Below are 53,791 nucleotides of genomic sequence, written 5' to 3' on the forward strand. Positions count from 1 at the left end.
TGAGGGACAGGGGCCCGGGACAGAGGGGACTCACAGGCCGTGGCGGGCCAGGGAGAAAGACCACGGGGATGAACGATGGGAGCGGCAGCTCCCCGGGAGAGCAGCCGGTGGGAGAGGTCCGGATGGGCCCGTGCAGGCCTCCCTGGAGGCCCTGCGCACGGGGCGTGTGGCACGGGTCCAGGCTCTGCAGCACGAGGTGGGTGTTGCGGAGGGCCAGCGAGCTCCTGGAGGGAAAATGCGGGCCAAGGGCCCGCGGCAGGATGAGGGTCCCGGCGGCTCTCCCCCGCACGCCCGCCCGGGCCAGAGACCCTGAAGGAGCCGCGGTGGCCCAGCTCGGCCAGAGCCCGGCTGGAGGAGGCCCACCTGGTCACACGCAGGGCCTCTTGGCCGCAGCACGGCGCCTCCACGGGGGGCGCCCGAAAGCCATGGCTGCTCAGGGTATCGGGTGACCGGTAGTGTGGCCCTTGCCCCTGGGTGCCTCGTGCCACCGTCCAGTTCTGGACGCTGCAGCTTTCTTCCACATGCAGCACCTTCATGCCGCTGGCGCTCTGTTGGGGGAGACCCAGAATGGTTGGCAGAGGAAGGCCCGCTCCGCTGGAGGCTATGGGGCGGGAGCGCCCAAGAAACCCAACTGCCCTCAGGGTGGGGCACCAAGGAGGGTCCCGGGAGACCCGTGAGCCAGTGAATGTGCGCGCGTGCCCACATGGGCAGACAGACCGGGAGCCTGCAGGAGCAAGCATGGCCTGAGATTTTGCAGGAGGCGAGCCTGCACCCTGATGCTGGATGGTGAAAGCCCACAGAAGGTGGGGGAGGCGATAGGTCCCCGGCAGGCAGGAGGGCTCAGGGGCCCGGTGAGAACGTGGTGCCAAGTGCACCGCGGTCACGTGGAGGTGGCTCTTGGGCTCCCTGGGTCTATGGCGTGCGGCCAGCCAGCTGCCTTGCCCTGTGGCGAGTGTCCCGAGGTGTGGGCGGGTCTGCAGAGCGGGCACGGAGGTGGGGCCCGAATGGCGCTGGGCGCTGGACTCTCTTGCGGTGGCCTCCCCCACCCACCCACTCAAGGAAAGTGCAGGGGTGCGGAGGGGGAGCTTGGGCGTTGTGGGGCGGTCAGAGAAGGCCCCCCGCCCTCCGGGCCCTGCCACCGGCCCCTGTGTGTCCCTGTCCACGCCCGGCCCAGGGTGAGTGTGGCCCGGGGGACTGGGCGTCCTTGGAGGAGCCAACGCGCAGCCAGGCTCACCCAGGTGATTGAGGAGCGGCGGCGCCTCACGGTCACCCTGATGCGGACGGAGCTGCAGCCGGCGTGTCCGGTGCGCCGGCCAATGTCCCACGTGCCGCTCTGCCAAGACACGGGCGGCCACGGGGGGCCGGCAAGGAGCATGAGGGCGAGGGCGAGGGTGGGAGGGAAGGACGCGGTGTGTGGGGCCGCCGTCGGGACCATCTGTGGCCCCGTGGAATCTTCAGGGACTCGGCCCTCCCCGTGGTCGTCCCCTGGCAGCGCCGAGCCCCGAGGGCTGGCAGGGCCGATGGCTGGCGTGGGCTGGGCGGGAGCGGGGTGGGCGAGATGGGGCCGAGGCTCGGCGGCCACGGCCTTCAGACTGCCGTGGCCTGGTAACGTGAGGGAGAGAGGGCCGTGGTGGCGGCGCCCCAGCAGCCGGCGCAGTGTCCAGCGTCCCCTGGGGACGTCAGGGGCCCGCTGCTGCCAGTCCGCTTCGGGCCCGGGCAGAGGAGGAAGGGACAGGACGGGCGAGGCTTGGGTGAGGGCACTCACGGGGCTAGCGGTGTGCCAGCCTTGGCGAACCTCCCTGGGGCTGAGCGGCGAGAGCAGCGCGGCGGCGGCAGTGGAGGCGGCAGCGGCGGCTGCAGTGGCGGCGGAGGCGCCCGCAGCGGCATAGGCGGCGGCAGTATTGGCGGCGGCGATCGCAGCGGCGGCGAGGGTGCCACGGGCGCAAGGCGGGCTCTCAGAGCTCTGTGCCCAGCCATGTGGACCGGCCTGTGGTTCGGCCGCGTCGTCTGCACGTGGCGGGGCATCCCCCGGGCTCGGGCCGCTCACGCGGCTGGCGGCGGGCCAGCCACAAGCGCTGGGCCGGCCAAGGCAAACCTCCCCCGGGCTGAGCGGCAGGGTCGGCGGGGGGGTCTCGGGCTGGCTCTCACAGCCCAGTCCCGGGCCAGCGGGACTCCCGGCCAGGGGGTGGGCCCCGTGGTCTTCCGGGCTCGGGGCCCGGGCCTGGCCTTGCGGCCCTCGTGTTCGCCGCCTGCCAAATAGCGCTGCTGGCGTGGAGTGGGTCCTGAGCCAGCGTCGCAAGCGCTGCGGGACGCTCGAGGCGCGCGGGTCCTCGTGGCCACGTTCGGGCCGGCGGCCACGGCCACTGGCCCGGGGGAAACAACAAGAAAACATTGTCTCTCTTGGGGGCAAAGGGAGGAGCCCACGACGCTGTCTGCTCAGACGGGGTCAGCTGGGTAACTGGGGTTCCGAGTTCTGTGGCTGTTGGTCACCAAGGAAGTGAGGTCACGGGCCGGCTCGGCTGGGGCCCTCCCCCGCCCTGCCCCCTACCCCAGCCTTAAAGAGGCCCAGATCTCCTCGTCCTTCCCCACCCACGGCCCCACGCCCTCTGACCTCTTGGCCCTTTAGGGCCCTTTTGCCTACGTCAGCACACGTTCCCCGTGGGGGTCTGGGGTGGGGCCGTGCCCGGGGCCCAGGGCCCACCGAGGGGACACAGCATGCTTTCTACCCGGTGTCCTGCTAGGGATCCCACGGGACCCCACACCAGCGGGTCAGTGTGTCCTCTTCGGGCCTCTCTTCCTCCTCCTCCTCCTCGTCCTCCTCGTCCTCCTCGTCCTCGTCCTCCTCCTCGTCCTGCTCCTTCTTCTTGTTCTTCCTACTTCCCGGTACCTCCTTCCTCCCACATAAGTCCACGCCACCCTCCCACAGCCGAAACCCAACGCCAGTCCCAATCTGTGTCATGTCCTCTTGTACTGAGTCCAGAGGAGATTGAACTCATTCTCTTCAGGAATGCCCTTGAGCCCCAATGATGCTTGAGTCGTAAGAGCACTAGGGGTCTAGCTGTGGCTTTTCCACAGTGGAAAATCCGTTTGTCCGGCAGAGAGGGAGGGAAGAGAGGAAGGAAAAAGGAAGGGAGGAAGGGAGGAAGGGAGGAAGGAAGGGAGGAAGGAAGGAAGGAAGGAAGGAAGAAAGGAAGGAGGGAAGGAAGGAGTCTGTTGTCTGCAATGCTCTAAGACCATGGGTGGCATTGGGTGAGGGCAGAGTCATTTTGTCGCTTGGGGTTTTTGCTAGCAAGCCAGGGAGGAGGGGCTGGTGGAGGGATGGTGGTCTTGTCTGGGGTCAAGGGCGCCATTGGCCGACACCCTTGGCCCTCGGTAGTCTGTGTCCTGCGCCGTTTGGATTCTCTTTCACTCTTGGGGTTTGTCAGATGAGATCACGCGTGTGATCGCCCTGCTTGCAAAGCCTGGAAAGCAATTCTGGGGTGGTGTTGCACGGAGGGGTGTGGAGAAGAGGAGAAAGGAAGACAGGGGCAAGGGGACCGAGCGAGAGACAAACACGACGCCACCAGAAACTCTCTTCAGACCAGTCTTACCCACCAGAGAAAGAGGGAGCCTGGATTGATGGAGAGGGAGGGCTTGGGCCAAAACTCCACTTGGGAGCACACGTGGCTATGGAGCAGACAGCCATCCAACCTTGCGTGGCTTAGTTCTCTTCTCGCCCTGTTCCAGCTCCTTCTTTCCCTGGAAGAACAGTCCCTGCCTCCCTCCCCTTGAGCGCCCTTAGAGCGGAAACACCGCCTGTTTCTTCGTCTCCAGTGTGAGCCCAGGGTGGAGGGGCTAGCAGGCCCTTCCCCGGGGAAAACGGGGACCGCAAGGAAGACATGGCAGCCTGAGCTTTCTGGGTGAAGAAAGGAATGGCCGGCAGCATTTCTGTCCCAGCTCAGCCGGTCGGGACCTTGGGGTCCCGGTCGGCTGGGTCAGCTGTCGGGATGGCCTTTGTCTCCTGGGACAGTGTGTCTGTGTCATGTGTGGCCAGGGATTGTTGGGCCCCTGTGTCTGCTCCCAGGTGAACCCTGTAAGGTCCATGTGGCGCTTTCCACCTCGAGAGCCCCACAACTGCCTTGTCAGGGGACAGGAAGTATTTATGCCAGGCTTCCTTGATTCTTTTCTCTTTCTTGCTTGCAATTTGTTTTCCAAATTAAATTTATTTTATTGTAGGGGAGGCTTCCTGCATTCTCGGAGACAGAGATCTGGCCTGCCCCCCCCTCCTTCTCCTCCTCCTCTTCCTCCTCCTCCTCCTCCTCTCCTCCTCCTCCTCCTCTCCTCCTTCCACTCCACCGCCTCATCTTCCTCCTCCTGTGTCTCCCAGCTATGGGTCTGTGTAGTGAGAGTCCTGCCCAGGTGTAGACTCTCCCCCCATTCTTTATTCCCTTGAGTACTGGCCAGCAGCTCCTTCAGAGCCACCTGCCAGCGTGCTGGCCAGAAAAGAACCCCGAGGCGTGTGGGCGTTGGGCCACCCCCAGGTTGTTTGGGGATGCTGACCGTGCGTGTGCGCGTGGACACGGGGAGCACGATGAGACGTGGGCCGCCGTGTCCTTTGCCTTGACAGGCTCTTCCCTCCCTCTTTCTCCCTCCTGGATCCCCAAGAGAGAACGCTGTTCTTTGGACCTCGGCGTGCGCCTCGGGCCCCAGGAATGATCTGGCACTTGACCCGGACCTTGGACGGGACAAGGGCCGCCATAGGCCCTTCCCTTTGTGTGTGACTTGGACACTGGCGTCCTCTGAAAGTTCATGCTACCCCGGAAGGATGCCCACTAGGATGGCCAGGCTTTCCCTTTGCCCCAGGGAATTCTGTTCTTCTTTCCGGTTCCCCTTGGGACACAGACTTGGGACGAGAATTACAGCCTATTCCCGCGACAAGAGCAAAGAGGAGGACAAATGCTATGTGTGCAGATAAAAAGTCACCAGCACGATGGCGGGATGGTTCTAGAATGAGGAAGGCTGTCTGCTCCCTCGGTGGCCACACGAGGAGGAGAGGAGTGGGGAGGTCCCGTAAAGAGGAATGGTTGGAGGACTCTGCTCCCAAGAAGACAGTGCTGGGGGCTGTACCACCAGGAAAAACTTTAGGCCACCAATTGGAATTGGGTGTGTGTGTGTGTGTGTGTGTGTGTGTGTGTGTGTGTGTGTGTTTCTGCGCCTAGGCACACGCATGCCTATGCATATTTCACCACAGAGTTTACGGTGTGCCTTGGTTTTCGTTTGAAATCAATTTTAATAATACTAATACTCCAAAAAAAAACCCAGTATATAAATAGTGGAGTCCTAAGTAGGGAAGGCAGAGGATGATTGAGGAACAGGGCTGCTAGGTGAGTGGAAGAAGCTGGAGCACGGGGAAGCTTAGGCTTGGCGTTGTCTGAGGAATCCTCAGGCAGGTCTGGGTGTGGACCGCTGCTTGGCTTCAAGGTGACTGTGGTGCCTGCTGTTGCCACTAGCAGTGGCAGTGGCGGTAGGAGGTCAGCGGATGCTCGCACAGCTGGGGCAGGAGCTGTCCCCTCAGCTGCAAAGGGACAGAGAGCGAGCGAGAGAGAGAGAGAGAGAGAGAGAGAGAGAGAGAGAGAGAGAGAGAGAGAGAGAGAGAGACAGAAACAGAGACAGAGAGAGACAGACAGAGACAGAGAAAGAGAGACACAGAGAGAGAGAGAGAGAGAGAGAGAGAGAGAGAGAGAGAGAGAGAGAGAGAGAGAGAGAGTCAGTCCTGAGCTTGTGTGGGTGCTGGGACAAAACATTCCTGTCTGCTTCCTTGCGGCCTGGGCCGAGCTCTGCTAACTATGGCTCTCGGTGATAGACGGAAACTCCGACGTGATGGTGGTGGGTCCTGCCACGATTTTGGAGCTCCTGCCCCCTCCCATTTTGCCCCCAACATTCCTCCCGGTCCTCCCCCACATACATAGAAACCCACAGCCCTCTGCCCTGGCCCAGCCCTGTGTCGCGTGTGCGTGTGGGAGGGCGTGTGGTCGCTGGTGTGTGTGCCCAAGGCTGACTGTCCCTTCCTTGGAGGGAGGTGGCGGCCCTCACCTGCAGCCTGTGCATCAGTGGGCTCCAGATGCTCCAACCGACCAGAGAGGGACCTGAGAGCTGGGAGCTGTGCGGCACAGTCTCCTCTGGCCTGGTGCGGCCGGCCTTGGCCCGCAGGGGTTTTGGGAGTGTGGCGCAGGTCTGCGAAGAGAGGGAGTGGCGTGAGGACGGCGAGAAGAGTGAGGCAGGCAGGGAGGAGCATGGTGAGTGGCCGCTGTGGAGGCCGTGTGTGGCCCCGTGGAAAGGTGTCCTGGTCCGCAGGTGAGTGTGCGGGCCAGCCTGTGCACCTGTAGGGGGCAGCGACGGTGGCGGTGGGGCCCCGATGGCCTGCCAGTGTGGGGTGAGGGCCCTGGGCGCCGGCCCCAGAGGAGGAAGGACGGAGGGACAGGGGCCCGGGACAGAGGGGACTCACAGGCCGTGGCGGGCCAGGGAGAAAGACCACGGGGATGAACGATGGGAGCGGCAGCTCCCCGGGAGAGCAGCCGGTGGGAGAGGTCCGGATGGGCCCGTGCAGGCCTCCCTGGAGGCCCTGCGCACGGGGCGTGTGGCACGGGTCCAGGCTCTGCAGCACGAGGTGGGTGTTGCGGAGGGCCAGCGAGCTCCTGGAGGGAAAATGCGGGCCAAGGGCCCGCGGCAGGATGAGGGTCCCGGCGGCTCTCCCCGCACGCCCGCCCGGGCCAGAGACCCTGAAGGAGCCGCGGTGGCCCAGCTCGGCCAGAGCCCGGCTGGAGGAGGCCCACCTGGTCACACGCAGGGCCTCTTGGCCGCAGCACGGCGCCTCCACGGGGGGCGCCCGAAAGCCATGGCTGCTCAGGGTATCGGGTGACCGGTAGTGTGGCCCTTGCCCCTGGGTGCCTCGTGCCACCGTCCAGTTCTGGACGCTGCAGCTTTCTTCCACATGCAGCACCTTCATGCCGCTGGCGCTCTGTTGGGGGAGACCCAGAATGGTTGGCAGAGGAAGGCCCGCTCCGCTGGAGGCTATGGGGCGGGAGCGCCCAAGAAACCCAACTGCCCTCAGGGTGGGGCACCAAGGAGGGTCCCGGGAGACCCGTGAGCCAGTGAATGTGCGCGCGTGCCCACATGGGCAGACAGACCGGGAGCCTGCAGGAGCAAGCATGGCCTGAGATTTTGCAGGAGGCGAGCCTGCACCCTGATGCTGGATGGTGAAAGCCCACAGAAGGTGGGGGAGGCGATAGGTCCCCGGCAGGCAGGAGGGCTCAGGGGCCCGGTGAGAACGTGGTGCCAAGTGCACCGCGGTCACGTGGAGGTGGCTCTTGGGCTCCCTGGGTCTATGGCGTGCGGCCAGCCAGCTGCCTTGCCCTGTGGCGAGTGTCCCGAGGTGTGGGCGGGTCTGCAGAGCGGGCACGGAGGTGGGGCCCGAATGGCGCTGGGCGCTGGACTCTCTTGCGGTGGCCTCCCCCACCCACCCACTCAAGGAAAGTGCAGGGGTGCGGAGGGGGAGCTTGGGCGTTGTGGGGCGGTCAGAGAAGGCCCCCCGCCCTCCGGGCCCTGCCACCGGCCCCTGTGTGTCCCTGTCCACGCCCGGCCCAGGGTGAGTGTGGCCCGGGGGACTGGGCGTCCTTGGAGGAGCCAACGCGCAGCCAGGCTCACCCAGGTGATTGAGGAGCGGCGGCGCCTCACGGTCACCCTGATGCGGACGGAGCTGCAGCCGGCGTGTCCGGTGCGCCGGCCAATGTCCCACGTGCCGCTCTGCCAAGACACGGGCGGCCACGGGGGGCCGGCAAGGAGCATGAGGGCGAGGGCGAGGGTGGGAGGGAAGGACGCGGTGTGTGGGGCCGCCGTCGGGACCATCTGTGGCCCCGTGGAATCTTCAGGGACTCGGCCCTCCCCGTGGTCGTCCCCTGGCAGCGCCGAGCCCCGAGGGCTGGCAGGGCCGATGGCTGGCGTGGGCTGGGCGGGAGCGGGGTGGGCGAGATGGGGCCGAGGCTCGGCGGCCACGGCCTTCAGACTGCCGTGGCCTGGTAACGTGAGGGAGAGAGGGCCGTGGTGGCGGCGCCCCAGCAGCCGGCGCAGTGTCCAGCGTCCCCTGGGGACGTCAGGGGCCCGCTGCTGCCAGTCCGCTTCGGGCCCGGGCAGAGGAGGAAGGGACAGGACGGGCGAGGCTTGGGTGAGGGCACTCACGGGGCTAGCGGTGTGCCAGCCTTGGCGAACCTCCCTGGGGCTGAGCGGCGAGAGCAGCGCGGCGGCGGCAGTGGAGGCGGCAGCGGCGGCTGCAGTGGCGGCGGAGGCGCCCGCAGCGGCATAGGCGGCGGCAGTATTGGCGGCGGCGATCGCAGCGGCGGCGAGGGTGCCACGGGCGCAAGGCGGGCTCTCAGAGCTCTGTGCCCAGCCATGTGGACCGGCCTGTGGTTCGGCCGCGTCGTCTGCACGTGGCGGGGCATCCCCCGGGCTCGGGCCGCTCACGCGGCTGGCGGCGGGCCAGCCACAAGCGCTGGGCCGGCCAAGGCAAACCTCCCCCGGGCTGAGCGGCAGGGTCGGCGGGGGGGTCTCGGGCTGGCTCTCACAGCCCAGTCCCGGGCCAGCGGGACTCCCGGCCAGGGGGTGGGCCCCGTGGTCTTCCGGGCTCGGGGCCCGGGCCTGGCCTTGCGGCCCTCGTGTTCGCCGCCTGCCAAATAGCGCTGCTGGCGTGGAGTGGGTCCTGAGCCAGCGTCGCAAGCGCTGCGGGACGCTCGAGGCGCGCGGGTCCTCGTGGCCACGTTCGGGCCGGCGGCCACGGCCACTGGCCCGGGGGAAACAACAAGAAAACATTGTCTCTCTTGGGGGCAAAGGGAGGAGCCCACGACGCTGTCTGCTCAGACGGGGTCAGCTGGGTAACTGGGGTTCCGAGTTCTGTGGCTGTTGGTCACCAAGGAAGTGAGGTCACGGGCCGGCTCGGCTGGGGCCCTCCCCCGCCCTGCCCCCTACCCCAGCCTTAAAGAGGCCCAGATCTCCTCGTCCTTCCCCACCCACGGCCCCACGCCCTCTGACCTCTTGGCCCTTTAGGGCCCTTTTGCCTACGTCAGCACACGTTCCCCGTGGGGGTCTGGGGTGGGGCCGTGCCCGGGGCCCAGGGCCCACCGAGGGGACACAGCATGCTTTCTACCCGGTGTCCTGCTAGGGATCCCACGGGACCCCACACCAGCGGGTCAGTGTGTCCTCTTCGGGCCTCTCTTCCTCCTCCTCCTCCTCGTCCTCCTCGTCCTCCTCGTCCTCGTCCTCCTCCTCGTCCTGCTCCTTCTTCTTGTTCTTCCTACTTCCCGGTACCTCCTTCCTCCCACATAAGTCCACGCCACCCTCCCACAGCCGAAACCCAACGCCAGTCCCAATCTGTGTCATGTCCTCTTGTACTGAGTCCAGAGGAGATTGAACTCATTCTCTTCAGGAATGCCCTTGAGCCCCAATGATGCTTGAGTCGTAAGAGCACTAGGGGTCTAGCTGTGGCTTTTCCACAGTGGAAAATCCGTTTGTCCGGCAGAGAGGGAGGGAAGAGAGGAAGGAAAAAGGAAGGGAGGAAGGGAGGAAGGGAGGAAGGAAGGGAGGAAGGAAGGAAGGAAGGAAGGAAGAAAGGAAGGAGGGAAGGAAGGAGTCTGTTGTCTGCAATGCTCTAAGACCATGGGTGGCATTGGGTGAGGGCAGAGTCATTTTGTCGCTTGGGGTTTTTGCTAGCAAGCCAGGGAGGAGGGGCTGGTGGAGGGATGGTGGTCTTGTCTGGGGTCAAGGGCGCCATTGGCCGACACCCTTGGCCCTCGGTAGTCTGTGTCCTGCGCCGTTTGGATTCTCTTTCACTCTTGGGGTTTGTCAGATGAGATCACGCGTGTGATCGCCCTGCTTGCAAAGCCTGGAAAGCAATTCTGGGGTGGTGTTGCACGGAGGGGTGTGGAGAAGAGGAGAAAGGAAGACAGGGGCAAGGGGACCGAGCGAGAGACAAACACGACGCCACCAGAAACTCTCTTCAGACCAGTCTTACCCACCAGAGAAAGAGGGAGCCTGGATTGATGGAGAGGGAGGGCTTGGGCCAAAACTCCACTTGGGAGCACACGTGGCTATGGAGCAGACAGCCATCCAACCTTGCGTGGCTTAGTTCTCTTCTCGCCCTGTTCCAGCTCCTTCTTTCCCTGGAAGAACAGTCCCTGCCTCCCTCCCCTTGAGCGCCCTTAGAGCGGAAACACCGCCTGTTTCTTCGTCTCCAGTGTGAGCCCAGGGTGGAGGGGCTAGCAGGCCCTTCCCCGGGGAAAACGGGGACCGCAAGGAAGACATGGCAGCCTGAGCTTTCTGGGTGAAGAAAGGAATGGCCGGCAGCATTTCTGTCCCAGCTCAGCCGGTCGGGACCTTGGGGTCCCGGTCGGCTGGGTCAGCTGTCGGGATGGCCTTTGTCTCCTGGGACAGTGTGTCTGTGTCATGTGTGGCCAGGGATTGTTGGGCCCCTGTGTCTGCTCCCAGGTGAACCCTGTAAGGTCCATGTGGCGCTTTCCACCTCGAGAGCCCCACAACTGCCTTGTCAGGGGACAGGAAGTATTTATGCCAGGCTTCCTTGATTCTTTTCTCTTTCTTGCTTGCAATTTGTTTTCCAAATTAAATTTATTTTATTGTAGGGGAGGCTTCCTGCATTCTCGGAGACAGAGATCTGGCCTGCCCCCCCCTCCTTCTCCTCCTCCTCTTCCTCCTCCTCCTCCTCCTCTCCTCCTCCTCCTCCTCTCCTCCTTCCACTCCACCGCCTCATCTTCCTCCTCCTGTGTCTCCCAGCTATGGGTCTGTGTAGTGAGAGTCCTGCCCAGGTGTAGACTCTCCCCCCATTCTTTATTCCCTTGAGTACTGGCCAGCAGCTCCTTCAGAGCCACCTGCCAGCGTGCTGGCCAGAAAAGAACCCCGAGGCGTGTGGGCGTTGGGCCACCCCCAGGTTGTTTGGGGATGCTGACCGTGCGTGTGCGCGTGGACACGGGGAGCACGATGAGACGTGGGCCGCCGTGTCCTTTGCCTTGACAGGCTCTTCCCTCCCTCTTTCTCCCTCCTGGATCCCCAAGAGAGAACGCTGTTCTTTGGACCTCGGCGTGCGCCTCGGGCCCCAGGAATGATCTGGCACTTGACCCGGACCTTGGACGGGACAAGGGCCGCCATAGGCCCTTCCCTTTGTGTGTGACTTGGACACTGGCGTCCTCTGAAAGTTCATGCTACCCCGGAAGGATGCCCACTAGGATGGCCAGGCTTTCCCTTTGCCCCAGGGAATTCTGTTCTTCTTTCCGGTTCCCCTTGGGACACAGACTTGGGACGAGAATTACAGCCTATTCCCGCGACAAGAGCAAAGAGGAGGACAAATGCTATGTGTGCAGATAAAAAGTCACCAGCACGATGGCGGGATGGTTCTAGAATGAGGAAGGCTGTCTGCTCCCTCGGTGGCCACACGAGGAGGAGAGGAGTGGGGAGGTCCCGTAAAGAGGAATGGTTGGAGGACTCTGCTCCCAAGAAGACAGTGCTGGGGGCTGTACCACCAGGAAAAACTTTAGGCCACCAATTGGAATTGGGTGTGTGTGTGTGTGTGTGTGTGTGTGTGTGTGTGTGTGTGTGTGTGTGTTTCTGCGCCTAGGCACACGCATGCCTATGCATATTTCACCACAGAGTTTACGGTGTGCCTTGGTTTTCGTTTGAAATCAATTTTAATAATACTAATACTCCAAAAAAAAACCCAGTATATAAATAGTGGAGTCCTAAGTAGGGAAGGCAGAGGATGATTGAGGAACAGGGCTGCTAGGTGAGTGGAAGAAGCTGGAGCACGGGGAAGCTTAGGCTTGGCGTTGTCTGAGGAATCCTCAGGCAGGTCTGGGTGTGGACCGCTGCTTGGCTTCAAGGTGACTGTGGTGCCTGCTGTTGCCACTAGCAGTGGCAGTGGCGGTAGGAGGTCAGCGGATGCTCGCACAGCTGGGGCAGGAGCTGTCCCCTCAGCTGCAAAGGGACAGAGAGCGAGCGAGAGAGAGAGAGAGAGAGAGAGAGAGAGAGAGAGAGAGAGAGAGAGAGAGAGAGAGACAGAAACAGAGACAGAGAGAGACAGACAGAGACAGAGAAAGAGAGACACAGAGAGAGAGAGAGAGAGAGAGAGAGAGAGAGAGAGAGAGAGAGAGAGAGAGAGAGAGAGTCAGTCCTGAGCTTGTGTGGGTGCTGGGACAAAACATTCCTGTCTGCTTCCTTGCGGCCTGGGCCGAGCTCTGCTAACTATGGCTCTCGGTGATAGACGGAAACTCCGACGTGATGGTGGTGGGTCCTGCCACGATTTTGGAGCTCCTGCCCCCTCCCATTTTGCCCCCAACATTCCTCCCGGTCCTCCCCCACATACATAGAAACCCACAGCCCTCTGCCCTGGCCCAGCCCTGTGTCGCGTGTGCGTGTGGGAGGGCGTGTGGTCGCTGGTGTGTGTGCCCAAGGCTGACTGTCCCTTCCTTGGAGGGAGGTGGCGGCCCTCACCTGCAGCCTGTGCATCAGTGGGCTCCAGATGCTCCAACCGACCAGAGAGGGACCTGAGAGCTGGGAGCTGTGCGGCACAGTCTCCTCTGGCCTGGTGCGGCCGGCCTTGGCCCGCAGGGGTTTTGGGAGTGTGGCGCAGGTCTGCGAAGAGAGGGAGTGGCGTGAGGACGGCGAGAAGAGTGAGGCAGGCAGGGAGGAGCATGGTGAGTGGCCGCTGTGGAGGCCGTGTGTGGCCCCGTGGAAAGGTGTCCTGGTCCGCAGGTGAGTGTGCGGGCCAGCCTGTGCACCTGTAGGGGGCAGCGACGGTGGCGGTGGGGCCCCGATGGCCTGCCAGTGTGGGGTGAGGGCCCTGGGCGCCGGCCCCAGAGGAGGAAGGACGGAGGGACAGGGGCCCGGGACAGAGGGGACTCACAGGCCGTGGCGGGCCAGGGAGAAAGACCACGGGGATGAACGATGGGAGCGGCAGCTCCCCGGGAGAGCAGCCGGTGGGAGAGGTCCGGATGGGCCCGTGCAGGCCTCCCTGGAGGCCCTGCGCACGGGGCGTGTGGCACGGGTCCAGGCTCTGCAGCACGAGGTGGGTGTTGCGGAGGGCCAGCGAGCTCCTGGAGGGAAAATGCGGGCCAAGGGCCCGCGGCAGGATGAGGGTCCCGGCGGCTCTCCCCGCACGCCCGCCCGGGCCAGAGACCCTGAAGGAGCCGCGGTGGCCCAGCTCGGCCAGAGCCCGGCTGGAGGAGGCCCACCTGGTCACACGCAGGGCCTCTTGGCCGCAGCACGGCGCCTCCACGGGGGGCGCCCGAAAGCCATGGCTGCTCAGGGTATCGGGTGACCGGTAGTGTGGCCCTTGCCCCTGGGTGCCTCGTGCCACCGTCCAGTTCTGGACGCTGCAGCTTTCTTCCACATGCAGCACCTTCATGCCGCTGGCGCTCTGTTGGGGGAGACCCAGAATGGTTGGCAGAGGAAGGCCCGCTCCGCTGGAGGCTATGGGGCGGGAGCGCCCAAGAAACCCAACTGCCCTCAGGGTGGGGCACCAAGGAGGGTCCCGGGAGACCCGTGAGCCAGTGAATGTGCGCGCGTGCCCACATGGGCAGACAGACCGGGAGCCTGCAGGAGCAAGCATGGCCTGAGATTTTGCAGGAGGCGAGCCTGCACCCTGATGCTGGATGGTGAAAGCCCACAGAAGGTGGGGGAGGCGATAGGTCCCCGGCAGGCAGGAGGGCTCAGGGGCCCGGTGAGAACGTGGTGCCAAGTGCACCGCGGTCACGTGGAGGTGGCTCTTGGGCTCCCTGGGTCTATGGCGTGCGGCCAGCCAGCTGCCTTGCCCTGTGGCGAGTGTCCCGAGGTGTGGGCGGGTCTGCAGAGCGGGCACGGAGGTGGGGCCCGAATGGCGCTGGGCGCTGGACTCTCTTGCGGTGGCCTCCCCCACCCACCCACTCAAGGAAAGTGCAGGGGTGCGGAGGGGGAGCTTGGGCGTTGTGGGGCGGTCAGAGAAGGCCCCCCGCCCTCCGGGCCCTGCCACCGGCCCCTGTGTGTCCCTGTCCACGCCCGGCCCAGGGTGAGTGTGGCCCGGGGGACTGGGCGTCCTTGGAGGAGCCAACGCGCAGCCAGGCTCACCCAGGTGATTGAGGAGCGGCGGCGCCTCACGGTCACCCTGATGCGGACGGAGCTGCAGCCGGCGTGTCCGGTGCGCCGGCCAATGTCCCACGTGCCGCTCTGCCAAGACACGGGCGGCCACGGGGGGCCGGCAAGGAGCATGAGGGCGAGGGCGAGGGTGGGAGGGAAGGACGCGGTGTGTGGGGCCGCCGTCGGGACCATCTGTGGCCCCGTGGAATCTTCAGGGACTCGGCCCTCCCCGTGGTCGTCCCCTGGCAGCGCCGAGCCCCGAGGGCTGGCAGGGCCGATGGCTGGCGTGGGCTGGGCGGGAGCGGGGTGGGCGAGATGGGGCCGAGGCTCGGCGGCCACGGCCTTCAGACTGCCGTGGCCTGGTAACGTGAGGGAGAGAGGGCCGTGGTGGCGGCGCCCCAGCAGCCGGCGCAGTGTCCAGCGTCCCCTGGGGACGTCAGGGGCCCGCTGCTGCCAGTCCGCTTCGGGCCCGGGCAGAGGAGGAAGGGACAGGACGGGCGAGGCTTGGGTGAGGGCACTCACGGGGCTAGCGGTGTGCCAGCCTTGGCGAACCTCCCTGGGGCTGAGCGGCGAGAGCAGCGCGGCGGCGGCAGTGGAGGCGGCAGCGGCGGCTGCAGTGGCGGCGGAGGCGCCCGCAGCGGCATAGGCGGCGGCAGTATTGGCGGCGGCGATCGCAGCGGCGGCGAGGGTGCCACGGGCGCAAGGCGGGCTCTCAGAGCTCTGTGCCCAGCCATGTGGACCGGCCTGTGGTTCGGCCGCGTCGTCTGCACGTGGCGGGGCATCCCCCGGGCTCGGGCCGCTCACGCGGCTGGCGGCGGGCCAGCCACAAGCGCTGGGCCGGCCAAGGCAAACCTCCCCCGGGCTGAGCGGCAGGGTCGGCGGGGGGGTCTCGGGCTGGCTCTCACAGCCCAGTCCCGGGCCAGCGGGACTCCCGGCCAGGGGGTGGGCCCCGTGGTCTTCCGGGCTCGGGGCCCGGGCCTGGCCTTGCGGCCCTCGTGTTCGCCGCCTGCCAAATAGCGCTGCTGGCGTGGAGTGGGTCCTGAGCCAGCGTCGCAAGCGCTGCGGGACGCTCGAGGCGCGCGGGTCCTCGTGGCCACGTTCGGGCCGGCGGCCACGGCCACTGGCCCGGGGGAAACAACAAGAAAACATTGTCTCTCTTGGGGGCAAAGGGAGGAGCCCACGACGCTGTCTGCTCAGACGGGGTCAGCTGGGTAACTGGGGTTCCGAGTTCTGTGGCTGTTGGTCACCAAGGAAGTGAGGTCACGGGCCGGCTCGGCTGGGGCCCTCCCCCGCCCTGCCCCCTACCCCAGCCTTAAAGAGGCCCAGATCTCCTCGTCCTTCCCCACCCACGGCCCCACGCCCTCTGACCTCTTGGCCCTTTAGGGCCCTTTTGCCTACGTCAGCACACGTTCCCCGTGGGGGTCTGGGGTGGGGCCGTGCCCGGGGCCCAGGGCCCACCGAGGGGACACAGCATGCTTTCTACCCGGTGTCCTGCTAGGGATCCCACGGGACCCCACACCAGCGGGTCAGTGTGTCCTCTTCGGGCCTCTCTTCCTCCTCCTCCTCCTCGTCCTCCTCGTCCTCCTCGTCCTCGTCCTCCTCCTCGTCCTGCTCCTTCTTCTTGTTCTTCCTACTTCCCGGTACCTCCTTCCTCCCACATAAGTCCACGCCACCCTCCCACAGCCGAAACCCAACGCCAGTCCCAATCTGTGTCATGTCCTCTTGTACTGAGTCCAGAGGAGATTGAACTCATTCTCTTCAGGAATGCCCTTGAGCCCCAATGATGCTTGAGTCGTAAGAGCACTAGGGGTCTAGCTGTGGCTTTTCCACAGTGGAAAATCCGTTTGTCCGGCAGAGAGGGAGGGAAGAGAGGAAGGAAAAAGGAAGGGAGGAAGGGAGGAAGGGAGGAAGGAAGGGAGGAAGGAAGGAAGGAAGGAAGAAAGGAAGGAGGGAAGGAAGGAGTCTGTTGTCTGCAATGCTCTAAGACCATGGGTGGCATTGGGTGAGGGCAGAGTCATTTTGTCGCTTGGGGTTTTTGCTAGCAAGCCAGGGAGGAGGGGCTGGTGGAGGGATGGTGGTCTTGTCTGGGGTCAAGGGCGCCATTGGCCGACACCCTTGGCCCTCGGTAGTCTGTGTCCTGCGCCGTTTGGATTCTCTTTCACTCTTGGGGTTTGTCAGATGAGATCACGCGTGTGATCGCCCTGCTTGCAAAGCCTGGAAAGCAATTCTGGGGTGGTGTTGCACGGAGGGGTGTGGAGAAGAGGAGAAAGGAAGACAGGGGCAAGGGGACCGAGCGAGAGACAAACACGACGCCACCAGAAACTCTCTTCAGACCAGTCTTACCCACCAGAGAAAGAGGGAGCCTGGATTGATGGAGAGGGAGGGCTTGGGCCAAAACTCCACTTGGGAGCACACGTGGCTATGGAGCAGACAGCCATCCAACCTTGCGTGGCTTAGTTCTCTTCTCGCCCTGTTCCAGCTCCTTCTTTCCCTGGAAGAACAGTCCCTGCCTCCCTCCCCTTGAGCGCCCTTAGAGCGGAAACACCGCCTGTTTCTTCGTCTCCAGTGTGAGCCCAGGGTGGAGGGGCTAGCAGGCCCTTCCCCGGGGAAAACGGGGACCGCAAGGAAGACATGGCAGCCTGAGCTTTCTGGGTGAAGAAAGGAATGGCCGGCAGCATTTCTGTCCCAGCTCAGCCGGTCGGGACCTTGGGGTCCCGGTCGGCTGGGTCAGCTGTCGGGATGGCCTTTGTCTCCTGGGACAGTGTGTCTGTGTCATGTGTGGCCAGGGATTGTTGGGCCCCTGTGTCTGCTCCCAGGTGAACCCTGTAAGGTCCATGTGGCGCTTTCCACCTCGAGAGCCCCACAACTGCCTTGTCAGGGGACAGGAAGTATTTATGCCAGGCTTCCTTGATTCTTTTCTCTTTCTTGCTTGCAATTTGTTTTCCAAATTAAATTTATTTTATTGTAGGGGAGGCTTCCTGCATTCTCGGAGACAGAGATCTGGCCTGCCCCCCCCTCCTTCTCCTCCTCCTCTTCCTCCTCCTCCTCCTCCTCTCCTCCTCCTCCTCCTCTCCTCCTTCCACTCCACCGCCTCATCTTCCTCCTCCTGTGTCTCCCAGCTATGGGTCTGTGTAGTGAGAGTCCTGCCCAGGTGTAGACTCTCCCCCCATTCTTTATTCCCTTGAGTACTGGCCAGCAGCTCCTTCAGAGCCACCTGCCAGCGTGCTGGCCAGAAAAGAACCCCGAGGCGTGTGGGCGTTGGGCCACCCCCAGGTTGTTTGGGGATGCTGACCGTGCGTGTGCGCGTGGACACGGGGAGCACGATGAGACGTGGGCCGCCGTGTCCTTTGCCTTGACAGGCTCTTCCCTCCCTCTTTCTCCCTCCTGGATCCCCAAGAGAGAACGCTGTTCTTTGGACCTCGGCGTGCGCCTCGGGCCCCAGGAATGATCTGGCACTTGACCCGGACCTTGGACGGGACAAGGGCCGCCATAGGCCCTTCCCTTTGTGTGTGACTTGGACACTGGCGTCCTCTGAAAGTTCATGCTACCCCGGAAGGATGCCCACTAGGATGGCCAGGCTTTCCCTTTGCCCCAGGGAATTCTGTTCTTCTTTCCGGTTCCCCTTGGGACACAGACTTGGGACGAGAATTACAGCCTATTCCTGCGACAAGAGCAAAGAGGAGGACAAATGCTATGTGTGCAGATAAAAAGTCACCAGCACGATGGCGGGATGGTTCTAGAATGAGGAAGGCTGTCTGCTCCCTCGGTGGCCACACGAGGAGGAGAGGAGTGGGGAGGTCCCGTAAAGAGGAATGGTTGGAGGACTCTGCTCCCAAGAAGACAGTGCTGGGGGCTGTACCACCAGGAAAAACTTTAGGCCACCAATTGGAATTGGGGTGTGTGTGTGTGTGTGTGTGTGTGTGTGTGTGTGTGTGTGTGTTTCTGCGCCTAGGCACACGCATGCCTATGCATATTTCACCACAGAGTTTACGGTGTGCCTTGGTTTTCGTTTGAAATCAATTTTAATAATACTAATACTCCAAAAAAAACCCCAGTATATAAATAGTGGAGTCCTAAGTAGGGAAGGCAGAGGATGATTGAGGAACAGGGCTGCTAGGTGAGTGGAAGAAGCTGGAGCACGGGGAAGCTTAGGCTTGGCGTTGTCTGAGGAATCCTCAGGCAGGTCTGGGTGTGGACCGCTGCTTGGCTTCAAGGTGACTGTGGTGCCTGCTGTTGCCACTAGCAGTGGCAGTGGCGGTAGGAGGTCAGCGGATGCTCGCACAGCTGGGGCAGGAGCTGTCCCCTCAGCTGCAAAGGGACAGAGAGAGAGAGAGAGAGAGAGAGAGAGAGAGAGAGAGAGAGAGAGAGAGAGAGAGAGAGAGAGAGAGAACAGAGACAGAGAGAGACAGAGAGAGACAGACAGAGACAGAGAAAGAGAGACACAGAGAGAGAGAGAGAGAGAGAGAGAGAGAGAGAGAGAGAGAGAGAGAGAGAGAGAGAGAGTCAGTCCTGAGCTTGTGTGGGTGCTGGGACAAAACATTCCTGTCTGCTTCCTTGCGGCCTGGGCCGAGCTCTGCTAACTATGGCTCTCGGTGATAGACGGAAACTCCGACGTGATGGTGGTGGGTCCTGCCACGATTTTGGAGCTCCTGCCCCCTCCCATTTTGCCCCCAACATTCCTCCCGGTCCTCCCCCACATACATAGAAACCCACAGCCCTCTGCCCTGGCCCAGCCCTGTGTCGCGTGTGCGTGTGGGAGGGCGTGTGGTCGCTGGTGTGTGTGCCCAAGGCTGACTGTCCCTTCCTTGGAGGGAGGTGGCGGCCCTCACCTGCAGCCTGTGCATCAGTGGGCTCCAGATGCTCCAACCGACCAGAGAGGGACCTGAGAGCTGGGAGCTGTGCGGCACAGTCTCCTCTGGCCTGGTGCGGCCGGCCTTGGCCCGCAGGGGTTTTGGGAGTGTGGCGCAGGTCTGCGAAGAGAGGGAGTGGCGTGAGGACGGCGAGAAGAGTGAGGCAGGCAGGGAGGAGCATGGTGAGTGGCCGCTGTGGAGGCCGTGTGTGGCCCCGTGGAAAGGTGTCCTGGTCCGCAGGTGAGTGTGCGGGCCAGCCTGTGCACCTGTAGGGGGCAGCGACGGTGGCGGTGGGGCCCCAATGGCCTGCCAGTGTGGGGTGAGGGCCCTGGGCACCGGCCCCAGAGGAGGAAGGACGGAGGGACAGGGGCCCGGGACAGAGGGGACTCACAGGCCGTGGCGGGCCAGGGAGAAAGACCACGGGGATGAACGATGGGAGCGGCAGCTCCCCGGGAGAGCAGCCGGTGGGAGAGGTCCGGATGGGCCCGTGCAGGCCTCCCTGGAGGCCCTGCGCACGGGGCGTGTGGCACGGGTCCAGGCTCTGCAGCACGAGGTGGGTGTTGCGGAGGGCCAGCGAGCTCCTGGAGGGAAAATGCGGGCCAAGGGCCCGCGGCAGGATGAGGGTCCCGGCGGCTCTCCCCGCACGCCCGCCCGGGCCAGAGACCCTGAAGGAGCCGCGGTGGCCCAGCTCGGCCAGAGCCCGGCTGGAGGAGGCCCACCTGGTCACACGCAGGGCCTCTTGGCCGCAGCACAGCGCCTCCACGGGGGGCGCCCGAGAGCCATGGCTGCTCAGGGTATCGGGTGACCGGTAGTGTGGCCCTTGCCCCTGGGTGCCTCGTGCCACCGTCCAGTTCTGGACGCTGCAGCTTTCTTCCACATGCAGCACCTTCATGCCGCTGGCGCTCTGTTGGGGGAGACCCAGAATGGTTGGCAGAGGAAGGCCCGCTCCGCTGGAGGCTATGGGGCGGGAGCGCCCAAGAAACCCAACTGCCCTCAGGGTGGGGCACCAAGGAGGGTCCCGGGAGACCCGTGAGCCAGTGAATGTGCGCGTGTGCCCACATGGGCAGAGAGACCGGGAGCCTGCAGGAGCAAGCATGGCCTGAGATTTTGCAGGAGGCGAGCCTGCACCCTGATGCTGGATGGTGAAAGCCCACAGAAGGTGGGGGAGGCGATAGGTCCCCGGCAGGCAGGAGGGCTCAGGGGCCCGGTGAGAACGTGGTGCCAAGTGCACCGCGGTCACGTGGAGGTGGCTCTTGGGCTCCCTGGGTCTATGGCGTGCGGCCAGCCAGCTGCCTTGCCCTGTGGCGAGTGTCCCGAGGTGTGGGCGGGTCTGCAGAGCGGGCACGGAGGTGGGGCCCGAATGGCGCTGGGCGCTGGACTCTCTTGCGGTGGCCTCCCCCACCCACCCACTCAAGGAAAGTGCAGGGGTGCGGAGGGGGAGCTTGGGCGTTGTGGGGCGGTCAGAGAAGGCCCCCCGCCCTCCGGGCCCTGCCACCGGCCCCTGTGTGTCCCTGTCCACGCCCGGCCCAGGGTGAGTGTGGCCCGGGGGACTGGGCGTCCTTGGAGGAGCCAACGCGCAGCCAGGCTCACCCAGGTGATTGAGGAGCGGCGGCGCCTCACGGTCACCCTGATGCAGACGGAGCTGCAGCCGGCGTGTCCGGTGCGCCGGCCAATGTCCCACGTGCCGCTCTGCCAAGACACGGGCGGCCACGGGGGGCCGGCAAGGAGCGTGAGGGCGAGGGCGAGGGTGGGAGGGAAGGACGCGGTGTGTGTGGCCGCCGTCGGGACCATCTGTGGCCCCGTGGAATCTTCGGGGACTCGGCCCTCCCCGTGGCCGTCCCCGGGCAGCGCCGAGCCCCGAGGGCTGGCAGGGCCGATGGCTGGCGTGGGCTGGGCGGGAGCGGGGTGGGCGAGATGGGGTCGAGGCTCGGCGGCCACGGCCTTCAGACTGCCGTGGCCTGGTAACGTGAGGGAGAGAGGGCCGTGGTGGCGGCGCCCCAGCAGCCGGCGCAGTGTCCAGCGTCCCCTGGGGACGTCAGGGGCCCGCTGCTGCCAGTCTGCGTCGGGCCCGGGCAGAGTAGGAAGGGACAGGACGGGCGAGGATTGGGTGCGGGCACTCAGGGGGCTAGCGGTGTGCCAGCCTTGGCGAACCTCCCTGGGGCTGAGCGGCGAGAGCAGCGTGGCGGCCGCGGTGAAGGCGGAGGCGCCCGCGGTGGCGGCGGAGGCGCCCGCAGCGGCATAGGCGGTGGCGGTATTGGTGGCGGCCAATTTTCACAAGTTTTTCACAAGTTTTTCACAAGTTTTTCACATGCCTTCCTCTCATTTCTCACAATATGTCTCGGAGACCAATTGTATAATGAGCCCTTTTTAATTTTGTCAGATAAAGTATTCCATTTTATTTAAAACTGAATTCTCAGCTTAAGTATATGCAAAATATTAACTCCACCAAATGTTCGATGTTTTTACTTGGTAGTTTAAAAATATGTGAAAAAGCAGTTTGGGTTGTGTAAAATGGCTCCCACACCCAGCGGGTCTCTGGGGAACCGTCTATGCGTGCAGCTGGCCTTTGTGTTCCAGTGCCATTGGCCTTTCAGCTCTAAAACTGGCTGATTAAATAACTACAAATCATAATGGAAATGCAGAGAACCTAGAATTCAGTTTTAAACAGTAAGCGCTATACAGAGGCCTATGGCTGGAAGTTACATAGCAACAAGCAATGATGGTTGTATTGATTACACTATTCCTGAGGCCTGGAATAAAGCCGCCGATGTGTATTTGATTGTAATAATCCTTGTTAGCTTTGGACTCTTCATGTACTCCAAGAGGAATAAAAGACAACATATGAGGGTATTCAGTGTGCTACCTACAGAAGAGACTTGGTCAGAGCCTAAATTTTATGACATAATGAGAAAAAGTTACTTACAACAACTAGAAATGTATTCCATTTTACAGTGTGCAGGTGTCTTGGGAATGAATGAGCAGCAGAAGGACTTGTGAAGCTTTATAGCATCGTGCTCCATATCCTTCAACAAAAACATGTCTGCAATGAGTTCTGTCTTTATAAATTCATTTCACTTGTGACTTTCCCCCATTTTTTGTATTATGTATTATCTAACTGCTTTTCTCAATGATTTGTTGGACAGTGCAAAAGGGCTCAGAAGGGCTGAACACTTACAGATCCTACATACTCAGGAAAACTAGGAAAATGAGAACCTGATCCTAGAGAGGTTTTTCCCTTGTGAGAATCAGTAAAGAAACAAAACCTACCTCTGGAAAACAAGAGTCCTGGAGCTTGTGCCACCCTGATTAGAATGTTTTCACAATTTAAAATCTAGTCATTAGAGTAACTTCCTCTTTGATTACTTGATTATGTTTTATGATAATTTAGCATCAATAACAGATCATGTGTGCTACTCTTACTATTAATGACTTTTTGCCAGTTTTTTTCAGTCCTGGGGGCTATTTCTCTACCACTTGAGCCACAGTACCACTTGCAGCTTTTTCTGTGTATGTTGTACTGAGCAATTAAACTCAGGGCTTTATACATGCTAGGCAAGCACTCTACTAGTAGGTCATACTTCCAGACACTATTAGTGACTTTTTAACTCCATTACTGGTCATTGCAAACTATTTTATTCTGCTTATTTAATGTCAGTGTTTTGGAAGACCCTCTCACACCATTTTATACTGTACAACAAAAGTGTTTTTATCTAAATATCCATATGTATCTAAAAAGGTGGCTAAAGATAGTGGTTGGGAAATTCGACTATCCATGAAATTCAAAAAATATGTTTCAGTTAATGCTATTCTTAATTTTGTTTTGCCAGTCCTGGGCTTGAGCTCAGGGCCTGAGCACTCTCCTTGGACTTTCTCAAGGCTAGAGCTCTACCACTTGAGCCTCAGCACCACTTCTGGCTTTTTTTAATGTATGTGGTACCGAGGAATCAAACCCGGGGCTTCCTGCAAGCACTCTGCCACTAGGCCAAACTCCCGGCCCCTTGTTTTGTTTCTGAGACAGGGTCTTACTGTGGAGACCAGGCTGGCTTCAAACTTGTGATTCTCCTGCCTCTGTTTCCAGAATGCTAGAGTTACAGGCATGTACGCCATGCCTATCTTTTTCTCTTTTTTAAAATGAAATAAAAATGTAATTTTTAATAAAAATTTCAGGGAAATTGCATTTACTTTTATCTCAGTATCTCACTACATCACTTTATATATTACAGGATGCTTAGTTGGCCAAATGGCTACAAGTAGCAGACTAGCAAGAGGACAGTCTTAAAGCTTTTCTTTCTTGGAGGAATTCTCCAGAGTTTTTATGAGCAGAGAACTTAATGGGGAGCAGCAGTGTGTAGTTTAGGTTCACTGATGTACCATTTGGACACAGTATGAAACTGGCTATTTCAAATGATTGGAGAAATGTATGTGAATAAGTAGAAATCTAAATAAAAATAGAAGTTTGCTTAAATTTATATTATCTATTTATCAAGGCAAGGAATTATATAAAAAAAACATTTGTTTTGCCTAAGGCATATTTTGGGAATAAGCCACTGTACAAATTATTGCATGCCTTAAACCATAGTGCATAACAGACTATCTGCATAAAAATGTTACAGAAGTAAACTAGGTGTAATGTACCTGACATAGGTTACATATGTAGATCAGTCCTTATCAAAGTATGCAACAGCACCTTGACAGGGCCTATAATGGCCAGCATCTGTGGTCACTAGGTATGCATCAGAACTTGATGTTCTAACCATTGAGGAGCTACCTTGCCACAGTTCTGAGCAGGGTGGGGTTAAATCTGAGTTATTCTGCAATGGTCTCAGGAATTTCCACAGGAATTCTGAGGTAGTGAGTCATGTCTCTGGATTGTTCCTATCTCAGAGGGCTTGCAGCCCAAATGTGCTTATGGAGATCTTTGGTCAGTGGGAGGATGCTGTTGTTCCAATTCAGTGTGTCCTCTTTGACTCCATGGTCAGGGACCCCTCTTGCCTCTCTACACTCAGCCAGGCCAGGTTCTTCCTCATCCTTTCCGGTTCTGCCTGGTGACCGCTATGGTGAAGAGCCTGGGGTTTCATTTTGTGACTTGGTCTGTGTTGGCATGGGAGAGGAGGACTGTCCCCATCAGGATGCTGTGAGTCCCTCCTAAGGATCTGCCTGCTCACCTGTGACCAGGCTCAGGGTTCCAGCTGACTACCAGCTCAGCTACCTTCTCTAAACAGAGGCCTTAGTCTGTCTGGGTGACAACTTGTCCCTGGCTGACAGGCCTGACAGGTTACCCAGCTCTGGAGCTGTTGGCTCCAGGGGAAGTAGAGACCATTATGAGGGTAAGGAAGGTTCTTTCCCTTCTTGCAGCCCAAGGAGGACATGTGGCTTGACCCTGCCTCTGGCCTTTATATTTTGTCTTATAGGACCAACTGTTGCAGGTCTTGGAGGAGCTGAGAGTCCAGAAGCCAAGAGCTGACATAGTAAGTCACAACACAGCTTGCCTGTCACTGGTGGCAAAAGGCAGCCTGAGATGTAAGTTGTCAGGAGCCCTGGATCTTAGACATGCAAGAATTCTAGTCCTGCAGGCAGAGCAATTTTGTCATGGAAAGATCTGTGAGTTTGGCCACGGTGACTGGTTCTCCCAGGTCAGGCTTCTGAGTGGTAGTGGGCAGCTTCACCAACCCCTACTCAAATGCTAAAGGGCGTTCTTTCTGCTAAGAAGTAGCAATTTGTCATTAGTATGTGTGGGGCTGGGAGACAGCTTGCATAAACCGGGTACAGGGCAAGATTTCAGCTTGTAGTGGGGAATGCAGAACAGGAGACTTGAGTGAGTTGAGGCTTAAGTGAGCTCAGTGGGCAGTTGGAGGCCAAAGGCAGAGAGATTATACGTTACAAGGTTAGGTCTGAATTCTCGAGGCTCTGCGGCTGGGAGTAGGAATGGTAGGGAATGGGCTTGGCTGTCGGAGGATGGTGGAATCAGAAATGTGGTGGTTGCAAAAAGAGGTAATGGTGGCATTCTGGCCTATACAGGCAACATGAGTGAGAAAGGAAGGTAGAGAAAAAGGGTAACTGAGGGCTCACTGGAGTCTGGGGCCACTGAACCAGATGTGCTCATAGTCTCCGAGTGGTCCTTCCACCCTGGGAAGATGAGCCTTTACCAGGTGAACCTACATGCAGGCATCTGATCTGTATAGAAAACCTGTGGCCCCACTGAGTGTAGCCAAGGGCATACTATCGCATCTCACTGGACAGGAATATCCTTTGCCCACGGGTCACCAAGAGGTCAGCTCTGAGGGCCAGTAGAGTAGCAAAAGCAGAACAGGAAGCTCTAAAACTCAGTCCATGGAAGATTTACACCTGTGCTTATCCTTCTTTTCCAAAGTGTGAGGGATCCAGTACAGCAGAACAGAGGCATTGCTGTGAAGGTGCATGGGCTATGATCCCTCAGAGATGGGCTATGATCCCTCAGTGATAGCATTTGAGGGTGTAAACTTGAGGTAAGCTGGGCAATTCTGTTTTGACCATGCTTAGAGGTTTCCCTTAAACACACAGCATAGGAGCTTGGTGGCATTAATTGGTCCGTTCCCACTCCCACGGCTCCGCCCCATAGAATTTCGCCCTGGCCGGCAGAATATTGTGAGTCTCATACAGAGCCTACTGGCCTTCCTCCTCTGGGGCAGTCAAGAGATCTCCACAGGGACACACAGCAAAGGACAGGATTCTGGCAGACCCAGAGACCTCACTCCCCTTAGCATGTCACTTGACACTGGAGGGGCGGCAATACTGGTCTCATGGATATTTCTCCACTTCTCCACATACACCTGACCCCTTGCTCACCAGTCAGCCAGCAACCCTGCAAGTCCATGTGCTATGGTGCTGTCCTGGGAGGAGTGAGTCCCAAAGGCTTCCATGGAGACACAAACAGCCCCAACAGTTCAAAACACGCCCCTCCCTCTCACCCTCAGGCTTCTTTCTGGCCTCATGCTATCCCATTTTTTTCAGACCTGCCCTCAGGAGATGGGACCCCAGCTAGCAAACAAAGCTGGCCCTCCATCTGCCACAGTGTGACCACTAGGCACCTGCATTGGTCACTCACTTGGTGAGTGTGGGTGCACATCAGTTCCCACATAACACACTCATATTGGGATGGCCATGGGAAGAGTCACAGAGGGCTTTCTCCCTCCCTAGTTAGCTCCCTCCTCCAGAAATCCGTGTCAGGGAAACAACAGAAAAGGGTCCTACACACAGTGCAATCCAGGACCATTCTCTAGGTCCTCTAGCTAGCCCTACCCACCATCTTGAAAACCACTACAGGTAAAAGCTTGCTGCCCACATGGGAACTGATGTATGCCAAGACCTTTCTCTTGATGGTACTCAAGGCCCTATCTACATGAATGGGAAGGGCTGGCTGCTGTGCCCAAAGGAAGCTTTCCTATAAAGCTCTAGGCTCCCATCACTTAGTCAGATGGAGTTTCACCCTGACCAAGCAAGACCTGTGAGTCCCCTAGAGTGCTCCTTGTCCTTTCTCTTCTGGGGCAGGTGGGAGGTCTCCACAGGGATGGATGGCAAATAACAGGGTCCTTGCAGTTCTACAGCCCTCAGTCAGTTTAGCTTGTCATTGGACACTGTGAGGCAATCCTGGTCTCATAGTCACCTCACCTCCTACATGCCCAAAGGTGTACCCAGCTGCCTCTGACCAACAAAAGTTCAAGTAAATGGGCCTCAATGCTGTCTGGGGAGATGCTAGGCCCAACAGCTTCCATAGGACTACAAACAGACCAATAGCAGCCACAGCATGCCCCACCCTCACTCCCTTACGCTGCTAGTCACATGCCGCCCCCCTATCCTTTCTGACCTGCTCACCAGAGACAGGCTGGCAAACACCAGCTGGCCCTCCATCTACCACAGTTTAACAACCTGACACCTGTGGGTCACTGCCTAGGGTGAATTGGGATGCACACCGGTTCCTGTACAACATACCCACACCTGGCTGTGATTGGACAAAGTTACAATAGAGCTTTCTCTGCAATCCCCCCAAAACCTTAGCTCCCTGTCCATTCTCCCAGGCTTCCATGCCAAGGAGACAAAATAGTCTAATGCAATCCAGCCCCATCTCCATGCTCTCCACCCAGCACCTACCCCCACTGTGACACTCACCACAGGTCAAAGAAGCTTGCTGCCCACACAGGGACCAAGGTTTCACAAGAGCCATCACCACACGACTGCATTTCACTTGGTGTGCTTTGGCTGCATTATGACACATCCCCTCCTGGGTCCACCGCCTCTTAAAACTCTCCCCCACCTTCTGTAGGCTTTCACACAATGTAGGTGTATGGGGCGTGTCCCATGGCCCTACTTGGTACCCCATCCAGATGAGTTTGTTCTGAGCACCTGCTCCCAAGCCTCCAGCGTGGTAGGTCTTACTTTGCCAATCAACTCTGTGTCTCCCTGCATGGCCCATTCCAAGAACAAAAACTGCATCATGATGGCCCCGCCCTGGGAGGATATATATGCCATCTGGACAGTGACACAAGGCACTCTACTGCAGAAGACAAAATATGAGGCACTCTTCCCTAGGCACAGCCACAGCTCTTTTATTCCCAGGAAAGCTTTACACTCCATCCAAGAAGCCCTATGAGTGACCAGGAGAGCCTCGTCTGTGAGGTTTTGACTGACTAGGTCAGCCAGAACTCACCCAGGGTCTCAAGCAGGTTGGCATGTAGAAAAACTTGCCAGGACCCTGACTCTGCTGGCAAACAAAGCTGGCCTTCCATCTCCCACGGTGTGATGTGACCATTAGGTATTTGCATTAGTCACTCACTTGAGTGAGCATGGATGCACATTGGTTCCCACACAACACCTTCACACTGGGTCAGGCTTAGAGAGAGTCACATGAGGCTTTCTCTGCAATCTCCACAATGCCTTAGCTCCCTCCCTCCCAGACATCCTTAAAAGGGAGAACATTGAAAGGGGCCCCGTGCCAATGCAATCCAGGTCCCATCCCCATGCCTACTATCCAAACCCTCTCACAATTCAGACATTCACCACAAGTGAAAGCAGCTCACTGCTCATATGTGAGCCAAGGTATCCCAAGAGCCACCTCCACCTGACTGCATTTTACTAGGCATGCTTTGGCTGCATTCTGACACATCGCCTTCCTAGTAAGTCCTGGGCCCACCAACCACCTCTCAGCCCTGCTGCCAGGGACCTAGCACCTTTCCCATGCTTTCACCCTGTGTGTGTGTGCGCGTGCATGCGCCCGTGTGTGTGTGTGTGTGTGTGTGTGTGTGTGTGTTCATGTGTGTGCATGTATTTGCGGTCCTCCTTGGTTCCCCTTTCAAAGTGCGGTGGCGTTTGTTCTGAGCTCCTGCCCGTAAGCCTCCAGTGGGAAGGGTTCTTATTTTCCAAGTGACTCTGCATCTCCCTGCATGTGCAAAAACTGAATGATGATTCTCACTGCCCTCAAGGGAATGTGTGCCACCTGGCCAGTAACACAGGGACGCCCTGCAGAGGGATCTGTCTGTTTACAGTCACAGCCCTTTTGGCACAGTCACACTGTGCTCCAGCATTCAGGCCCTTGTCCTACAAGGCTCTGGCTGACCTGGCCAGCTGGAGCTGGCATCTCACGCAAGTGGGCATGTAAGAAGAACTGCTAGGACTCTCACTCTGCTGTGGCCCCTTTGTTTGTGTTTCTCTCCAGATGCTGGCACTCTGGCATGCCTCCCTGAAGCCAGTGCTCCTAGATTGGTGCCAGGGGCCCAGTCAACATGGATGGAAGAACTGGCTGCATGTGCCCATTGGAAGCTCTCCATGGCGCTCCCGTTCTCACCATTCAACCTGGTGGTTTTGGCCCGATAAGCCCAGAACTGTAAGATACCTACTGGTCCCTTTGTCGTTCCTCCTCAGGGGCAAGCTTAAGGTGTCCACTTGAACAGAAGGCAAAGGGTGGGGTACTTGAAGCCCCAGAACAGAAGGCAAGGGGCAGGGTACTTGAAGCCCTGGAGCCTCCACTCAGCTTAGCTTGTCACATGACCCTGGAAGGCAATCCTGGCCTTACCATAATCTTCTACAAGCCCCAAGCCTCACCCCTTAACACAGCTGCCAGCCAGCAAATCTTCAAGTCCATAGCTATTAGTACTGTCTGGGGAGGTGCCAGGCCCAATAGCTTTCAGTGAGCTGGGAAAAGCTCCAGCAGCAGCCAAACACTGTGCCCCTACCTTATACCCTCCTGCTTCTTGCTGGCCCTTCATCTTCCCTAATGTGACCACTATGTACCTGCATTGGTCACTCAAGTAGAGCATGCATGCACATCCATTCCGAAACAACACGTTCTCACTGGGCTGGTGATGGAGAAGATCACACACAGGGTTTTCTCTAGCATCCAATGCTGTGCCTCCCTCTTTGTCCCAGAAATCCTTATCAAGGAGAGTATTGAAAAGGGCCCTGTACAAGTGCAATACCATCTCCCCTCAATTTTGACACTCACCACAGGTGAAAGCAGCTCACTGCCCACATGGGGACTGAGGTGCCACAAGACCCACTTCCTACAATGACATTTCACTTGACATGCTTCAGCCACATTCTGACATTTCCCCTTCTGGCCATGCCTTGGCTCACCAACCGCTACCTCTCAGCCCTTGTGCCAGGGAACTAACACCTTCCGCTTCTACAGGCTTTCACTGTGTGTGTGTGTGTGTGTGTGTGTGTGTGTGTGTGTGTGTGTGTGTGTATTCCATAACCTTACTTTGTGCCTCATACTAAGGGTGGCGGGGTTTATTCTGAGCTCCTGCTCCCAAGCCTTGATCAGGGTCTTAGTTTTCCAAGTCAATCTGTGTCTCTCTGCACAGCCTTCCCATAGAACACAAAATGGTGTTTTTATGGTCATGAACCTGGAGGATATATATGCTATCTGGATAGTGACACAGGGTACCCTGCTTCAGAGGGTGAAGCGCTGGGCACCCACCACTCTGCACAGCTACAGCTCTTTGGGCCCCATAGAGGCATGGCACACCACAGAAGAGGCCCTATGAGAGTGACAGATATGGTTAGTTGGAGCTCAAACAGGGTTTCACCCTGGTGGGCATGCAGGAAGAACTGTTGGGACCCTCATTCTGCTGTGGCCCCCTTGCCTGCATTTTCCTCCATGTGCTTAGGGGCTTGCTGTCAGAGGCCCAGAGCACATGGATGGAAGGACTGTCTGCATTTGTCCATATGGAGCTCTCCCATGGAGCTCCAGCTACCACCACTCATCCCCGTGGAATTTCACCCTGGCCAGCCTAGCCTTGTAAGTTCCTTTCTGGGCTCCTTGTCCTTACTCCTCTGGGACAGGCCAGAGGTCTCCATGGAGATGGACAGCAAAGGATAGAGTGATGGCAGATCCAGAGCCCTCACTTGCCTTAGCTGGTCACTTAACACGAAGGCAATCCTGGCCTCACTGTCATATTTCCGACTACATGCTCACAGGCAAGCATGCCCACTCACCATCAATAATGCAAAGTCCATGAACCTCAGTGCTGTCAGGCACATCATGTCTCTCCCTGCCACCCTCAAACTTCTTGCTGGCTATGTGCAACACTGTAGACCTTTGAAATGGGTATACCATAATTTTTAGACCTTTGCACAGGAAATGAGCTGCCAACTGGCAAACACCAGCTAGCCTTCTAGCTGCTACAGTATGAAGACACTCTTAAGTGAAGGCACCTGCATTGGTCAGTCAGTAGGGTGTTATGGATGCACACTGATTCAACACAACACACTCCCAGTGGGCTGGCCATGCAGAGGGATCTGTGATCCCTACAACTCCCTAGCTAACCATCCCCCATACATCCTTCTCAGGAAGATCACTAAAAAGGGCCACGTGCCCAATGCAATCCAGGTCCCATCTCCATGCCCTCTACTCGCACCTCCCCACATTGTGACACTCACCACAGGCAGCTCGCTGCCCACACCTGGTGGACTGAGGCATCCCAAGAGCTGCTTCCACCCAACTACATTTCACTTGGCATGCCTTGGCTGCATTCTGACATTCTCCCTCCTGGGCCCACTCACAACCTCTCAGTCCTTGTGCTAGGGACCTAACACTCTCCATACCTCTGTAGGCCTCCACTGTGTGTGCATCCCATGGTTCTACTCGGTGCTCCATCCTAAGGATATTGGGATTTATACTGAGCTCTGGCCCAAGCCTCCAGAAGGCTGGGTCTTATCTGCCAACAGACTGCATTTTCATGCAGAGCCTATCCCTAGGACAACTATGTCATGATGGTCTTGACCCTGGAGGATACATATGCCATCTGGACAGTGACACAGGGCACCTTGTCACAGAGGGTCGAGTACTGAGCACCTACCCTTCTGCATAGCCATAGTCCTTTCAGCCCCCATAAAGGCACTGTGCTGCAGCCAAGAAGCCCTATGAGTACTTGACAGTGCCAGCCAGAGCTCACCTAGGGTTTCACCCAGGGGTCATGTGGCAAGAATCGCCAAGACCCTCACTCTGCTGTGGTCCCTATGCCCACATTTTTTTCCAGTTGCTAGGTGGCTTCCTATCATGCCTGCATGGAAGTGCAGAGCTTAGATTGGTGCTAGAAGCCATATCCATATGGACAGAAGAGCTGGCTACTGGTGCCCACAGAGAACTCACGCAACTCCAGGCTCACACATCACTTGGCCAGGTGGAGTTTCATCTTGGCCGGCCCAGTACTGTGAGTCCCCTACAGGGTCAGATGGCAAAGGACAGGGTTCCCTGCAGACGCAGAGCCCTCATTTGGCTGAACTTGTCACTCAACAGTGGGAGGAAATCCTAGCCTCACTGCCCTCCATCTGCCTTAGTATGACCACTAGGCATCTGCACTGGTCACTCACTTGAGTAAGCGTGGATGCACATTGGTTCCCACACAACACATTCACACTGGATCAGGTTAGAGTCACACGAGACTTTCTCTGCAATCTCCACAATGCCCTAGCTCCCTCCCTCCCCAGACATCCTTGGTTCCCCTTTCAAAGGGTGGTGGTGTTTCTTCTGAGCTCCTGCCAGCAAGCCTCTAGTGGGAGGGGTCTTATTTTCCAAGCAACTCTGCATCTCCCCGCAAGGCTGTGGCTGACATGGGCTGCTGGAGCTCATTCGGCATCTCACACAAGTGGGCAGGTAGGAAGAACTGCCAGGACTCTCACTTTGGTTTGGCCCCCTTGCCCAAATTTCCTACTCACAACTACATAAATAGATGCTCCTGGACTGGAGTTGGATGCCAGTCAACGTGGACAAAGAGCTGGCTGCATGTGGTCTTAGTGGGAGCTCTCCTAGGGTGCTCCTGTTCCCATTGCTCAATCCCGTGGAGTTATAGCCTCTCAACGATCCCCTCATCCATCCTCCGCTGGGGTAGGGGGAATTTTCCAAAGGGACACATGGCATTGGAGAGGGTCCTGACAGATCCAGAGCCTTCACTCCAAACTGGGAGGCAAGCCCAGCCTCTGTCAACCCCCCAGGTGTCTCCATTCACTCAACTGTCAGCCTACAGCGCTGCAAGTCTGTGGGGCTTGGTGCTGCTTGGGAATTTGCCAGGCCCCAAATCTTCCATGGAACCACAAATAGCCTCAAACAGCCACCATACAGCATTGCCTCACCACCCCCTGAAACCTTATGCTTCTTTCTGACACCATGCCATTCTGCCTTTTCAGACCTACACCACAGTCACAAAACACCCGTTGGGAAGGTCTGGCTGAACCTGCCCATAAGAACCTCTCCCTTGGAGCTCCCAACCACTCTCACTCTCATTGCAGCTGAAGCATCTAGAACCCACTGACGCTGCAAGCAAGGGCAACTGGCTTGGTGCTGTCCCTTCCACGAAAAGGCTAGCTAGGTTTAAGTGCACACACACACTCAGAAGAGAGAGTTGGACAAGGGCAGAGGAGTGTGTGTGACTACATATGGGGGACAGCCTGGGAGCAGAGTGTGTGTGTGTGTGTGTGTGTGTGTGCGTGTGTGTGTGTGTACAGGGTAGAGGGCCGGCACCAACCATAATGGACCAAGAACAATCACTTTGTGGATCAGTTGGGCCTGCACCCACTTCAGGGCACTTTAGTGGGCAGAACGCCATCTGAAAGGGAGCAGGCAGAACTGTGTCACTGCACTAACATGGGCTCTGAACCTACTCTGCTCCACCTGCAGCTGCAGGGCCAGCTCCAACCCTGGCTGTCTGAGAACTGGCACTTGCACCATCTTCCAGCTCCTCCATTGGCACCAGAGCAGCGGCCAACGCACAAATACCTTGAACACAAGCTCCTGTACACATGGAAACTAGCAAGCTTTTCTGTCAACACTAGAGTTAAGGTCCCTTCCACACACCTGCCTAACCTCACCAATCCATTGCCTTCTTTCCTGTATTACCTGCTGTATCTATTGTTTTTATTATTAGTTTATTTTAAGGGAAAAAAGCAGCACACAATGGCCTCTCTCTCTCTCCTTGGTGAAATAAGAAACTCTGTGGCCATGAGTTTTGCCTGGTGGTAGAGTGCTTGCCTAGCATGCACGAAAACCTGGGTTCGATTCCCAGTACCCCAAACATACCATATACATAGAAAAGCTGGAAGTGGTGCTGTGATCCAAACAGTAGAGTTTGGGCCTTGAGTTCAAGCCCCAGGACTCACACACACACACACACACACACACACACACACACACACACACACAGAATATTCCAGTCCATGGCCTCAAGTCATTTTCAAGATGGTCCAGCCCCTGGTGCTGTCTATTAGGGAGTACCATCCTCAAACCACTACAGGACCTCCCCACTCCTCCTCCTCTTCTTGGCAGCCAAGGCACTATCCAACCTTCCTTATTCTAAATTCATCACCTCCCTTGCAGGTAGCTTCTCTTCTGCCCACATAGTAGTAATAGTAGCAATAGTAGTAGTGGTAGTAATAATACCTCTTTTCAGGCCACAGGTCTCTTGTGTCCCATGGGGAACTAGAAGGAAGAATAGAATTCCTCAGGACAAAGGGAAAGCCTGGCCATCCTAGTGGGCATCCTCCTGGGGTGGTATAGACTTTTAGAGGACGCCAGTGTCCAAGGCACCCACAAAGGGAAGGGCCTATGGCGGCCCTTGCCCCATCCGAGGTCAGGGTCAGGTGCCAGACCATTCCTGGGACCCAAGGTGCACGCGAAGGTCCAAAGAGCAGCGTTCTCACTCAGGGATCCAGGAGGGAGAAAGAGGGAGGGAAGAGCCTGTCAAGGCAAAGGACACAGGCAGCCCACGTCTCATCGTGCTCCCCACGTCTCATGCTCCCCATGACTCCACAATAATGGTTGCATCCATGACTGAAACAACTAACCAACCAACCAACCAACCAATCCATTTGCAAACCAATGCACATGGACCTCGGGTTAGATTTCTGGCCAGCTTGCTGGCAGGTGGGTTTGAAGGAGCTGCTGGCCAGCACTCAAGAGAATAGAGAATGGAGAGGTGGACACCTGGGAGGACTTTCTCTAGACAAATCTGGGATAGCTCAGAGTACCCAACTGACCTGTCAAGAAATAGGTGACTTGAGTTAACTAATACTGCTAAATTTGGGGATTCAACACATGGGAACACCTGCACAACTCTTCAGGATATCTTAGAATGCTTACTTCAGACAGCATTGGGGAGGGTGTGGAAGACTCTAGGACATCCCCACAGACAGCACCAATGGTCCATGGCTAGCAGAGAATATAGTTCATGAGGAGGGGGAGAGCAGATTTGTTGAAGGAGGTTGTAAGAGGAAGGGGTTGCGAGGACCCAATCTCTGTCACAGAGAATGCAGAAACTCTAACAAAACACTTCTTTTTCCCCAATAAAACAGGTGCGGAGATCTCACTGTGGAAAACATTGCATCTTGCTTAGATGTTTACCACAAGCAGAAACAGAAGCCAACGAATCTCTGGCACCACCAGACTGGTGCATCCTGGCCTCCCTGACACCACCCAAATGACCTGACCTGTTCTGCTGGGACAGAAATTTTGCCAGCCATTTCTTTCCTCACCAAGGGACCTCAGCCTGCAATGTCTTCCTCATGGGTCTGCTTTTTGTACTGTGAAGTTCATCACATGCCATGTCTATCCTTTGCATCCTCAGCATTCTCTTCAGGGTATTGAAGTAGAGACAGGTCTTTTCTGAGAAAAAAGAAGGAATTTCATAGGAGTAAGAACAAGGGGACATTATAAAGAAGTTTAGTAAGAAGGTCTGTTCCACAACTACATATGCTTCTCTACTGAGGTGTATCACAACATCTAACTTTGTTACACATAATAAAGGACAGACATCCATGAAGCAATGACCTTGAGAATGTTATCTCCAGTTAAACATCAAAAAGCCAGAGGGATGACATGGCTTAAGTGGTAGTCAGTGATGCCCTTCAAGACAAAATCTCCTTGACAGGTTCCTGAACTTAAGCTCTAAAACTGGCACCAAAAAAGAGTAATAATTCTACAGAGATAAGATAGATATGAAGTTATCTGATAAGAACCCCACTCAAGTCAGGTGATGGGGAAAGTTGAGATCTCAGAAAATCATTTTTTATGTAGTCCTACGTTTCTTAACTTTGTGGCCAGGTAATGCTTGCCCAGAGTTTAGTACCCCCATTGCTATCTTGGTTTCCTTTCTGTGGTTGCTGTTGATTATCACTATAAACTTTTCACTTTGACAGAATTATAGGCTTGTAGGCCCCTGTGGAAAACAGAGTCCACAAAGCCTTTACCTGCCTCACTCATGTTGACATTAGACAAAATGATGGCACAATGATCATCTCAGTCTCAAGCCATGCTACTCTGAGAGGAAATTCACCCTTCCTACCCTGCTTTAGCTCATGCCAACATGTATGTATTTTCTATAATGTCAACCCCTTAGTACTGCCATACATACGCAATCACACTGCACATGACTGTTAAGGATTGAGCTAATTGACTCAGATACCCACAAGGACTGTAGAGCTCCGGGTAGCTTGTTCCTTTGTGTTCCTCTGTGCTACACCAGCACTCACTGCTCATGACTTACTTCTCATTGTCATGGAGCACTGAGTTTTCCTGGGCTGCCCAGGTTATATAAAAATCAACTTTCTTTCTTAGAAAAAAATGCCTAGCAAAACAATCATTGGTCCAAAGAGTTGTCTGACTTACAGGCTATTTTTTCAGAGTGGCTGTACCATTTACAACCTGATGACATTGGATGACCTTTCTGAATCACTCTTTTCGTTACTAGTATTTCTATAACAATAATCTTACTGAAAATTCTTTTAGGACTGAGGTTACACCTCCTGCGTGCTTACAACAGGTAATGGCATCCAAAAGCCTGTTATGTGCTTGTCATGTATATTTGATTGTGATCAAAGATGGCCATATTAGGTTTTTTGCTCACAATGCAATTAGGTTGTTTTTCTGTGTTCTTACTATGGTTTTAAGCCACATTCCAGAACATTCTGAGTTGACAAAATCAGGAAAAGCTGATAGTCTAAGCTCTTCAAGGACAAAGCACTCCTCCATGATGGAGCTGAGATCTGAACATAGGCATCCTGTGCTTAGCAACCATGGTGACTGCCCACCATTCTCATCTATGCAGGGGCAGAGATGGACAGCCACTCAGAGGCCCAAGTACATCCTAGCAGCCTTAACTGTGGGTGCCTGTGACTGGTCTAATTGGCCTGAGGACAGCTAAGAAATCTGTAACTCCCACAGAACCTGGCTGGTAAAAGTGACAAGGTTTCATTGTACTAGACAATATTTTATAAGGTTGTATTCAATGCTTTGGACAAAGAACACTACATTATGACAGTAATTCTCACTCTTGGGAGGCACAGGGAAGCAAATGAACAATCTCAGAGATGTGGACAGGGTAATGACTTACCACCTTTTTATCTACTTCCAAAGGCCTCTTTGTTAGGTAAGACTGCATTGCACTAACGGCCCCCCTAAACAGGCTGGAGTTGCCATCCTCATATCAGATAAAATAGACTTCAAACTAAAATTAGAGAGAAAAGACAAAGAAGGTTATTACATACTAATAAAGGGATCTCTCCTCCAGGAGGATATAACCATCCTAAATATCTCGACACCTAATCCCAGTGCACCGAACTTCATCAAGCAATCTTTACTTTCACTAAAACCACACATAGATCGAAACACAATGATTGTTGGTGACTTTAAAATACCACTCTCACCTATGGACAGATCAACCAGGGAAAAACTCAAGAGAGAAACCTCAGAATTGAACAACTGTATAGACCAACTAGATCTAACAGACATCTGCAGATTATTTCACCCAGCAACATCACAACATATGGGGCATGTCACATCAGGGAAATAGAAACCTATGCTGTAAAAGGAGGCCTACCTCGTGGCCCAGTGCTCATTCCCTGGTCTTGGGACTGCACCTGGCTGAGATGGTGCCTGCTGCCCAGTTGGAAGGTGTGGTTGTGGTTTGTGAAAGTAAGGCCACCTCTGGGACCAAACACTTCTGCCCTCTCGGACAGCACACGCATCCTACTTCCTCAATGAGAGTACCTCCCCATCCCTGCCCACCTTTGTGCTGATAGGCTCCTGTATCCTATGTTAGCTGAATGGACTTCCTTAATAAATGAGTTCCTGCCCTGACAGGTCTCCCTGATGCATCTGATTGTCCCTGATGTGTCTGATTGTCCTCCGGAGAGGAGGGCTGGGTGCAGGTGGTCAGTTAGCCCTCTCCTTTCTTGGCTCGTCCTGGTCAGGGCGTGTTCTCCCTATCCTTCCTGCAGGTCGGGAGGGACTGAGGACTAAAAACCCCAACAATGTACATTTTTTTCAGCAGCACATCGAACATTTTCCAAAATAAACCACATTTTAGGGCATAAAACAAACCTGGTCAGATTCAGAAACACTGAAATCATTCCCTGCATTCTCTGAGACCACAAAGGCATCAAATTGGAACTGAACACCAGTCTCCACCAACGAAAACCCTGTAACTCATGGAGATTGAACAACACATTGCTGAATCACCAATGGGTCATCAAGGAGATCAGAACATAAATTCAACAGTTTATGAAATTTAACAATGAGGAGCACACAAAATACCAGCTCCTTTGGGACACAGCAAAGACAGTATTCAGAGGAAAAGTTATAGCTCTGAGTGCCTACATTAACAAATTGGAAAAATCACAAAACAACTATTTAATGTTACACCTTAAGCTCTTGGAAAAAGAGCAACAAACCAACCCTAATCGAAGGATGCAAATTATTAAAATCCAAGCAGAATTAAATGGAGTCCAAATAAATTATAGAAAGAATCAACAGAACAAGGAGTTGGTTCTTTGAAAAAATTAACAAAATTGACAGACCCTTAGCAAATCTTACCAAAAAAAGAAGGGAGCATACTAAAATAAACAAAATCACAGATGAGAATGGTAATATCATGAGAGAAATTACCAAGATCCAGAGCATCTTGAAGGAATCCTTTTCAAAACTTTATGCCAACAAATTTGAGAATCTAGAAGAAATGGATGCATTTCTAGCTAATATTAACATACCCACACTGAACCAAGAAGACCTAATCTAAACAGAACCATTTCAACCACTTAAATAGAAATGGCAGTAAGAGACCTTCCATCCAAGAAAAGCCCAGGGCCAGGTGGATTCACAGCTGAATTCTATAAGGTCTTCAAATCAGAGCTCCCATCAATAGTCCTCAAGCTCTTCAATGAAATTGAAAATGAAGGCTCTTTGCCAAACTCATTCTACGAAGCCATTATAACTCTCATCCCAAAACCAGAGTTTCATCAAAGAAGGAGAATTATAGACTCATTTATTTGATCAATATTGATGCAAAACTTCTCAACAAAATACTGGCCAACCATCTACAACAACTCATCAAAAAATATACACTATGATCAAACAGGTTTCATCACAGGGAGGCAAAGTTGGTTCAACATACGCAAGTCAATTAATATAATTCAACACATCAACAGGAGCAAGGACAAGAATCCCATGATTGTCATAATAGATGCAGAAAAGGCATTTGAGAAGATCCAGCACCCCTTTATGCTAAAAGCTCTGGAGGAACTAGGAATCCATGGAACATTCCTCAGTATAATAAAGGCTGTGTATGACAAACCCACAGCTAGTATTATACTTACTGGTGAAAAGCTAAAGCCATTCCCTCTAAAATCAGGAACGAGACAAGGATGCCCACTCTCTCCACTCCTCTTTAACATAGTATTATCTGTGGGTTCGAAGGCACCTATAGGGCACATGTGTACAACAAAAGATGGCGCTGAGAGGAAGTAAAAAGGGTGAGGCCTGAGTTATTTGTGTCCAAACCCAATTGGGAAAAAAGGTCAGGTGAGACACATAAAGGCATGGACAGCACATGAACACCCAAAACACCTGTTAGAAAGTTCAAGCATTCCAAGGTGGTCTTTAAAATGATTGGTTAGTTTCCTTTTTTTCTTTTGTAGTTTGTGGTGTTAATAAGATTGTGCTGTGTGCTAAACGAGTTCCTGCTTGACTCCCCGCTGAGTCTGAGTGTCTCTGGGAACCAGGGGAATGGGGAGGGCAGCGTACTTACCTTTCCTCAGACCCAACCCGCCCTTTTCTGGGACAGGTTAAGGACCCAACATCTGGCGCCCAATGGGGGGCTAGAAGGAGAAAATCGGCCAAGGCTAAGCAAGCAGTCTCTCAGGGTAAGTAAAACCCTCAGTATGGGTAATGCAATATCCCCCAAAGAGGAGCCAGCTTTAAAAGCACAACGGCTTATGCTCAAATCTAGGTGTTTAGAGCTGTCTGATGGGAACGCTCTCAAGACATGGGATATCATCCTTTCCCTCGCCCCCTGGCTTCCTAGTGCCAATCTCTTTTCTTGAATCACATTGTCCAGAGTAGAAAAACCAGCCAAAGAAAGGGAAAGGATTTTGGGGATTACCCCTCCACCCCTGGGCTTCTACCCCACTGTTATGGCACTCCAAACCTCTTTCCATCTGGATACAATACCACCCCCTGTGAGAACAGAGCCATAAGAAGATGAGGGCCAAAACCTAGCAGGAGAGGGGGATAAGGGGAAGAAAACCAAGGAGGAGGAATGGGCTAAATTTGATGCAGAACATGCTGATATGACTGAGGCTCACAAAGTAAAAGTACAGACAAGTTACTGTCACCCCTCCTGACCTATATGAGCAAAAAGGGATCAGGACCCCACCCTATGCCCCTGAAAGAGGGCCAGGAAACCCTTCCTATACAGCTCTGAGGAAGGACTCAAGAGATTTGAGCCCTTGTGACTGACCCACAGCTGAGAAAATGGGAGAGGGGACCTATGCGGAAACCTGTATTGTAAAACCAAGGCCCTCTGGGGGCGAAAGTAGCAGGATAGGGGCCACCTTCCCTAGGCCTGTCTGGTCAATTTGGCTCCCGGGGGCAATAGACCCCTTGAGTGGTATCCATGGGAGGCTGAGGACCTTAAGGATCTACAGTAAGGCTGTAAGTGAGGATGGGCCCAACTCTCCCTGGGCCCTGACTCTATTGCCAGATCTTGCCTACCATCCCTGTGTTTCTAAAGACTGGATGGAGGAGGCTAAGGCGGTCCTTACCAGCTCCCAATACATCAAATGGTGTGCCTTCTTCAAAGAGGATGCCGAACAAGGGCAGAGGCCAATTGACATGCTCGGCCACCTATCCTGATCACCTACTCCATGCTATCAGGAACTGGGGAGGGATATTCCAATGGGGGTACGGCCTAGGCGACCCTTACTGTGATCAGGTGAGAAATGCTGGGCTTGCAACATGGTATAAGCTGGATGAGGGGCCCACAGAATTCCCCCATAGCGGAGGTAAGGCAAAAGGCCATGGAGCCTCTCCCAGAGTTCATAGACCAGGTTCAACAGAGCGTCAGCATAAGCTTCCCCCACCCGGAAACCTTTGGGATGAGTTCATAAAGCTATTAGTCTGGGAGGGGATAAATGCTGATCATCGAATGGCCTGCGCAGGATTGAGGGAGAGTTCCATGAGTAGATGGGTGGTAGCTTCCCAAGATATAGGCACACACCAACATCAGTCCCAAACACTGGCTCAGGCTTTGCGGGCCCAAGCCCTAGCTCCTCAAAGGCAAGGGATGTTGAGAACCCCAGGGAAAGGAACATGTTTTAAATGCGAACAGGAGGGGCATTTCAAAAGGGACTGCCCACAAGCATCCCCCACTAACAGACCTGGGGGGCTAAAACCCCCACCCACGCCTTGCCCGTGATGCAGAAAGGCTTCCATTGGAAGAAAGACTGTAGATCTAAATTTGACTTGGAAGGAAAGCCTTTAAACTAAGAGAGGGGCACCCCCCAGCCCCGTCAAACGAAGGGGGGCACTCCAGACCGGGAACAAGAAATGATTTAAAGGTCAAGGTAACACAGGCTAACTGGACTGTGCCCTTACTAGAGGGATTACGACCCAAAATGACTATTTTCTTAAATGGAAAAGATTTCACTGCCTAATAGTTACAGGGGCAGACCGGACAGTACTCAGAGAAGAGGAGGTGCCCCCAGATTGGAAACTTATGGAAGGACCCTCGATCTTGGGAGTAGGAGGCAACAGTTGCTCTAGACAAACAGTTGCCTTCATCCAGAGGAAGAGCCCAGATGGAGATCAAGGGCAGATACATCCCCTAGTGGCAAAAGGCCTTACAGCCAACTTGCGAGGGCAAGACCTATTGGGAAAAATGGACACAGTGATTACCACTGACCATCGTGCTTTTTATCAGGATCTCATACAAGGAGAGGAAGCACAGAGACTTAGTTGGGACATGAAGGAGGTCAAGGAAAAGGAGTTTTTTAAATCTCTACAATTATTGGCAGGACCCTAAAAAGCCTGTTCAGATTCACCCCCAATCCTAGAGGCCACTGCCCCCCGAGTGCCCCCCATTAGATGGAGACTAGGGGGCCCTGTTTGGGTGGAGCAATGGCCTTTGACCAAACCCAAGCTTCAGGCCTTAGATCTTCTAGTGAAAGAACAACTTGCCCAAGGAAATGTATGCCCCTCCCTGAGCCCATGAAACACCACTGTATTTGTTATTCAAAAGGCCTCTGGAGCATGGTGCATAATTCAAGACCTCTGCAGGGTCAATGAAAGAATGGAATTGGCTGGCACCTCTTTAAGGGGTATGCCCTGGACTTCTGCCATTCCTGCTGACTATGCCCTTGTTGTAATAGATATTAAGGACTGTTTCTTTTCAATCCCATTATACCCAGATGATTGTGAAAAGTTTGCCTTTTCTATCCCCTCTTAATTTTTCTCAACCTGACCGGTGGTTTGAATGGACCACTGCCGCAGGGGATGGCAACAGTCCTGCTTTCTGCCAACAATACCTGGCCACCCTCTTAAACCCGGTGTTAACTTTGCATACCTCCCTTGTTTGTGTATATGTATATATATGTATATACATATATAATTCATATATATGAATTATATAATTTTAGGCCATAAAAATCCTGCCTGCTTGGAGGGCTCATTAACCCAAGTCCTTACAATATTACAAAATGGAGGCTTTTCCATAGCCCCTGATAAAGTTCAAAAGGTCTTCCCTTTCCAAGTTTAACACTGACCCAGGCTAGCCCTCTCAAACCTTTGTTGGATGTCCCTGCGTCTATGATGTTAGTGCAATTGCAAAGCCTTTTAGGAGAAATTAATTGGCTCCTACCCTGGATTCCTATCTCCAAGGAAACCCTTATACCCCTTTTTGAATTGTTAAAAGCCAAAGCACTCAAAATGTCATTTCCCTCTCTGAATGCCATCAGACGTCACTCTTACAGATTCAGAAGGCCCTAAATCAAGTCTCCCTTAAACAATATAGGGAAGGAAGGTCTTTTTCCTGTTGGCTGTTTGCCAATAGCTCCTTAATCTCTATAGTTCTGACACAGGATGGAGAACCTCTAGAACGGATCCATACATCCGTAGGAGGGGTACCCCAGGTATAATCTCAAGTTGATCAGCTAGCTAATGCTGTTATAAAAGGGAGAACACAAGCACAGGGACATTATGGTTCTGATCCCCATTCCATCGTTTTCCCCTACCAAAAGGCTGATATTGAATGGCTTTCGCGGGCCAAAACCCATCTGGCCCTCACCTTGGAAGGATTTCTGGGGCACACTGACTGTCATAATGGCCTGTCCAAATGGGCCACCATGCTGTGGAGATTGCCACTACGAGTACCCTCATTACAGACATCTAAGCCTATCCCAAATGCTATATCGGTCCTTACCGATGGAGGAAAGGCTGGCTCAGTGTACGGGGCCTTCCAGCCTAACCAGGAAACCCCAAGCTTACAGAGATTTCAACCCTGCCAGAGACCAGCACAATATAAGGGGATGTTTGCCGTGATCATGGCCCTTTAAGATATTCAAGAGCCCCTCAACCTTTATTCCGACAGTCTTTATATGGTTAACCTACTTCCTCATTTACCACAGTCACATATTAGGCTGGATATCAATCCCTTTTCCCCACTTATGATTACCCTTAAAGGCCTACCAGAAGGGCGGGAAGCCTCCTTCTTTATCTACCACATGCAGGGGCATACCAAGCTTCCCCAGATTCCTAGCAAAAGGAAATGACTGGGTCGACCAATTGACTATGGGCCCAAAAATATTTAGCCTACAGGAGGCGGGGGCATTAAATGAACCCACCCATCTTAATTGGAGAGGCCTACAATACAGATTTCCTCACATCCCCATCAAGGATCTTAAAAAGATAATACACACCTGTAAAAGCTGCCAGCCCTTTTTGAGGATACCCCCATTACAGCCACCAGGGGTAAACCCCAGAGGCCTTAAAATCCAGTGTCTTCTGGCAAACAGATGTTACCCATTTTTCAAACTTTGGAAAGCTTAAGTATATCTTTGTTTCTGTGGATACTTATTTAGGAGGCCCCTGGGCTACAGAACATATGGGAGAAAAAAACAAGACATTCACAAGCTCATTTTCTCCAATACTTTGCCACCTTGGGCCTACCAGCACAAGTCACAACCGATAAGGCCCCTGCTTTATCAGCAGGGGAATGACACAATTTTTTTAACAGATGGCATACCAAGCATATTACAGGAATTCCTTATAACTCCCAAGGACAAGCAATTGTAGAAAAAAACCCCATCAATGACTTAAGGAACAATTAATAAAACAAAAAGGGGAGATAAGCCCCCAACTACAATTACAATTGGCCTGTTTACCCTCAATATTTTAAATTTTTCCAAAGGAACCACAGAATCAAAATTTCAAAAACATTGGGGTCATTTATACCTCAAACCTCAAGCCAAAGTCAGGTGGAAGGATCCCCTGACACAGCAATGGAGAGGAGCCCATCCCCTAATCACCATGGGCAAAGGCTTTGGGTGTGTTTTCCCCATAGGGGAAACTACCTCAATTTGGCTCCCGGCCTGAAACCTTAAGTTTGTGCCTACTCCTTTTGTACAGGAGGATGCCCAAGGAGAAGATACCCAACAAGAAAAGGAAACAACTATGGTGGTCACAACTTGTCTTTAGAAAGAAAAAACAGGATAATAACCAAAGTAAAAAGAACAATACCAAAGTAACTATTAATCACCCCCAAGGGCTACCCTTGAGGAACTTTTATGTTCCCTTAAAATTTCAGGTGACAATGCTTCAAATAATTGCTCTGATCATCCTGATCTCCCCGCTACTGGAAGGAAAGACCAACCCGCATCAACCCCAAAGGGTAACATGGGCAATAATCAACCCTGCCAATGGAGAGATCATCAACAGCACCACTAGGGATGATGCTGCACCTCTGACTTGGTGGCCCGAGCTGGTCTTCGACCTGTGTGATTTGGCTAGAGGGTCCTGGGACATTGGGGACTGGATCCCTGAGCACCAAGGGAGACCTGAGTGCAGAGGTCGACAAGGATGCTCCCTCCCCCAGGTCTCGGACCCCCAAACCATGGGATGTTCCCATGTCCTGAAAAGGGCAGCCCTCAAGAAAACTTCATTCTATGTGTGCTCAGGAAGCAATCGAACAGTATGGGACCTGAGTAACTGTGGAGGGCCAGAATGCTATTAGTGTGCTAACTGGGGGTGTGAAAGCACAGGGACCGGATACTGGATCATCCAAAAGGGACTGATAACTGTACAACAGATCCTGTTGGGAAGAGGGGCTGCTAATCCTGTATATGGCCCTTGTAATAGTTGCAGGTGCAACCCTTTAGAGATTACCTTTTTGGAGGAGGGACAGAGAGGGAGGGATTGTATCAGAGTGGGTATGATACAGGCCTTTTTGTTCCATATACGGAGAACAATCTGACCTACACACAAACCACAGATGGTGGGACTCCTGCCACCTGCCCCACCATCTGACGGGGTAACAGTCATTCCCACCTCTTCCCTCTCCCCGCGTCACACATCCTCCTCCTCATGTAGAAAAAGAGGACTTCCTCCCCACACGAAAATTATCAGAGGGCAAGGAGATCATTATGTCAACCGTGCATTTAGCATTTCAGGCGCCAAATCAAACTCACCCAGATCTTACTGCCTCATGTGTCTTTCCCATGCGCCCCTTTTTTATGAGGCATTAGGATGGAAGGGAAACTACTCCACTGAGACATCCCCAAACAAATGCAGGGGAGGGGATCCCACCCAAATCGAGATGGGGGACAAACTTACCCCTTACAGATGACCAATATAACATGCATCAAAGCCATATATGCTCCCGAGAGTTGGAGTAACTGCACCAAGGGTAAATGGCTAGTGCCCTTGGGAAAAGGGGTATTCTGGCTCTGCCAATCCACAGGCTTGACCCAATGTGTCGCTGCTGAAATCCTACATTTAACAAATCTTGTGCCATGGTAACCTTACTTCCCCATGTATTATACTGTCAGAGAATAAAAAGAGAGCCGCTTACTGCATTAGCTATCACAACCCTTGTAGGGTTGGGCGCTGCAGGAGCAGGGTTAGGTGCACCTTCCTTAGTCCTACAGCAACAGGGATTTTCGGAACTAAGGATGCAAACAGATAAGGTGGAAACCTCAATCGGGTATATACAAAAATCTATGGAATCTTTGGCCCAGGTATCTCTGCAAAACACGTGAGGCCTGGATCTCCTGTTTCTACAAGGAGGGTTATGTAAAGCTTTGGGAGAGGAATGCTGTTTCTATGTTGATTATTCTGGGATTGTTAGTAAAAATTTAGATGAAATAAGAAAAGGAATAGAGGAGAGAAAAAAGGATTGAGTAGCAATTGGTACCAAGAATGGTTTGATTGGTCCCCCTGGCTGACCACACTGATTTCAACGCTGGCCGGATCTTTGGTTATAATTGTACTAATGTGCCTTCTTGGCCCATGTTTGTTTAATAGACTTGTAAACCTCATAAAAGCCAAAGCTCAGGTGCCTTGTGGTTGCAACGCCTATACCCTTTTTGAAGCATAAGCTTCTATGCGGAGCTTTGCTGTCACTGCTCCCATGTACCCTATGCCAGCCTTACGAGAGGGAATGTGAAACCTTTAGCTGCTCAGTGTTCCCTAAACGAAGATTCCTTCCAGAAATTTAAAAATAAAGCAAGTCCACAGAAAACACTTCAAACACTCACTTTCTGATGTAAATTAAAACCAGTAGAAATGGACAATTGCACAGCAACAAAAAATTAAAAAACTATACAAAAGTTTCTCATGTTTTTTAAAATCAAGGCCGGGAGTTTGGCCTAGTAGTGCAGTGCTTGCCTAGCATGCATGAAGAACCTGTTCTGATCTATATATCACATATATAGAAGAAACAGAAGTGGTGAGGTGTCTCAAATGGTAAAGTGCTCAGGCATTGAGTCAGGCCCCAGGACTAGCAAAAATAAAAAATAAAAACTGAAATAAATGCCATGTATGCAAGAATAGATGAAACAGTCTGTCTGCTGCAGTCTAGACTGTCTTAAAGTCCCATGCCTGGTTCCTGCAGATCAGGGCACGAGGACAGGCACGGTCACTGTGGCTCACTCCACTGAAACACATGCATGGGCTGGCTCATTGCAAAGCCAGGCAGGGCGTCTTGTGGCATTACGACTTGCTTTCTTCTGTCTCCTTTGGCACTGTTTTCCAGGTTGGCTTTGTGATATGTTCTGGTAACTGTTCTAATTGTGTCTTTGTTACTTCCATGGCTACCCCATCAGGCAAGTTTCGCTGAATGTACTCCAAGTAGACTTTGGCTGTGCATCCGGTGACATGTTCTAACTCCAAACACCTATAAAGCGTTCTCATTTCATATTGAATTCCATGCTTCTTGAAGATATGCACTGATTTGAGCAGAGAAAATCGTTCTATTTTCTTGGGAGGTTCATGTACTTTAACAGAAATACCAAGTTGTTTAGCAGCAAGCATCGCAAAATATTCGTAACTGTCCAATACAGACTTATCATGGCCTTTCACTAAAATTGACAGGCGTTTATATAGGTGTCTGGTTCATCAGAAATGGTGCTGGCAGGCTTGGCTAAATCCTTTGGAACATCGATGTGTAGGTCTGAATACTGTACCCAGTGCATATTGGTATTGAGAGGAATGCCACTATTTCTGGTTGTACTGCTCCTAAAACTGTTTGTAGGAAAACTACCTACTAAGCCCTGCCACAGGAGGCGGGACACAACACCAAGCACTACTCAGGCCACCATCTTCGCAAAAACAATTCTTAGCAGAAAGAACAGTGCAGGAGGAATTTCAATATCAAACTTCAGACTCTACTGCCGAGCAATAGTGACCAAAACAGCTTCGTACTGGCACAAGAACAGCCCAGAAGACCAATGGAATAGAACTGAAGGCTCAGATATTAACCCACAGACCTATGGCTACCTAATCTCTGAGAAGGGAGCAAAAAAAATAGAATGGAAGAAAGAGCCTCTTCAACAAGTGGTGCTGGCAGAACTGGTTAAGCACCTGCAGAATCCTTTTATGTCCCCCTACACCAGGATTAACTCCAAATGGATCAAAGACCTCAAGGTGAAAGCAGATATACTGAAAACTTTACAAAAAAGGAATAGGAGATACACTAGGTTTCCTGGGCACAGGTTGAAACTTTCTTAATAAGGACCATAAAATACAACAAATCAGAGAAAGGCTGGATAAGTGGAACTGCATTAAACTGCAGAGCTTCTGTATGGCAAAAAACATAGCAAACTAACTAGAAAGCCTACAGAGTAGAAGAAGATCTTCACTAGGCCTCATATCTAAAATATATCAACAGCTCAAAAAATTGAATCACTCCAAAACTAATCTCCAAAGAAACAACCATCCCATTAAAAGATGGGCCAAAGACTTAAAGAGAGTCTTCTCTGAAGAAGAAATAAGAATGGCCTATAGACACATGAAGAAATGCTCAACATCTCTGGTCATAAAAGAAATGCAAATCAAAACAACTCTAAGATTCCATCTCATTCCAGTTAGAATGGCCATAATTAAGAAATTTAATAACAACAGATGCTGTAGGGGATGTGGCCCGGAGGGATCACTACTACACTGTTGGTGGGAGTGTGAACTCGTTCAACCACTAAGGAAAGCAGTATGGCAGTTCCTCAAAAGACTAAACATAGAACTCCCCTGTGACCCAGCAATTCCACTCCTTGGCATTTACCCAATCGTCCAGAAACAAGGACATACTAAATCCACCAGCACAACAATGTTCATTGCAGCATTATTTACCATAGCAAAGATATGGAACCAACCCAGATGTCCCTCAGTTGATGAGTGGATCAACAAGATGTGGTATTTATACATAATGGAATTCTATGCTGCTGTCAGAAAGAATGACATTACCCCATTTGTAAGGAAATGGAAAGACTGAGAAAAAATCATATTAAGTGAAGTAAGCCAGACTCAAAGGAACATGGGCTCAATGGTTTCCCTCATTTGTCATAATCAGTAGAAACCTTGGGCTCTCCTAGCAGAGAATTACAATAGAACAAATCCTAGATACATAAGGCCATATAGAATGACTCTAAATGAAAGGACCTCCAGGATATAGAAACAAGAGCCATATCATGAATGATTGTTGTCCTTAATGTACTGTTATCTCTCATCTCTTTTGCTGTCATTTGGTTATCTTATATTGTTACAGTATTTCTCCTGGTTATCTGATATATTGTATATATTCATATTTGGTTATTTGAAGTCTGATAGGGAAGGGGGGATAACAAGATGCGGGGCATGGGTGGTGGAAGGGAAATGGGGACAAGACATGAGAAAGGGTATCAATGTTTGTGAAGTAATGCACCCTCTATCTGGTGAATATAATGTAACCCATCTATTAATTACAATAAAAATGGATGAAAAAAAGAATGCATTGCTTCCCAATAGGCATCTCCAGTAGAATGACCCAGTATGCACCCAAGGAGGTTCTGCAGACATCCAGGGAAAACCAGGATTCAAGTGATTTAGTGGCAGCAACAGGTGACTTTCCAGGCCAAGTGCCACTATTCGGAAGTCAGGGGAGTGCACTTCTTGGCCTGGGTAGTAGCACTTGGAGGCTTATGTGATTATCTTCTGAATAACCCAGCATGGCTGGCTAAAGTGGTCAAGCAGAGTGATGGGAAGAGTACCTGTGCCCACATCACTCAGCAGCTTAGCTCTGGTTTGTTCTACGGACTACCAGAAGGTGCACAGAGAAAGCTGGATAGTCTGTGAACAAGCCCTAATTCTACCACTGTGTAGCAGGTCAAGCTTGAGCTCATCTTCCACTGGTAGAAAGCTACAATAATATCCATGTCTACCTGGGAGAAGTCACATGCTGCTCAGCTTACACCAAGGCCAGAGCAAAGGGCAGCACATGTCCACTAACAGATTACTCTCATTTCCTCACTGCCAGTCTGAGCACAGGTGACAATGCTGAACCCCAGAATCTAGACAGGTCATGAGGGGACCTGATCCCTTCACCATCTCTGCAAAGTGTGATATATATTTTCAACAATGTGAAGGAGGCACAAATAGGAAAGCCTCTGGAGTTCCAGCACAGGCTCCTTAAATCCTGTCTCTTCACTGTCCCTGTAGCTCAGTGCCTATCCCTCATGGTCAGCCTGATGACTGTGGCCTAAGGCTCATCCAAAGGCAAAAGTAAAAGCAGCAAGAAGTCAGGGTATGTCCTGGGGTGGCTGAGTTCCTGTGCCTGCCAACATCAGTGACAATGGAGAGCAGAGAGGCTCTGGGCAGGCCTTATGAGCCCTGGGCAGAGAACAGCAAGCCAGGGTGCATATAGATTTGACCATAAGCTGAACATAGGCCTTACATCAGTCAGAGAACCAGGAGAGGCATTATCAGAACCCAAGAGCCAAAACACAGGCTAGGGCTGTAAAAGAACAAAGTTTCTGAACGCTATCATCAGCTTCTGTTCACAAGTGAAGAGGATGGGTAGACATGTATGTACACATAGTGATGGATGGTAACTTGCCTCTATAAAGCCTTAAAGAATCCCAAGATTGAGCTGGGAGTGCTTGCCTGGCAGGCATGAAGAGATGTGTTCGATTCCTTGGTACCACATACACAGAAATGGCTGGAAATGGTGTTCTGGCTCCTGTGGCAGACCACTAGCCTTGAGAAAGCCCAAGGACAGTGGTTAGGCCCTGAGTTCAAGCCCCAGGACTGAGAAAAAAGAACCCCAAGAAAAGAAAGGAAGAGCCAGCTTTCCCAGATAAACCTTTAAGGGATATGCATACAAATGCATGCTCCCCCTGAATAACATCCTACTGGCATGCTGAAAACCCTTTACCCACCATGCAAAGAATCCACCTCTGGTTGTATAGCCAGAATGGACCCTTTATACTGTTTCTGAATAAACGTCCTGTTGACACTTTGCAAACCCTTTGCACACAAAGCAAAAAATCTGTGCTGTTACATAGCCAGCCAATCAAAAGAATTTCTTATCAGTCCACCAGGGCCCAGTTGGTAGAATGCTTGCACAGTGAGCAGAAGACACTGGGTTCAATCCCCAGCCCCCCCCACATGATCAAGGGCTGTCAAACTCCAGATGCACCAATCCTCTAAACAGCCCTAAAGACTCTCTGTCCATTCTGAGATAGGACATTTAATTGAATATGAATGTGATCTATCTGCATCTCCTGCCATTGAGAAGGGCTCAGCAAGACTGTTATGTCTAAGACACCAGCCCAAGAAAGAAGCACAAGCATCAACAACAGGTCCAGCCTCCAGCTCTAAAGAACCAAGAATATTATGAAAGACAGCAATCTCAGTCAACACCGACTTCAGGAGATGCTTCACAAGAAATACAGATCAAAGTTACAGAAATCACAATGGCAGAAAATTCAAGAGCAACCACTTTAGGCTGCTGGTATTGCTCTGGTAAAAGATCTGCTCTTTCTAAAGACTTCATGGCCTTGGGCTCAGGCTCCATCAATGTTCAATACAGAATGGACAGTCTATTTCCCCACCCCTTGCTCACACACAGAGCTTAGTGTGTCTGGTGCAATAACTGCAGAAAGACAGGTGGGAGCTCAGGCTATACAGGTACTACAGAAACTCCAAGGGGGAGACAGACTTTTAGGACTCGCCACCCACTGCATATGGGACAGACAGCAAATTACGGAGCCAGTGAGCACAGCAAACAGCAGGCATTCTGCATACTGGGTCTCAAAGGAGGAGGCAAACTGTAACATCTAAAAGAGTGAACCCCAAGACCAGTGGTATTCTAAGGGGCAAGAATACAATGGGCAGTGACCAACATTTGCCTTCTGAGGGCCAGCTTCCTAAAATCTTCAAGCTACTGACTGCAACCCCCACCCTCCCCCACACAGGATTTCATTCGTGATCAGTATGCCAAAACTGGGCTGCAAACCTATTTGCAGCACTATAAGATATTGAATAGGAAGAAGAGAAATAGCCAGCAGATGGCACGTCAACTACAGGGCAGGCACAAAGGAATAGGAGGCCTATTTAAAAGCTATGACAGGGACAAAAACACAATGAATTGAGAAGACAAAAACAACGGCTTAGCAAGAGCAACAGAAAAGGATACCTGAGTGGTAGGAGCCAGGCCACTGGTCCACACAGCCATGGGACTCTAATCTGCTCTTCAGTGGTGGTAGTCATGATCTTTGTAAAATGAGGCCTTTGCAGATGTCAGCACTACCTGCAGCCAGCGGGATACCATGCTCTATACTCTGCCATGAGCCTCTAATCTATTTCACACACATTTCTGCTCAGATGCCTTTAGAAGATCCCTGAGAACATGTCAGCTCCTTGGGCTTAACAAGTCTCCTAGCCCTGTGAATATAATAGTGACCTGCCATCCCAGGGCGGCACAGCCAACCCAGGAAAGTAGGGCCAAGAACAAAGGTAAAATAATGCATCCCTCTAAGAAGGGCAAGGCTTCTCATAACCCATGCACACAGAAGGCTCAGCACCTGGGGACTGGGCTTACCTCATGGGTGCTAGAGTCAGCGCACTGGGGTTTCCAGGTTGCCCTGTTAGATACTACCTACTTCCATCACAGCAGCAGTGTACCACAGTCTGAGAACATCTCTATTCTCAGCCTGCATGCCCAGCTGGTTCCATTTCAGTGCCTGACAGCTCCTGCATACCTTGTGCTCATGGGTCACCCCACCTGTCACCAAGCCCATGTACACCTGCACATGTTCAACACAGAGCAAAGAGCCACAGCCAGGTGAAGCCAGAACATAAACAACCAGCACACAGAACACACTGAGTCAGGCTGCGGAGGTACTGGGGACCTCATTTCAGCTTCCTGAGATGCCAGTGTGTAGAGCCCATAGTGACCACCTAGCCATAGAGACTACAGCACTGGGCATGTCCAAAGGATCCCCTGAACTCACCTTCCTCCCAAGGTAGTTGCATGGTCTCCAGGAACCCAGGAATCCTGATACAGGAACAGGTAGCCAGAGTCGCAGGGATTGCCTGCTCCCAGCACAGCCCGCTCCCTGAGCCTTCACTCCCCAACTTTTCCCCAAATAAAAATTATGGGCAGTTCGATGCACACTTGTGATGCTGCAGAGGCTGCTAAGACCATGCACAACACATGGAGCTCCAGTCCTCAATGCTCTCTGGGCAGACAGTGGTCTGACTGTCACTTGTCCCAGCAGATTAGTACAGAAAGTACCTCACTGTTAAGCACCACGATTCCTTTCCCTTGATAGTGCATTCTGTTCCATACAGTCAGATGGAGGGCAATGCCAGGCTCTAGTTCCAAATCATTTTCTTTAAAAGCAAAAATAGCAATCTGTATGGCTTTCATTTCTTAAGCAAGCTGATGCAGTTACACCCAACATAGCAAGCTACTTCTAAAAGCTCTTCTAAAAGAGGAAAGGAAGGTGTAACATTGTCCAAAAACAAATGATTTATGTAACTATAATCCCTCTATATACTGTCTTTATATAATGTATTTTTGTTTTTATAATTTGTGGTCAGGACTTGACCATGGTCAAGTGTCTCTACAACTTTGAGCCACAGTGACACTTCTGGATTTTTAGAGGTTAGTTGTAGATAAGAGTTGCAAGGACTTTCTTGCCTGGGCTGGCTTTGGCTTTGAATCCCAATCCACAACTCTTAGCCTCCTGAGTAGCTAGTATTACAGGCATAGCCAAAGGTACCTGCCCTAAATTTTTAAAAATTTAATAATTGAGGGCTGGGAGTTTGGCTTAGTGGTAGAGTGCTTACCTGGCATGCACTAAGACCGGGGTTCGATTCCTTAGTACTCCATACATAGAAAAAATCCAGACTTGGTGCTGTGGCTCAAGTGGTAGAGCTCTAGCCTTGAGAGAGTCCAAGGACAGTGTTCAGGCCCTGAGCTCAAGCCCAGGACTGGCAAAAAATTAATAACTGAAAGCAGAAACGTACTTAT

At 53.7% G+C, this 53,791-nt stretch overlaps 1 long non-coding RNA gene and 1 pseudogene across 1 annotated transcript; one reads left to right on the forward strand and one right to left on the reverse strand.

Annotated features, from left to right (window-relative positions):
• Positions 1-15,577: 15,577 nt before the first annotated feature.
• Positions 15,578-36,563, forward strand: LOC150064993 (uncharacterized). The gene is made up of 5 exons (XR_016534881.1): positions 15,578-15,670; positions 24,407-24,463; positions 25,366-25,480; positions 28,684-28,851; positions 34,815-36,563. It is a non-coding gene; the product is annotated as an uncharacterized LOC150064993 (long non-coding RNA).
• Positions 36,564-46,995: 10,432 nt separating this feature from the next.
• LOC150064994 (small ribosomal subunit protein uS10m pseudogene) lies at positions 46,996-47,603 on the reverse strand (annotated as a pseudogene).
• Between the last annotated feature and the right edge of the window lie 6,188 nt (positions 47,604-53,791).

Source organism: Megascapheus bottae, chromosome 3, assembly GCF_031878675.1.
Source record: "Megascapheus bottae isolate mThoBot1 chromosome 3, mThoBot2.hap1, whole genome shotgun sequence".
Classification (NCBI taxonomy): domain Eukaryota; kingdom Metazoa; phylum Chordata; class Mammalia; order Rodentia; family Geomyidae; genus Megascapheus; species Megascapheus bottae.